At 40.2% G+C, this 57,997-nt stretch overlaps 4 protein-coding genes across 5 annotated transcripts; 2 read left to right on the forward strand and 2 right to left on the reverse strand.

Annotated features, from left to right (window-relative positions):
• Nucleotides 1-5,273: 5,273 nt before the first annotated feature.
• sil1 (SIL1 nucleotide exchange factor) lies at nucleotides 5,274-10,415 on the reverse strand. 2 transcript variants are annotated; one of them, XM_077022534.1, is made up of 9 exons: nucleotides 10,025-10,415; nucleotides 9,601-9,727; nucleotides 8,476-8,590; nucleotides 8,216-8,327; nucleotides 7,956-8,126; nucleotides 6,816-6,937; nucleotides 6,587-6,683; nucleotides 6,308-6,472; nucleotides 5,274-6,169 (listed from the first exon to the last, which is right to left on the reverse strand). In XM_077022534.1, the coding sequence occupies exons 1-9, from the start codon at nucleotides 10,112-10,114 to the stop codon at nucleotides 5,765-5,767; spliced, it is 1,404 nt and encodes a 467-aa protein (XP_076878649.1). In that variant the 5' UTR covers nucleotides 10,115-10,415; the 3' UTR covers nucleotides 5,274-5,764. The 2 variants fall into 2 exon arrangements, with proteins under 2 accessions (XP_076878649.1, XP_076878648.1); XM_077022533.1 differs by having other exon boundaries at nucleotides 5,296-6,169; nucleotides 7,956-8,144; nucleotides 10,025-10,414.
• Nucleotides 10,416-10,697: 282 nt separating this feature from the next.
• LOC143527366 (serine protease inhibitor Kazal-type 1) lies at nucleotides 10,698-13,494 on the forward strand. Its single transcript, XM_077022535.1, has 5 exons — nucleotides 10,698-10,860; nucleotides 11,847-11,959; nucleotides 12,747-12,784; nucleotides 12,933-13,042; nucleotides 13,270-13,494. Exons 2-5 carry the CDS (start codon nucleotides 11,911-11,913, stop codon nucleotides 13,322-13,324), a joined length of 252 nt encoding a protein of 83 aa, XP_076878650.1. The 5' UTR covers nucleotides 10,698-10,860; nucleotides 11,847-11,910; the 3' UTR covers nucleotides 13,325-13,494.
• A 9,694-nt stretch (nucleotides 13,495-23,188) lies between these two features.
• Nucleotides 23,189-29,875, forward strand: atoh8 (atonal bHLH transcription factor 8). Its single transcript, XM_077022537.1, has 3 exons — nucleotides 23,189-24,081; nucleotides 26,609-26,800; nucleotides 28,787-29,875. The coding sequence occupies exons 1-3, from the start codon at nucleotides 23,431-23,433 to the stop codon at nucleotides 28,790-28,792; spliced, it is 849 nt and encodes a 282-aa protein (XP_076878652.1). The 5' UTR covers nucleotides 23,189-23,430; the 3' UTR covers nucleotides 28,793-29,875.
• A 7,637-nt stretch (nucleotides 29,876-37,512) lies between these two features.
• On the reverse strand, nucleotides 37,513-43,612 carry tmem129 (transmembrane protein 129, E3 ubiquitin protein ligase). The gene is made up of 4 exons (XM_077022538.1): nucleotides 43,354-43,612; nucleotides 39,981-40,455; nucleotides 39,740-39,899; nucleotides 37,513-39,320 (listed from the first exon to the last, which is right to left on the reverse strand). Exons 1-4 carry the CDS (start codon nucleotides 43,556-43,558, stop codon nucleotides 39,075-39,077), a joined length of 1,086 nt encoding a protein of 361 aa, XP_076878653.1. The 5' UTR covers nucleotides 43,559-43,612; the 3' UTR covers nucleotides 37,513-39,074.
• Between the last annotated feature and the right edge of the window lie 14,385 nt (nucleotides 43,613-57,997).

The following is a 57,997-nucleotide window of genomic DNA, read 5'->3' on the forward strand; positions in this document are numbered from 1 at the left end:
GATCTGATTTCAAGCATACAACACCTGGCCACATTGTTAATATCATTGAACATTAACACTCTAGCCATACCGAAGCTGGGTTGTGGACTAGACGGATTAGACTGGAGGACTGTGAAACCAATCATTAAAACTTTACTTAAACCAACCGGTACCAAGGTGGTGGTGCACCATCTTCCATCCTAGGATGGAACTGTGGGAAATAAGAGACATGTTGTCGGGACGTGTCGGACGTCCAGATGAGGCTCAGTACCAACAATATGTTAGAGTAGGGAGATTAACTTTGAGAACATGGACTTGGCTATGGGGGGGAACATTTCTAGCCGCAGTGATAATAGGAGCGGTGGTAATATTTAGTGTAGGAAATCAGAAACAACCCAATAACGTGAACGTAACTTTGTGTCAGTGGGACGACAATCACACTGTCTGCAAAGAGGTGAGGCCCGATGAGATCCACAGCCCTAACCCGCTAGTAAACGCGACCAAACCAGAGAAAATAGACTTTAAAGTAAGAAAACCAAGAGAAGCTGGAACCAGGCCAGTAGGACAGTCCAAGGACCGGTGTGTACGGACATACGGAGGTGTGGAGTTGAGTTATAGAGATGGTACAGCCTCGAGCTGGACTTTTGACTTATGTGAGGTAGTGGACTGCGGGGGAGCCAATGCCTCATACAGAGGATGTGATTTGTACATATGTTGGACCAATCAAGTTAATGCGGGCTGTCAAGGAAGGGGGAGTTTCTATAGTGCAGACTGGTGTCCTGGTTGGGGGTCGGTGATAAAGTACTCGGGGAGATGGAAACCGACATTAGGAGATAAGAAAGGTAACCCTTCCACGACCTCTTTGAGCAAATGGTGGGTCGATGTGTCGTTTCAGCGAGACTATCACGTGTCCCAAAATCCAGTAACTTTTTCTGTCAGATGGAATGGGCAGATATGGGGTAATAACAGACCGTTGTACTTCACCCTGGGGGTGGAACAATCAGGACGTGACATATGGGGAATAATTAAACTCAGCTATTTAGCCAAACCCAAGCCACTCAGCCCAGCAAAACCTGAGGCAGAAATAGAGAAGATGGAGGATTCAGCAGACAAGTTCACTCTAACCACAGATTTCACTAAATTATCGTCCCAGCAGTTAATAGAATTAGCAACCGGTTACAGCGGCTCGAATTTGTGGTTGTCATGGCTAGAACAAAACAGTAGAGAAAATGGGTTAGAAGGTTGTGTGGCCTGCGCAGCGGCCCGACCCGCGTTAATGACCTCACCAGCCCCACTGAATCCTGAAACAGATCCAGTAGGATATCAGTGTATGTTGAATTTAACTAAGGTGAAAAGTACTGCGACCTCAAATTGTTCCAGCCTGGACAGTATTTTTCCGTATGTAAAAAATTTGGAAGGAGGTAACGCTCCTTTCGTGCCAGTAAAACTTAAAGGACAGTACCAATGTTTTAACTTGACCGAGAAAGACGCAATCATGAGTGTGGGAGAAATTGAACCAGATTGGTGTAACGCCACAACGAAGGTCCCGGGGATAGGGAGAGTAGCCCGGGCAGGGATCTGGTGGTACTGCGGAGGACACACTCTGTTGGCATTAATACCAGGAAGAGCTAAAGCAATCTGTGCTATGGTTAGACTAATCACACCAATAACAATGATAGGGCTGAGGGAAATCACACCGCAGCCTGCTACAGCCCAAGGGAGAAAGAAGCGTGATGCCTTTGATTTGTCCATAGGGTCACCAACATACATTGACTCCATAGGAGTGCCTCGGGGGGTTCCCAATGAATACAAGCTAGTTGATCAAATAGCTACGGGCTTTGAGAACATTCCAATTATATCAGCCTTGTTTCCAGTAACACCGAACAAGAATGTAGATAGGATCAACTTTGTCCATTACAATGTACTGAGATTAACCAACCTAACGAGAGACGCAATAGAGGGGCTGAGCAAACAACTGAGAGCTACCTCACTGATGGCCGTACAAAACAGAATGGCTCTAGATATGCTCCTGGCGGAAAAAGGGGGTGTATGTTTCATGTTTGGCGACAACTGTTGTACCTTCATTCCCAATAACACCGCACCGGACGGGTCGGTGACCAGAGCTCTGGACGGACTGAAGGCTTTATCTAAGGAGATGCAGGAGGCCTCAGGTATCAGTAACCCCATGGAGGAGTGGTTCACGAAGGTGTTTGGGAAATGGAAGGCACTAATTATGTCCTTGTTTATGTCAGTAGCAGTGTTTATTGCAATTGTTGTTATTTGTGGATGTTGTTGTATACCATGTATCAGATCTCTCACCCAAAGGTTGATCACAGCCGCGATTGAGAAGGGGGACGCAAAGAACCCACCACCATACACTATGCCACTGATGGCGGAGGATGATGATGACATATCATCTGAAGAAGACGATTCTGTGTGAAAAACTTGTTGTTTTTGATTAATTATGCTTGCTTTGTAGGTATTGGCAGCGTCAGCGACTGATGAAGAATGAAGACGCACCACACATTAGAGCACAACCAACAGCACATGAAAGCTGATTCACTAGCTTAAAAGTAATATGCATGACACATGGGCACATTAATAGAACGGGTCGAGGTGATCTCCCACCAGGCGGGACCTGGGTCTCGGGGACAACGTCAAGTCACGAGACCGTGGGAGATGAAGGGGGGCATCTCCGAATAGTCTGAAAGGTCTCGGCCCACGACTGGGGAGTGATCCAGAACCCACAAATCACATAAAAGAACACATAGACGTTGTACTAACTGACATAGTCACACTATGAATGTATACACATTTAGGAATTTTTATGATTGTCTTTCTTTTAATAAGTGCACTGGGCTAGATAGATTTTAGTATTAGACTAGAGTTAGACCAATGTTTTGGTCTAAAAGGGGGAATGTTGGAAAAAAGAAAATTAAAGGCTAATAACTTGATGTGTCAATTTAGTGTTTTCCAGGAAGACTGTGGGAAAGCAGGAGTAAGGAGGCCTCAGTGGCCTTGAGGAGAACAGAAGGGGCCTATTCAGTGCAGGATGTGTAGCAAGCAGTTTTTAGATAACCAGGCACACAGGCTGGGAGAAGAGGAGCAGGTGATTTTCCATGGAGAGCAGCCAGGATTGGGGAGTTATCGAAACTTAACAAATCGAAACTTATGGACAGAGAGTATGAAAGAAAGGACATCGCCCAGCACGAGGGGCTTTTCGCTTGGACACTGCTGAGATCCACTTGGGTTAGGTAGATTCCTAGGCAACTAGCACCAGTGCACTGAAGAGTTTGTACCACGAATACTTCTATTATATTGCATTCATTAATATTCTATATAAATCATTTTAAAAGAACTTTTGTTGTCAAGACTTTGCTTGGACCACTCAGTCAAAAACCAGTCGGTTCATCGGGGCGGTGTTGGGGCCCGTCTGGGTCGGAGAAGAAAATTCCCAACATAACCTACTTGCACAAGGGTTTTCAAAATATCCAATAGCCTCCTTACAGAGTTAGCAAACACAATGTACCATTAGAACAATGGATTGATGGTTGTTGGAAATGGGTCTCCATACATCTATGTAGATATTGCATTAAAAACGTTTACAGCTGGAATAGTCATTTACCACATTAATAATGTATAGAGTGTATTTTTAATTCATTTAATGTTAGCTACATTGAAAAAAACTGCTTTTTTTTCAAAAATAAGAACATTTCTAAGTGACCCCAAACTTTTGAACGGTAGTGTATATATATTAAAAATGTAATCAGAGCCTGAAGAGGGGCTCCTCGGTGGGAGGGGGGCCCTGCCGGGTGGTGGGTGGCTCTCGGGGGCACACGGCACTGGGGCCTTGCTGCTGGCCCGTGGTGAGGTGGGGTTGGGGGGGGTTCTGTTTCCTCTGGTTCCCCTGGACCTGCGCTCCTTGGTTGGGGGGTCGCTGTCCGGGGTCTCCCTCTCCCATGCATGCGGGGGTCACTGGGAAGTGCGGCCCTGGGACTCCACTGGGGGGGCCGTGGGCGGGTGGGATTCCCGGGTCTTTCTCTGCCTGCCTCTGGCCTCTGGGGGAATGTTGTCACAGCTTTCTACCCTTGCTGGTAAGTACATTCCGTACATTTATCCTATGTTGCACTTTTATGTTGCATATATATAAACACACACTCACACATACACATACATCACAGTCATTTGTGCTATATGTCTTGGGTACACTTTCTGCTCTTCTTTGCAGTGGTCATTTGAGCTGGTTTTTTATTTTATTTTTTTACTTTCCCCGCCCTTCTGTCTTTTCCCTTTTTATTTTCTCTCCCCCTCTTTACTATATCTTCTTATGGTCCACCTAACCCCAATTATTGTTATCACTATTGCACTATATTATACAGAATTGTTATCATTTGATCTGTAAATAAAAATAAAGTTGTCCTCCAAAGAGGACAGAGGGGAGTGGAGGTGGGCCACAAAAAAAACAAAAACAAAAAAAAAGATGGTGGTACTAGTCCTGTTGTCTTGCCAGAGAGGACATCGCCTGTGATATTGATGAAATCTTGTGGCCGGACCCAAACGCAAGATGAGTTGCACCCTAATTTGCTATGCTGGTGTTACAAGCCTATGTTTTTTCTTATTTTATCATCCACGTGTTTACAGTACATAACATCTTTTGCTGTACTGTTCATGCAATAAGAAAATAAACCTTTCCCTTGTAACCGATTTACTTTATATGTACTAAATGTGTTAATGTACTACATATGCAATATATTTGTGAATATACATGTATAAGTGAGCACTATGACAGACCTACACAGCAGACTACACACTGAACACAAAAAAAAACACAGTTTTCCATTTGTCACATCAGTGTAGTTGTGTAGTCATATAGGAAAGGTTATTCAACTGACATTTGTGTGAAGAGTTTGATTGCGAAAATACAATTTTGGCAAGAGTTCAAATAGTTTTGGATGAAGTATTTGCTTTTTCCAAAAGTGTGAAATGTTTTGCGTTACCAGTGTAACTGACTTTGGTTGCTCTGTGTTAATTTGCGACAAAAGGAAACAGTTTCAGTAATTGGGTCTTAGCAATTGCAAATATATATATATATATATATATCCAACTAAAAATACAATGTTAATGAAAACTAATGCCACTCCAGAGACAGTATAATTTATGTCTAATTCAACTCCTAATCTGCAGCCATGGCAGCATTAGCAAGGACTAGGAACACTGCTACTCCCTGCTGCCCTAACTCTAGCAGTCACAGCAAGTGCAAAGAAGAGTTGATCTTTCAAAATGTGCTGGAACACTTCCTGCCCTGGTCGTAATGTGTGTGTTCTTTGTCTTTTGCATATATCTCACCATAAGGTGAAGATCTAAATAATCCTTATAAGACTTGAGTCAGAGGTCTTACTAAAATCACTATGTCTCATATCTTCTGTACTCTGAACAGGTAACATAGAACAGCTGTTATTCGCATCCTTTCTGTTCACATTTTTATTTTATTTTACTCATCCACATTCTCATAGATCAGTAAGTTCTGACATAACCCTCAAGTCTTTACACTTTTTACATGAAATTTTAAACAAGCTTCTGGTTTCATGTTCTGCTGCATTATCAAACTAGAGCTTCTACGGCAAAACCCTGTTCAGTTTTGTTTTCAAAACAGTATAATCTATACACCCGTTTTCTGAGAAAAATAATTATTGACCTTACGTACAATTTTAAGTCTTTAAAGTGCACTGAATGAATATTTTTTTTCTAAAGAACAAAAGCTAGCTGCAGGTGCAAGCATTTACAATCAGCTGTTCTGATAATGCAAAATGTCGACACCCATTGTGGCTTCATGCATTTTTCCCACCAAAGAATCCACCAGGGCCAAGATCTCCTTAAAGTAGCCGTCCTCCTCACCCAGGTTCTCCTCGGTCAGGGCAAGCTCCTGGTACTGCTTCTGCAAGTCACTGAGAGACGTGATCAGCTTCGGGTTCTGCTGATACAGAGTCTGACAGCGGGGAACCATGGTCAGGAGAGCACGCAAAGCCTTTTCCCGCCAATCATGCTCTGGTGAGTCCAGGAGTTCAGGCACCAGGCTGCACCAGCCCTGTTCAGCTAGCATGGGTAAGAGAGGCACTTCAGCATATTGCCGTAGACGTTCCTCATGGGCCGAGCCTGGTGGGTCGTCCGCACCGTGCTGCGATATTAGCTCCTGCAATGCATGACAGCAAATGTCAAAGTCTCTGTGGGACCGTGTTTAAACAATCTGACAACTGTTTGAGTTGTAGTGACGTTTAGGTTACTCTACACTTTCAGGCCCAAAATCTTTGGGAAATGCACCGACACTGACCTTCTCTGTGATCATGTCATACAGCAGTGTGACAATTCTCACACGCAGAGCCTCAGCACCATTTGCTTGGAACAGCTCGCCAAGCACCTGCACTCCTCCGTGCCTCACAAAACGACTTTGGGCAAAAGGGAAGTGTCGCAACAGGCATGCAAGCGCAAACAACACCTGAGCAGGTAGAAGAGAAGGAAGTACAACCCTTTGTGCACTTTTACTTGAGTGAAAAGTATTAGACTATTAGAAAATAAAAAAAAGATCTTAACTGATACACAAGGTTCGTACCTTTTTCTTAACAGACATTTGTCGTGGGGTGGCAAGCAAAGTCAGCAGCTTGTGTAAGGCTCCGCCCTCAAATGCCTCAACTTGGACGGCTGGATTACTGAAAACAGAAAATCGCCACGAGACCAAAGCACAGTCACTTAATTCTTTTACTCTTAAGTTCCAATATTGTTCAATAATGCGGCATCCCAGTGGAACCAGACAATACACGTTTGCCAAGATCATAACTTACCCTGAAACAGCTGATCCTAGTACAAATGCAGCACTTTCCTGAAGTCGAACATCTGTGTTGTTTAAGGCGTCGGTTAACAGCTGAAGTCCACCCATCGACACTAAGTTCTGTGCATTATCTACCTAAAACGTGAGTGAAATGTAATAAAATGTTACCTTTAAATGCTTTTAAATAATTTTGCACTGCTAGCTATAGCTCATAAACTACTGAAATTTCACATCATCCCCATACTAGGAACCCTAATCTAATCTCTATGGAATCATTTTTTTGGTGGGAAGGTGGCAGGGGGGTGGGTTTGGTGGGAGTGTGTTTGAAAATAACCTATATTTCACCCTGCAATACAAAAGTACATAAATAAATACAATATTTCACTTTACCTTTATCTCCCTAAATTACAAAAACATGAAATACTATGTTGTAAAGCTACTCTTCATGATTTCAGGTATTTATATATAAAATGGGCTATGATGGTCATATCGCTCTGAGGTTTGTGAGCATTTTTCAAGCTGACCAGAGGAGTATTAAAAGGAGTAAACATTTGGTTTTTCATTATTTGCTGTGTAGTTTGATAGCAGGTTAGCTTTGAGAGTGTGTTACCACAAACAGAAACATAAGGGTACAGGACTATTGAGTGAGTATCAGATTAAGCGATTTAATTAACTGTGTCATAGCCTATATCACCAATAAAACTCTATCTAACTGCCTCATGACAGTTAACAGCAGCAAGCTAAACAGGAGCTTGAAAGGCTTAATAAAAAAATGATAATAACGTAAGTGAAAAAAATTCAACTGGAGAGGTTGAATTACTCTTACGAGATCAATTGTGCAGAAGCTTTAGCTTACTTTTCTCTCTTTGACCTTTTAATGACCTACTTAAATCAATATAAACAATTAAAGACATTTGAGAGGTCCAGGTTTGAAACATGTTTTTGTATGAACAGAGAAATTTATGAAAAAAGAGTGATTTATGAAAATGTATGTACGTTTTGTATGTACGTATTATGAATAGCCCTTTAGACCCGAAATTCCTTATATGGGCATAACAGCATGATGCAGACAGCAGAAGGGAGGCATGAGTTCGGCGGTCTATTACTTTTGGCTGAACCATAATGGAAATGACATATATAATGAACTTATCACCTGGTGAACAAGGTACTCCAGGTCGAGCAGGGCAGTCACCCTTTCATCCACTGTACTGTTACTGCTGCCAAGTTTGGACAGCAGTTTTCTCATAATCTGGACATCTGTCTCTACCAGCAAGTCCAGCGCTTCCATGTCTTTCTTCAGCTCATCCATGGAGCGAAACCGGGCCTGCACAGACTCCTCATCCTGTAACGGCATGTCATTAAGTAACCCAAACAGCACAGAAAGACCGATACTGGCCATTAACATTTACGTACCTGCGCTGAGCCTTTTATAGAGACGTCATCTGCTTCTTTTTTAAACTTCTTCAGAGCCTCTTTTAGCTCCTGATGTGTAAATGAAGCAGCATTTTGGTTCACCATTCCTTGCCTGCCTCAAGGATGGGGAAAATTCATCATGTCTATAACCAGTCGACTCACTGGTAGGATCACAAAAAATTTCTTTCAAGTACAATAAGTATCTCTAACTCCAGGCGTTGTATTTGGGGTCCCACAAACCCCTGCCCCCCTCTTCATACCTCTTTCCATCTGTCCAGTATTTAAGTTTAAGGCCCTCATCTTCTCCAAGCTTGGCTTCTCTTTGTCCGGTCTGAAGGTTCAGCCTGACATGAGAGCCTGCTGGAACAGCCTGACCTGCATCCATGGAAAAATATACTATAATATAATATGAATGACCCAGGTGAATATGACTTGACAGCTAACGGTTTGTTGTGCCAATTCTATCAGTCTACCAATGGTTTGTCTTCCCATGCTTTTTAGTACACAAGTATTTATATGGTTTAGTGTGAATGGCAATATTCATGCAAGCAAACAGATTGGCCATACTCAGCCAACCTGTGATAAAGCGTGACCCGAAACTCTTTAAGCGTGTGGATGTAGGGAGTCACACTCTATGGGTAGTGTTGGGTGAGGGGCCTTGTGGCCTGGAATAAGTCCGTACAAGAGGTTGAAACTTGCTTTTCCTTTGCACCTTTAATTGAGACACCCACAGCTATATACATATTTCCAATGCGTGCTCATGACAACAAATAAAACAGTATTAAATTGACCCTCTTAGTCAGAGTTTAGAGATCTGTGACTGTAAAGTCACATAGATCCCACCTTTACCTACATTACAAGCCTGCTCTCCCGGGCTAGCCTCCCCTCGGGCTAGTTACACCCCATTATATTCTGTCAGCCCCTCCCCAAGAATATTCCATTTATGGTACGGGTAACACAGGGACAAAGAATATAAGACATTCTAATTGTTATTAATACATGATTAAATAAACATATGTGGTTACATCTTCTCATGTCATGACATTAGTCTCTTTACATAATTTCATTTCACATGTGCACATACATATATAATCTGTTTTGTACAGTTTATGTTCGTCCCTCCTCTTCTGCAGAGGTTACACCTGCCCAGGTAAGTAAAAGTCTGAGTTTTGAACTCTTACTCTTTTGGTCCTATGGGTGCAGACTGGTCACAGGTAATCATATTATATATTATGTCTATTGGTGATGTGTGCATCTACATCATCACACAACCACATTTAAAAATCACGTCCAGTGCTGCTGATGTTATGTCAATGCTGTGGTATATCTAACCAGTATTGTGGTATATCTAACAGTACTAACCAGTACTAAACATTTGAACTGACCTGGTTTGAGAGTCTGCCACTTGTCAGTCGGATAAAATACCTCCATGTCTTCTGGATCAGAGTCATGGGCATCCTCTTCAATGTTCAAATCATCCAAGTCCTCTTTAATGGTTAGAGCTGTAGGAAACTGCACATTGGGAAGTCATGTTATGTCATTCATGTATAACATTTTCCGGTTTAGATCTGTTCTTATACATACATCCAAAAACATATGTAGCACAAACAGTGAGTTAAAACAGTTATATTTTACCAATGTTTTTTTGTTGCCCATGAAATGGACTCACATGACTTGTACAGGGTATCACACAGCATGGGTTCAAATGAGTTGTATTACAAATGCTTTTTTAAAATGTACTCTGAAAGCACGCAGTCATCACAAACAAACAAACAAACAAACCGATTTATGTCTTATAACGGAACTCACCTTTTCAGTGTTGGTACAGACGAGGTGCAAACATAAATACCAGAGGATGAGTGCCATTTTAAGTCTAACCTTGCCGTTTTTGATGTGCATTGTATTACTGATAATTATAAAGCTTGAAAAAGTATGTAGTAAAAAGAAAATAATCTAACTACCAAGGCGAATCCACGCTAGGACTAACTTTGATTTCATACATGTAACATCTCCTGTTACCAGCGTAACAAAGATCAATCAAATCATTGAATAATTTCTCGGAGTTAAGCTCCTTCATATCACTATATGTTACAGAAATACAAGATGTTGATGTACAGCGCCGTCAACTTCCTGCACTCCAGTAACCAGCATGATACACGTGAACCAATCGTGTCGATAATCGTGTACAGAATCACCAACAGAAACACAACTTAACGTTAATAGCGAAACTTCCGGCCATGTTCAGCAACATATTTCAAAATAAATGTTTCAAAATAAAAGTTTTAATTGATTTAAAACGATCTATTTACAAAAACCAGCAATTAAAACTACACAAAGCATTAAGAAGCTTAAAATAGTTTGATGGCATCAAAATACATTAATTGAATATTTTTTTAAATAATCTACTAAAATAGTAGATTTCCCTTATGTGTCTCAATTGCTTTTCAACAGGAAGTACAAGTGAGCATGTTCAAGATTTACATTACATTTTCATCACTTGGTAGAGCTTCTTATCCAGAGAGTTACATATATATTTTTGTCAATATATACGTTTATATACAATATACAACGTTTGTCCTCCCAGAAGACTGAACTCGCAGCCTTGGTAGGCTACTGCTGCCACTTTAGTCTATGTGCTAAATCAGGTAAGCTAATGAAAACAAACTGTCATCCCTGAAAGGAAGAGAACATTACAATTCATATGTGAAATACACTGATGCTCCATGACTGTGAACAAGACCTCTATGAAGCTGTTTAATTTATATAATATCCAAGTTTATTACCAGAACTGCTATCCATGTAACATGCAAAGACCCTTAATCAACTGTCTATTACACTTCAATTCGCATAAATTTACGTAACTTCTAAATAGGATAACATACCCATAACTCTCCAACAGAGGGAGCAAATTCACTTTTTAATGTAAATTTGATGCAAATTTAACATTTCACATGACTAGTAATCATGCTCATCTGGAGCTGAATGTAGCTTTAGACAGATACACACACACACACAATGGAAGCATGAATATATATTCTTAGAAAGTGACTAAGAGAGAGGAGTATCAGTAAACACTCACACACACACACACACACACACACACACACACACACACACACACAAAATGGAAGCATGAATATAAATCCTTAGAAAGTGACTAAGAGAAAGGAGTATCATACAAACACTTTAGGCCTAAAGGCATGAATAGAAATGCACTGAATGTAATGTGTACACATATCTTACAAACACACACACACACACACACACACACACACATACACACACACACACACACACACACACACACACACACACACACACACACACACACACACACACACATTAACAGAAAGTGACCTCACAGGAATGTAGATGCACTGGGGTGGATATAAGATTAGATATACATGTATAAGATGTATAAAAGCTCTGAACACAATGTCTTATTTACATATAGTTTCTAGGATTTTTAAATTATTTCTTATTTAACAAATACATAACCATATCTGTTATGGATCTTAAACAGTTCAACAAAGCCTTCAAAGTAGCTTATACAAAATGAATGATGTGAATGTGAATGATATAGCCATTAGTAATCACAACAAGCATTTGAATCTCACCATGACGTTGGAAGAGGAGGGAGGGGCTGAACTAGAGAGAGGAAAACACACCTGCTCTTTCTCACACACTCTGTAACCATGAACATGGCTGTGCTGACCTGCTTGGTGATTCTCCTTTGTCTCTCTGGTGAGTACAAGAGGACAGTAAAAGTAATATTCAATTTTTTATTATGTGTAGTGAGACAGTATTTCACATTTCCTACTGTGAGAATTTAGTTTATAGCATAGATAATCTTTTCAACATGTTATTACAGTTTGCTTAAGTCATTCTTTTTAACATAGTTAATGGAAAAATATGTCCCCTGGTGATAAGGCAGACCACCAAACAATAACTACAACTCAACCGATAACAAATGAATAAGGCTTCTTTTTGGAGCAAATCTCTCTCCTTCATGAACTGAATACTGTTTTACCTATTCATCTGGCCTATGTATTTAATGAGCTAACAAGACTGAACAGATGTGCATACATAGCAGATTTCCCACTGATATCCACATATTCCCACTTTTTTTAGTAAATCTAACTTGTTTTCACTGATTCTAGAACAAAGTCTGGTACTATCCAAGTTGTAACAGAAATGGTTATATTTCTGTTCCTATGAGTGGGAACACAAAGTGTACCTTTTTTTAATCAACAAACATTTTTTAATGACAATAGTCTAAATGAGGGAATTGAACAAAATATAACATCATAGCCAGGTCGTTGAAGTAAGAGTGTCTCTTGTGTTCACTTTAAACAGAGAGCATTTTGATTCATTTGTTGATTTATGAATTAAGTTCATAATTAGTTCATGAATTACTTGAGATTGAGAATAATTACTTGTATGAGAGATAACATTTATTAATATTTCTGCCATGTCGGCTTTGAAATCCAACACAAATTCTTTTTCCCCTCATTACATGTCTTCTACACAGCGTTCTCTGCAGAGGGTCAAAGTTCAGAGCCTAGAGAGGTAACCTCTCAACCATAACTGACAAAATGATCTATTGTTATCTATTGTTTACATTGTCTCTATTGTACAATGGAAAATGTCTGTTACTGTTACTTTTGAATACTTTATAAAATAAGCAAAAAATTTGTTCACTCTTATTTTGTAATAGGCTGACTGTGACAAGTATGCAAATTTGTCCTGCACCCGTGAATTTGATCCAGTGTGTGGTGATGATGGCCGTACATATGCAACTGAGTGTGTCCTCTGTAATGAAAACCAGTAAGTAAAATAACAAACTATATAAATTAATGCTGTATAAATTAGTGATCGAGTGAATAAGTGAATGAATGAATGATTCAGTGAATGAACGAGTAATGCTAATTAAGTAATGAATGGCAAGGATTTTTGTATTTTGCTTCCTAAAACCTCAAAAGAAATATATTGTGATTTCAAAATGAATTCCCAAAGAAAGAGTCACATCTATTTTCATTTTTGCATCTTTTTAGAAAACGAGTCGAGAAAGTGAAGGTGACGTATAAGGGAGAGTGTGTGTCTTCTTGACCCTTCAGCATGACGCAGCTGCATTCTGAAAAATCGCTTCTGCAATAAGTTGTCCAGGATGTTTGATTACACTCTTCCTACCCCTCTTACTACAACCTGCTCCCACATGACACTGATCTGGCAAAACTGCAAGTTCGATTCATATACAATAAAAAGAGTTTAGCATACAATTTGTTATTTTTTTGTCTTTTGGCAAATGTTATGGTCATGAACAAGCAATATACCTTTGAATACTTTTAAATATTTTATACATAATCCCTTACATTCATCTGCCACTTTATTAAGTACATCTGTCCAACTGCTCATTAACACAAATATCAAATCAGCCAATCATATAGCAGCAACTCAATGCATTTAGGCATGTAGACATGGCCAAGACGATCTGCTAAAGTTAAAACTGAGCATCAGAATAAGGAAGAAAGGTGATTTAAATGACATTGCACGTGGCACGGTTGTTGTTGCCACCAGACGGTCTGGTCTGAGTATTTCAGAAACTGCTGATCTACTGGGATTTTCACACACAAGCATATCTAGGATTTACAGAGAATGGTAGTCAGTGGTCACAAATACCTTGTTGATGCCAGAGGTCATAGGAGAATGGCCAGACTGGTTCGACCTGATAGAACGGCAACAGTAATTACAGTCATTACAAACGAGGCATGCAGAAGAGCTTCTCTGAATGCACAACACATTGAACCTTGAGCCGGATGGGCTACAGCAGCAGAAGACCACATCGGGTGCCACTCCTGTCAGCTAAGAACAAGGCACAGGCTACAATTCACACAGGTTGACCAAATCAAGTCATATACTCGTGGGGTGGGTTGACGCAAATGCAGGAGAATTTGGATATTAAATAAGATTTATTAACAAAAACACAAGGAAGTATAACTAAGAAGACATCAAACACAAATAAGTTAAACAACACTAAAGACATCAACCAAGAACACTAACTACAATATCAGAACAAAGACATGGACATAATACATATGTAGCAACATCAACACACAAAGGCACACAAAGCAAACCAAAACAAGAGGGGTTGCTGAGGGGACTGTGACAAATTGGACAATAGAAGATTGGAAAAACGTTGCCTGAACGGATGAGTCTCGATTTCTGCTGCGACATTCGTAGTAGGGTCAGAATTTAGTGTCAACAACATGAAAGCATGAATCCAGCCTGCATTGTATCAACGGTTCAGGCTGGAGGTGGTGGTGCAATGGTGTGGGGGGATATTTTCCTGGCACACTTTGGGCCCATTAGTACCAAATTAGTGTCAACGCCACAGCCTACCTGAGTATTGTTGCTGACCATGTCCATTTATGACCACAGTGTAACCATCTGCTGGTGGCTACAGTGAGTTCACTGTACTTAAATGGCCTCCAGTGCCACAAAGGTTTAAGGCAGTTCTGAAGGCAAAAGGGAGTCAAACCTGGTACTAGCAAGGTGTACCTAATGAAGTGGCCGGTGAGTGTAATAATGGAAAATCAAACATTGGCAGTATAGTGTCAAGACTGCAGGTGTTAAACCATTAGGTCTACTTAGCTAGGTCTACTAGCTGTTGAAAGAAATTACAGTATGGACCCAAAAGCTTACCTCATTTCTCTCAACTATGAAGTTCAAACATGATTGTCTTCCTCAAACCCATTAGACCTATTTAGCATATGAACAAGCACAGTAGGAAGAGCTGCTTGGCTCTGCCTGTGAAGCCAGGAGATGTGACCAACTTAAAGGACTTTTGATGGATAGTGAGTGATAACCACCATAGACAAAGGGAACTGTCCTAGATATGCATGTGACAGAATTCAGTTGGGATTCATTCACTGATTTATTCATTCAAAAACTAGATTTGCATTTCCTGAAGTAAATACAAGAGGACTTGAAAAGGTGTGCCCTGATCTGACTAAGGTTATGGCTAATACCCCTAAGTGAGGAAGCATAAGGTCAATGCCCTGCCTGTGAATGTTGATGTGTACAGTGTATACAAAGTGTGTGTCTGATTAGGTCAGGAGTGGCCAAACTTGAGGCTCTTTGCCTGGTTTCATGCGGCTCTTAGGGTGCACTCACATTAGGGCCATTCGAACCGAGCTGTGTCCTGGTCCGATTGGGGAGAGGTCTGAGTCCCCAGCCGGACCACGCTCTCACCTGCACTAAAGCTCTGTGCCGTGGCCCGGTTACCTCATCAGCTCTGAGGGCGACAAACTGCTACATCTTCGTCGTGCGCAGTTTGTTTACAAGCCTAGCGAGCTACTAACACTAGCGGCATGAAGTATCTGTGCTATTGTGATTCTGCTTTGAGTCTCGTTGGTGAGACGCGGTCTTCTGTCCCACGTTTTGGAATAAGCCACATACGAGGTGCAGCAAAGGCACCGCAGACGACTGAGGGAGCTTCAAAACTACTGACACTATCTGTTCTCTTCTTCCTAAAGGTGAGCGCAGGTCAGTGGCATTGTAATGAGTGTTGATAACGGAGTTTATCCAGTTTTTACCTAGAAAACAAACAACAGTTGCTCGTAGTGGCCCACCTCCTCCAACCGTGCCAAAGTCCTGAAGCATATCAGGACTTTGGTGGTTCCGAACACTCACATTAGCCAACCCTGCCGTGCTATAGGGGCGTTTCAATCCTTCCATTTATATCGAAGTTTGTGTTTATGGTTTTTTTATGTGCTGTTCGCTTAGCTCAGCGTTTCTCAAAGTGTGGGGCACGCCCCACTAGTGGGGTGCATGGGTATTGCAGGTGGGGTGCAAGCAATTAAAGAAATAAAAAAAATACGATTGCCACACCCCCTCCATCAACAAATCACGATCACCACAACCCCCCCCCCCCCCCCCCCCCCACCCCCGTCAACAAATCACGATCGCCACCACCCCCACCCCCCCGTCAACAAATCACAAATCACAATCGGTGATATGGGACAGGTGGGGCATGGAATTTCCCCTTCTTCTGAGGTGGGTAATGATAGAAAAAGTTTGAGAACCACTGGCTTAGCTTGAGTTCACCCCGGTATTTTCGTCAATGTGCCCATGTGTATGATGTGGCTCTGTGCTGTAACCAGTGTTGGGAACATTACTTTAAAAAAGTAATTAGTTATAGTTACTCACTACTTCAAAAAAGTAACTGAGTTAGTAACTGAATTTCTCTATAATAAAAGTAACTCGTTACCAGAGAAAGTAACTATTTCCATTACAGTTTTAAAAAAACGAGCGGACCCCTGCCCAGGCTAGTGAGGAATAACACATCTCGATAGGTCACAGTTCTCGAGAACTAAGAGAATTAAATTAAATTTGATAGATGTAAATGCACTTTATATAATGTAACTGTTTACTTTTTTTTTAAAGGATTTTATCCTGCACTGGTCTGTTGATGTGCAATAAATATCAAAAGTTAATATAAAAAAATACCTTTCTGAACTACTCATTTCAACTGACTGTGAAAACTGCTTTTTCAAAAATCCTTATTCATTGGCATATAACTTTTTTTAACTGTAATGCAAATAGTTACTTTCCCTGGTAACAAGTTACTTTTATTATAGAGTAATTCAGTTACTAACTCAGATAATTGTTAATGTTCCTAACACTGCTACTCACTAGCCTGGGCAGGGGTCCACTCAGATTACTGTTAGTATATAAATACATAGTAACGCACTGCTTTTAATGACCAGTAACGTCAATGGCGTTGTAACGACAGGAAAAGTAATAAATTATATTATCTCGTTACTGACAAAATGACGCCGTTACCTAACGCCATTATTTTTAACGGCGTTATTCGCAACACTGGCTGTAACACAGTAAAAAAGTGGCTCTTGGTCTCTGAAGGGTTGGCCACCACTGGTTTAGGTGAACAACACCTCCTTAGGCATGTGTCTGTTTGTGTGTATCTGAGAGATGTGTGTCAGACAGATGTATGTGTGTGGCGGGAATTGTGAGAGAATTAGAGTGTAATGTGTGTAGGGTCTAGTGTGTGTTAAGTTGTTTATGGTGTGTGAAAATGTATGTGGTGTGTATGAAGGTGTGTCCTGTGCATGGTCTTTTATGTTGAATATGGTGTGTGTTGTGCATGATGGTGTGTAGTGTGTATTGTGTTATATTTATGAAGTTGTGTAGTGTGTATGATGTATAAGAAGGTATGTATTGTGTATGAAGGTGTGTGCAGTGTATATGAAAATGTGTACAGTGGGTTTATGGTGGGTGCATAGAGTGTGTGTGTGTGTGTGTGTGGGTGTGTGTTTGTGTGAAGGTGAAGAATACCTCCTTAGGTATTTGTATGTGTGTGTGTATGCCTGTAATCTCTCACATTCCAGTAGTTATCAGAAACAGGAAAAACAGGGAGTACAGAACACTGCAAATGTGACCAACCTGAGCCACAGGATTGTGAGTCTTCTTGAGCCACAGGTTTGTGAGTCTTCTTGAGCCACAGTGATATGAGCCACAGTGTTTGATGTAGAGCACAACAGTTTTTAAGGGAGCTCTTCTTAATAATAGGTCACTAACAAACAAATCACATTTAATTAATGATTTTATTACCCACTGGCTTGATTTTATGTTTTTAATTGAAACATGGTTAAATGAATGAACTGCTACAACCGTACTGATTGAGTCAGCACCGCCAAACTTCAAATTCATAAATGTCTCTGGAGCCAGCGGTAAAGGTCATAGCTGCTCTATGTAATGGTTCCTACCAGTGCAAACAGTTATCATTTGGTTATATGACATCCTTTGAGCATCTCTGTGTAGTTATGACTGGCACCCAAAAATATTATTAGTAATGGTCTATAGAGCTCCAAGGTACAATGCAGATTTTGATGAATTTTCAGATTTTCTATCCTCTCATTTCCATTGATTTCAACCATTTTATATATAATTGTTGGAGATTTTAATATACATATTGACAATCCAAAGTACAGTTATGCCAAGGAGCTATACTAGACTCATTTGGGCTCTCTCAGCATGTGGTCATGGTCACAATCTGGATCTGGTTATTTCAAAAGATCTCAACATATCAGCCTCTGCTAAGGATGTAACATTATCAGATCATTACTGTGTGTTCTTTGATACGTGGCCTCAATAGAACGGATGACCTATCTATTTTAAGAAGAGGTTTATCAGTGACAGAACAGCTACACTTTTCACAAGCAAAATGAGCACGGCACCATACGAATCATCTGGTTCTGTTGATGATTTATTGAACAATTTCAACTCAAACATTGTTAGTGTTATGGATGGAATTGCTCCACTAAAAGCTAAAACTATTGCAGATAAACAGATCACCATGGAGAAATGCTACTGCAGTTCAAACCAAAAGAGAGAATGCAGGAAGGCTGAACGCAGATGGCGTAAAACAAAACCTCACAAAAAAATATACAAAGATATGCTGCATGCTTACAATATAATCATATGTAAAGCAAGACAAACTCTTTACTCCAACATTAATAACATTAACAATAGCAAATTAACTAAAGTGCACACACAAATGGTCCCTAAACTAATATCAACCAAACAATATAATGAGTTTGCTTCTTTCTTTAATAACAAAATAGTTAATAGTCTGTCTCTGCTCACAAATCAGGCTGTGATTAGTCCATCACCACGTAAAATAATCATGGAAATGCTACAATTTAGTACTGGTAACAATGAAATTTTAATTAAAACAGTGAGATGACCTTAAGTCATCTACATGCAGCCTTGACCTTCTACTTACTACCTTCCTTAAGAATGTGTTTCACTCAATAGCAGATGACACACTTCAGATAGGAAGCATTTGACTCTTATCGGGTGTTTTTCCTAATGCACTGAAAACTGCAGTGGTGAAGCCTCTGTTAAAAAGAAACATTTAGAGGCAACTGTGGTAAGTAATTACAGACCCATCTCAAATCTACCATAATTGGGAAAATAATTGAGAAAATTGTCTTCAAACAACTCCCTGTTTTTCTATCTGCAAGATCTGCAAGATTTCAGTCAGGTTTTCGATCTGCTCGCAGAACTGAAACTGCTCTAATTAAGGTAATTAATGACATTTGTCTGAACACGGATTCAGGGAACCTGTCTGTTCTAGTACTGCTTGACCTACAGTCTTTGATACTGTAGACCATAACATTCTTATTGATAGACTAGAGAAGTGGGTAGGTCTCTCAGGAACAGTGCCAAAATGGTTCGGCTCTTACCTGCAAGGCAGGAATTGTTTTGTTGAAACTGAAAATAAGATTACTGAAAGGGTGCTAGTGACTTGTGGTGTTCCACAAGGTTCAATTCTTGGGTCATTCAATTTATACATTATACATTCCACTTGGACAGATCATACTAGACTCTGGGCTGTTCTACTATAGCTAATTACTGCTATTGTTCATTGTTCATAGGACTGAGTCTAAAGATTATGCACTGCGTTTATTTATTTATTTTTTTCATCAAATATGTTTTACTGGTCTGTATCTCACCATAACACTGGGACACTGGAGGGAGGAGTTAACTACAGAGAGAAACACACCTGCTCTTTCTCACACACTTTCTTGTAACCATGAAAATGGCAGTGCTGATCTAGAGGTGTGTGAGGGCTTGGGAGAGACTGACACAAACACTGGTTTATGTGGACTGCCAGCTTCTCAACTTTACTTTGTACAAACATGCTTTTATAAAGATAAAAAAAAGTACATAGAAATAAGAAGAAACTAGGGGTGTCAGATAAAGAAATGTAAAAGCTCATGTTTGAGAGAGACGAGACTAAGTGTGTAAGCAGATGGTCATCACCAAACCCTGTCTTGAATCATAAGTACATTTTCACAACCATAGTTATCATGCATAGTCATATGTACAGGAAATGACTCTTCAAACTTCAATTGACCTTCCCTGGCCTAACAAGCCTTTATTAATCTACCAAGCATGGAACATGTAGAAAAAGAAAGAAAGCAAACGCCAACCGAAGAGTTTGAAATAAATGAAAATGAAACCAAACATGAAAGGGCACTAACTGGAACAAAAGAAAGCCAACAAGGCATTTACAATCACTGACAAATGGAGACAAACATAACAGGCTTATGAAGGCTAAACATAACACCCATTTTAATATTAATATTAATTAAGATAGTGTGGCAAATGAGGCACAACACACACCACCTGATAGAGGTGTGGCAACAAATCAAAACGCAGACCATGTGCAATAAAATCATAAACCAAAGCCACGTGCAATGCCACTCACGTCTAATGACGGGTGCCGGGGTGCATGTACCGTCAAAGTACCCGCCGTCAAATGCATGCTGGGAGATGGTGGCCTCGCAGTGAGGCACGGAGAGAGCCCCCCCCCCCCCCCCCCCCCCCCTTTCGTTGCCTGGGTCCCCTCAACAACCAGGCGTGGAGATGCCCCCCCCCCCCTTCAATATCGGCTGAGCCCCACATCCCAGACAGGGTGGGAAGGTGTTGCTCCTTGCCATCAATGGCGCCCCCTACTGTTGAATGGGTGCAAAGCTGGTGCCATGTTGCATAGACAGGGTTCCTTGGTTCCTTGGTTGACAAGGCAACCACCTCCCTCCATGCTCTCGCCTACAAAACACACAAAGCGCTACCGATAATTTAGCCCCTGGGTGGGCCTCTGCACCAACTGGCCTAGCCAGAGCGCAGTCAGGCATGGACTGATCAGCCCCAGAGAGCAGTAGACAGGGGCCTATGAGGACCCATACAAGTAATTCTCCCCAGAACCGCCCCCCCAGAACCGAGCTAGTTCTGGACACCAAGCCCTTTGTCTTCAAGTGTGGGCTCAGGAAGGCTTTGCTGGTGGCTCTTCTCCCTGAGATGATGCTCAGGTCACAGAACAGGTCTCCTGGTGTGAGATGGAGGCGGCACTCACATCCACGGTGAGCTTTGGGGAACTGAGCTTACTTTCTGGAGAACAATGGGACACGTAGAAGCCCAAGGTGGAGAGAGCTCCCACCAAATACAAAGTCAAAGGCATTTTGTGTGGGTGTGCAGGAAAAGAAAGGGAGCAAACATGAGCCTCCAACTGAAGAGTTTAATGAAACTAATGAAAATGAAACCGAACATAAAATTGCTCTAACTGCAACAAAAGAAAGCCAACATTACATTCACAATGACATAACAGGCTTATAAAGGCTAAACATAATAACATAAAACCCCCAGATAGTGTGGTGAATCAGGCATAACACACGTCACCTGAGAGAGGCCATACAAAAGAAAAAAACAGGAACTAAAGTCTCATGCAATGCCACTGCCATCTAATGGAGGCTAATGGAGGGCAAGCCACTATAAAAAGACTGTGAGGGTGTTACAGACTTGGAAGGTTAACAATTTCCTTTTTTTGTAGAATTTACTTACTGTAAATTAAACAAGTTAAATGTGCTCTGACTTGTGCTCCTTCAATAACAAGTGTCATTATTCTTTCCCTGAATAAACATGTAAAATAGTGTCATCCAGTAAAACTACACTCTCTGGGGATATTTTTTCAATCATTGTCACCTAGCACTATGGTGTAGCCCAGTTTCAGAATGGCTCCTCTTTCACTGGAGGTGCTTTTTGGCGTACTTTTATTATGTTATTCTGCAAATAACATTACAAACAAATAACTGATGTGATTAGATTACCATGTTAAATAAAATTTACAATTCATTTAATTATGACATTTTCAGAAACAAGTTCTAAATTTATTCATCCTTATTGAATGTGTATGTGTATTTTGTATCTTGTCATTTGTGATTACACTGGCAGGTGATGTTTTGTTATTCTGTGTTTTCTGATTCACGGATTGCTGGAACACAGGAGCAAGTCCACCCTTGAAATCTGGTTACTTGAAAATAAACTTATATCAGTGCTTGTGAGACTTAAGTTTGGGAGCTTATAAAACAATAAAATCCTATTTCAATAATATAGTTATTAGTTACTGGCCTTTTGTTTGTTTGTTTTTTGTTGTCAAATATTCCATCTGTACATATGGCACCGGATGTCATAAAACTCCATTAATGTACTCTTCAGGTTAGTTTGTCAGTTTTCTTTTTGTCATATACTTACATTTGGCTTATGTCAACATTAATTGCAGATCATTTGTTTTTTTTTTTTCAAAATAGGATTGATATGATTTTCTACATAGTTTGAAGGAAACTGATGATATTGCTAATCTCCAGGAGAATCGTTACAGCTGGAAATGTGCTTATTACCCAGGTTAAGTGTGATACACAGGGGAAAAAACCGCTATGTCCACTTTGCCGGTCCTGCAAACGTCCAGTTGTGATGTAGGTGACATTTCCGAGTCCTGTGGGGAGGTTTATTAACCTAACGGCGAAAAAACACCTAATGAAATGGGCCCCAGATGTATTCATAATAGTAGTTTGACACGCTCTAATCTACATGTTACAAGAAGCGATATGAATAAACGTTCGGGCAAAAACTGATTTAAGCTATCTTTTAACATCAAAAGGTAAACACACTGATATGTTTATTTAGTTGATTTATAGATCATATGTAGGCTAGCTATAGAATACAGATATGTGGTATTTTTGAATGTCTATTTGGTCTGTATAATTTGTAAACAACAGTTTGTTGTTTGAATGTGGGCGTTTATTTTCAGAACAGCTTTATAACAGGACATTTGAATCTAAAGACGTAACGATTGTCATTTTGATGTTAAAATATAGGCTGTATACCTGCAATAAAAGTTATTATTTTATCTTACTGAGCCCATTTGAACATTGTGTTTTTTTCTGATTTCAGAATTTGTCTAGCTATAACTTTCATGAAATTACGCTGCAATAACCGTTGTGGTGGCATGGATATTGTTCCTTTTGTCTGAAAGACTTCCAAAGTTTTTCATCATTGCCATGAGCTACATCACGATTTCGTCGAGGAATCCCACGAAGCCTGGTTTTATTTTGGGCGGTCTCCTCTTGCAGGCGTGCTGACAAGCTGACCAACAGGGGCTTCTATGTGACAGAGCCTAGAAAATGCAGATGAACGATCGAGCACACAAAAATGCTGGCAATGCCTCCTTGACTTCAGAAGGTCCTCAGAAACCACGGGAAGAGCAGCTCGCTCTGCTACATTGATTTTTCCTCCATGAATAAGTAGGTTAGCCCAGAACATTTAAAAGACGTTTGTTAGTGTGGTCATCGGAAATGAAGAACCCCCATGTAAACATGGACCAGTGTAATCCAACCGAAGGAAACAAGAAGTTTAAAAGAAAAGTTCGGGGTCTTTTTAAGCGTGCCAGTGAAGATAAGGACATGTTTGATTCTAAACAAATCGTCGACTCAGTTGGACTTCTTGTGGATGAGGTTTATGGAAATAACTGCGAAAAGAGGTTACAAGGTTTAGATCCAACTACATCGAGTGGAGAACGTATGCGGCAACCGGACATTTTAAACACTGCTCTTGATATGAAAATGTATAGCTTGCCATTAGTTATTGGGAATAAAACCGAAACACAGCCACGGTCGATTTCAGAGACTCCAGTTAAACACAGAAATGACCCAACATCCCCGCAGGCTGTAGTCTTTGATGATCAGCCAGTGTTTTCAACTGATTATCTTCCGCAATCGCGTATTGTGTTGTGCAAACGTTCAGAGAGGTCTCTGTCCTCAAGCTCTCGGGCGTCTTACATCAATAACCCTGAGCCTGCAGACTCGCCGAGGAGACGCACGGGAGAGCCGTCCGGCGTGGTCACGGAGATCAAAGCCCTTCAGCAGACACGGAGACTGCTGGCCAACGCCAGAGAGAGGACCCGGGTGCACACCATCAGCGCTGCTTTTGAAGCGCTGCGAAAGCAGGTATCACAACTTCCTTCACTAACTGTACCAGCTACCGATTTAATCACGTCCCTCTCCTACGTTTTGGTTACATCAAAGTAAGACAGCTGTCATCTTTAAAGCAAGCCACTAGCATCCTTTAGGATAAACTGTTTATTTCAGACACCATACATATGATTGAAAGGTAGTTTGTCAGTAGGTCTGAACATATTACATTCCACAAAATGGTTTTATATATATATATATATATATATATATATATATATATATATATATATATATATATATATATATATATATATATATATATATAGCCTACCATCACTACTTCAGACTGTCAGACTGTCATCTTAACAGTGAGCATCTTAATTCTGATATTACAGTAACTAATATACTCTTAATGCAGTATATTACAAGTGATGGCAAGATGGTTAAAATTAAACTCTTTCCAAAAAAGAAAGAAAGAAAAGAAAAGAATTGTGACTTAGCTTCAAGTTGAAAAATCTGGGGGAAAAACCTACAATGATGTATCTTCATCAATTAGGCTGTGTTGAAAATTAATTAGTCAAAAGGTCAGTTTGTTGTACCTTCCTAGAATTAAAAAAAGTCTTTGGGGAACTGGCGCATTTTTACAGGCTGCCTGTCATTTCACGGTGTTGCTAGTTAATGTTTGGTTTAGATAGTGTCTCTGTTTCTATCTCCGACTTTGTGCTTCTTACCCTGTGGCATATTTTGATGCTCAATCAGTCCTGAGGAACTTTACTGCAGTTATTTGATTCAATGTATCACATTTGAGGTGGAACCAAGCTAGACTACTACTTATGCTACATAAACACTCAGCATAGTTGCTGGCATTTTAATTTCATTTTATTTTTAGATAAATGGTTTCATAACAAGACTTTGCCTTATTAAAATGATCAAACATAATGCAAGTTGAAAAATGTATTCAATTAAGAAAATGCCAATATTGGCAAATTGTGATTACTGCTCTATCTCAGTTAGAAGGTTAGAGAGGAGACTGCACAAATAGGGCAACTGCAGCAAGGTGTTGTGCTGAATGTTTGCTGACGTGATAATCTCTGGATGAGTGATGCTTTGATTAATAATCTCAAATGTGAGGTTTAATTCAGATAAAACATTTCTGCAATCCATTTTATTGACTAGAAAGAAAGGTGTTAACATGTAAACTATATAAAGATTAAAACAGAAAAAAAAAACTTTTTCATAGCTTTTATACTACTAGCCCAGCCAAGCGAGTGAAAAATATAAAAAGAAGTCCTATTTCCTTGATCAAGTGCAAAATAGTTAGTACACTCTGTATAAAACCTGTTAAAACAAGGTAGCTTAATTTAGAGATTTTGATATATATTTTCAAAGATATGTTTAATTCTTTATTTAATCTTTTTTAATTATTATTGAACCCACAAGAGAAAGTTAACGTTACATGATAAAAAACACAATTAGCTGGCAGCTAACTTCATTTCACCAGCTAATAAACATCCCAACACTCTTGAGTTATCTGTCTGGCTAACCTGGACAATTATTTTCATTCAATTTCATTTTCAGTTCATGTTGTCATACAAAACATGGCATCTAACTAAAGTTGATCTAAAGTTCTAGATAGATCTAACTATCTAAAGTTGCTGATGTTAAACAACCTACATTAAAGGTGGCTTTTTCAGTTCAACTTTCATTTTCATTTAATTCATTTCAATATCATCTACAAAATGGTGAGTCCAAACTCTAAGTTCATGCATACAAGCTTTCAATATAAACATTATTTTAAAATATTAATTGAAATAAGTTGTTAGTGTTTATGTTTATGACAAATCAATAATTATTATTTATTGATATTGCATTGTACTGATCAAGGAAATTCCTCTAGCTTTCAAATTAAGTATTTTAATATTATATAACATATTGAGGCATATGTCTGATGGTTTCAGCTGGCAGTTCATGCATTGCTAATTAGTGGGTGTGATCTTACTTGTTAGCCACATTAGCATATTAGAATTACTGCTAAACTAAAGCAAAATGTCGCCACCAATCATGCCTTGGCTGATCATCCACATTTTGAGTAAGCTGAAAACTGCTCTTCTTTTAGTGGTTCAATTAACTAAAGGTGATTACAAAATCCAGGACTGGATTTAGATTGAGGGTTGGATTTGAATAGTGTTAGCTATAGGTTTGTAGTCATTCTAATAAAACATTATGTTATGAAAATAAGAAAACAACTAAGTCAAAAATGATAAGAAAAAACCCACAGCCTGGCACAACAGCAAGATGGCAAACGCAAAAAAAAAAAAAAAAAACAAACTTTGCAACAACAGTAATCAGAAAAAAGTAAATTTTTAAAAGCTAGGATAAACCTACTAGAAATATCTCAGAATGCGCTATTAAATAGATCTTTCAGAATGTAGCTTGGACAATTTCACAATCTGTAGTGCACAATCGTCTTCTTGATAGTTTTGGTATTAATGGCTTCATGGCATTAATCCGTCGCTGCTCTGTCATGTGATCTCACCCTCTGTTTAATCCTGGTTTACAGGTGCCCTGCTACTCCTATGGGCAGAAGCTCTCCAAGCTGGCTATATTAAGAATTGCTTGCAACTATATCTTGTCCCTGGCTCAGCTTGCAGACTTGGACTACACACCAGACCACAGCAACATGAGCTTCCGAGAGTGTGTGGAACAGTGCACCAGGACCCTGCAAGCGGAGGGCCGTTCTAAGAAGAGAAAGGTAAACAGGCCCGGGGGAGGTTGTTCACTTTCTTCTAGGAGGGGCTTACTGTATATCTGCTACAGAGGATGACTTAATGCACATCTCACCCTGGAGTCTCTGAGCAGAGCATTTATAATTAATCTTTCTAGCCATTCCCAACCTGTGAAAAGTTATGTGGTTTTTCTATGCCAGGATATGAAAAAAATACCATGACTCACTGTTATGCTGGATAATGCAGTGATGATCCAGTCTGATCCAGTCTGATTGTGCTGTGAAATGTCCTGACACACTGGACAGCCTGGCTGCTGCTCAGGGCTTTTCTTCACACCAAAAATGCCACAGGTGGTTTGTCGCCAAAGACATCCAGTTATATTGGCCCACAGACTCCCTTCCGGTCAAATGTCCAAGAAAATGTAGCAGTCCAGGGTGCTTTCATTCAAATTGCATTTGATGAGAACAGAGGATTTCTGATCAAAATGACAGCTTTGACGTTCCAAGATCCTTTTATTCGCACCTAACATTAACCATGTCTCAGTGCAGCTACATAAAGCAAAGTATTAGCACACATATGGCCCTTTTTATCCTGCACCTTTACTGACACCAAGACCATCATTAAGTCGTTTAAGTGCCTTAATTACAAAGTGATGAGAGATACTTCATGCCCAGTTGCTACAGATGTTAAAATGCTCACCACTTATTGCACTAGTATCCAGCAGCACCCATCACCACAGAAATCCCTTATACACATAAGGTGCATAATTTTTACATTAATGTAGGTTGTGGTTTTTGAAATAGAGAGGCAGGCCTCTTTGGGGTAATATAGTCTTTGAATAAATATTATTTACAAGAGCATTTACAGTGTAAATGTCTGCTGAATGTATTCTAACACCTACACTTTGGTCCACCCCAGGCCTCTCATGAAAGAGGCCAATAAAGACTGAACTACATACACAGGGTACTGGACCTGACAGTCACATGACTTTAGAGTACACTAGTGGTGCCAGCAGTAGAGGGTATATGTGTATCTTTTGAATGTGTAAAACTATTGGAAAAATTTACCTATTTTATTCTACACTCCAATATATGACAGTATTTCTAAAAGGCACTTATGTCTCTGTTTTCACAATGGGTTCTGGGAATTACAGTTATGAACTAGGACAGACAGACTTTTGCTGTATCTAAACCACCAAAACATTTGTACATTTGTGCTCTCATTGCGGATAGCTCCAGTTTAGACTTTTCTGCTCCATGTGTGAGCTCATGTGCTTCCGTTGCTCAGGCACATTCAGAAGGAAACTGGTGGGGTGCTCCTCCCCCTCTCCACGGCAGTCCCAGACACCAGATGTTTGCAACGCTAGCTGGGAAGTCCTGCTGGCGCCACTCAGGGCAGAGGGCAGGGTAAAGGCACGCGAGCTGGAACCAGAAGAACTCACTCACTGCAGGAATTGGCACATTCCCCAGTGCAGTCTTGGCTGGCTCCCCAGTTCTCCCTAAGCCATCTGTTCTAAAAAAACACTTTGGGAAAAAAGAAACCCACTGATCATCACTCTCTCTGGATACAGCATTAAGAAGCAGCTGTTCCAGAGAGCAGGGGGAAAGGGAGGGGGCTGGGCTGAAAGAAATCCCTTTGTCAGGGAGAGCCAGTGAGTCTGAGGGGAAAGTTTCTAAAGAGGAAAAAAATGTTTGGCAGAGGAAACTGATGAAAGGCATTCAGAATGTGTTTAAGTTGTTCTAAACTGAAGCGTATGTGAATGTTGTCGTTCTAGCTTTTTTTTTTGCTTTCAAACATCCTTTAAAAAAAGGACAGTGGAAAGTTTTTATTAAGTTATTTTACAGTATTTTACAAAATTAATATTTTGTGTAATTGATACATGTATTTTGTTCATTTCTGTACTACCAAATATAACAGATATATGATTATAGGCCATGCTATTTTAGTGTTTTTACTTCAAATGTGAATATGGATATTAGACAATCAACTCAGAAATGCTTCTGTTTGTTTAGGAATAAACTGAAGACCCTGGCTTTGGAGAAAGAAGAACTTAACCAGGCCTTCTGCCTGTTGACACGTCCTGAGAGACTCTACGTTTCTTATGTGTCTTATGCAGATACACCTTAAAGTTCAGTGTGAATAGTGTTTGCATTTTCTGCAGTTGCTTTTTAAGCTAATATGCTTAATATACTACATAGACATAACTAAAAGATTAACACAATATTCCAGGTAAGATTAAGATATTCCAGGCTCTTGCTAAGATAGAGTACATGCTATTCTGCAGCACAGGGTAACATAATATGTCTTCATTGCAACTGCGTAGACATTAAGGATAATTATTCTATTTTACTGTCCACAACTTAATAAAAATGTTGTTTGCAATTACTAATAATTCTACATTGCAGACTGAGAACCGTACAGCTGCTTGTTTAAAGACTCTAGTAGAGTAATGAATGGAACCTTTAAAACCCCATGATCATTTTACTTTTTTAAATAAATGACTTGCAGTATAAAAATACCCTTAAATGTTCTTTAAGCAAACACACAAACAGCAACCCTAAATGCTAAAGCTTTTGGCATGACAAAATGATTATTAATGATGGGACATATCAGATAATAGTAAGGCCTAGGTTGTTGAAAATAGCAAGCCTGTCCTTTAATATTAAAACTGCTATGTTATAAATCTTGATCTTTGTACTGTAACTTTTTTTGTAAAAGGATGTTAGTTAGATCTTAAACTTTTTACAAAGCTTATCATGTTGAATTTTTGAAGACAAAATTCAAACTCACAGTGTTTATAAACTGGATGTAAACTTGTAGAATTTACAAACTTAAAACAGTGATGTTGGTTCTACACATTCACACATATGACATACCCATAACATAATTAAACTACACAAATACCTAAGTATGTGTTATTAACTGGCTTTGCCACCCTCTGTGCATTAATGTAGTATCATATGTGCAATAAAAATGTGAAATTGTTTACAAAAAAAAATCACCCCAACTCTGCTTCATGTATGACATATAGCATATTCATAACATAAGTGGCATATTCATAACACCTTCATGTGACCGTATTCATATTCACCACCACATGACAAGTCATAACACAAATATCTAATTATGTGTTATTAACTGGATTTGCCAGTCTCTGAGTATGTATGTAATATCATAAAAATATGGGAAAACAAATGTGAATTTGTTTACCGAAAATCCACCCCCCTCCCCTGCCCACCCATCTTATGAAATCATTATGTATAGGTACTGATACAGTAAAGTCAAAACATTTTATTATTGGGTTGAACATCAAAAGCCTCCTGCCTTTGATTTTTTTTCTCCAAAGCCTCCTGCTTTTTGACAGACTTGTTCTTCTTTGGTCCTTATTGTTTACCTTTGGTAAGAAAAGAATTACAGCATTCATAAACAATCCTGTTTCTACTTTTTTGGACATGGTTGGAAAATACACGTGTTTCGAGGCACTGGTAGTTAATATTGTATCAAAGCACACACAGTTGGCTTTGTTCCTCTTGTGCAGACTCCTCCAAATAGTTTGAAGTGAAAAGTTATTTCATGTGGCTATAAGATTTCCACAAATACACCTAAAAGGCTGCTTACCTATAGTCAGTAGAATGATGGAAACCAGACTGATCTACTCTGTAGGCCATCCATTCAGATAATGGGAAACATATTAAATAAAGCAGAAATTAAACAAAGTAAGATAAACATGTGCAGTGAGAGCAGTTATTTTGCCTCAGCTTTTATATATATATATATATATATATATATATATATATATATATATATATATATATATATATATATATAGTCTTGCTGGTGCATCTGTGACCAAGATAGCAAGTCTTTGTGATGTATCAAGAGCCACGGTATTGTGACGGTCACTTTAAGTGCCTTAGAGACGCACATGCACACTAAACGTGATGAAAAACTGGTTGAGATGTGTTAGATATGCGCACATGGTGGATGCTCTAGGTTGTAGCCTGTATGTTCTGCCTTCTGTTTCTATTCGGATTGTGATGAGAGTTGTGTGGGTGCCCTAGCCCCATAAAAGGTCTCCATTGTACCTCACCTGCTGACTCCTGCGTGTTACCTTTGGACGACACAGCAGCATCTACCTTCCCGCGAGTGTTCGCCCACCAACTTCCATTACATTATCCAGGGTAATGTCAGCATACCACCAAGAAGGACGAACCACATCCAACAGGATTAACTGTGGACGTAAGAGGAAGCTGTCTGAAAGGGATGTTTGGGTGCTAACCCGAGTTGTATCCAAAAAACATAAAATCACGGCTGCCCAAATCATGGTAGAATTAAATGTGCACCTCAACTCTCCTGTTTCCACCAAAACTGTCCGTCGGGAGCTCCACAGGTTCAATATACACGGCAGGGCTGCTATTGCCAAACCTTTGGTCACTCGTGCCAATGCCAAACGTCGGTTTCAGTGGTGCAAGGAGCGCAAATCTTGGGCTGTGGACAATGTGAAACATGTATTGTTCTCTGATGAGTCCACCTTTACTGTTTTCCCCACATCCGGGAGAGTTCATGGCCTGGTGGTAGGGAACTGGTCTTGTGACCGGAGGGTCGTGGGTTCGATTCCCAGACCTGAGGCCATGACTGAGGTGCCCTTGAGCAAGGCACCTAACCCCAACTGCTCCCCGGGCACCAGGCTAGGGCTGCCCACCGCTCTGGGCACGTGTGATCCACAGCCCCCTAGTAATCACTAGTGTGTGTGTGTGTGTTCTAACTGCACAGATGGATAAAAAGCAGAGGACAAATTTCGATCGCAGTGAAAAATCACAATTGACAAAATATGGCACATTTACATTAGTTACGCTGTGGAGAATTCCCAAAGAAGCGTACCATCCAGACTGTTGACCAGAGTGAATCATGGGGTGGATCAGTGATGGTTTGGGCTGCCATTTCATGACATTCCCTTGGCCCAATACTTGTGTTAGATGGGCCACTGCCAAGGACTACAGAACCATTCTGGAGGACCATGTGCATCCAGTGATTCAAACATTGTATCCTGAAGTTGGTGCTGTGTATCAGGATGACAATGCACCAATACACACAGCAAGACTGGTGAAAGATTGGTTTGATGAACATGAAAGTGAAGTTGAACATCTCCCATGGCCTGGTCACCAGATCTAAATATTATTGAGCCACTTTAGGGTGTTTTGGAGGAGCGAAACGTCAGGAAACGTTTTCCTCCACCAGCATCACGTAGTGACCTGGCCACTATCCTGCAAGAAGAATGGCTTAAAATCCCTCTGACCACTGTGCAGGATTTCATCCCAAGATGAATTGACACTGTACTGGCCGCAAAAGGAGGCCCTACACCATACTAATAAATTATTGTGGTCTTAAACCAGGTGTTTCAGTTTCATTGTCCATTCATTGTCCAACCCCTGTATATATATATATATATATATATATATATATATATATATATATATATATATATATATATATATATATATATATATATATATATATATATATATATATATAAACAAGGTAAATAACTGCTGTGTACATAAAAACTGTCGTACGGTAGTAGTACAGAGAGAGCGAGAGAGAGAGAGAGAGAGAGAGAGAGTGACAGAGAGAAATTGCAGTAAAGTGCAAAGTTTCCAGAGAAACAGGACGTTTCGGACAGAGGTCCTTCATCAGCTGTGCAAGCAAAATATATATAAATATATGGTCTGCAAGGTTGGAATGTTTGCACTTACTTATATATGTTTCATCTTTATGCATACAGAGAATCAGTTTCTGCGTGTCAGTTACTGGATCCACAATGCTAAGATCTTGAAGCATTTTCATCTTCCATCTAGACACACCTCTCACTGGTGGCTAATTGGTCTTTGTGGCAACTCTTCTGGAGTGATTGGTGCAAGATTTTGTATCTGGTTTCAAAGCAAGAGATCTAGACTCTTCATCTCGTATTGCTTGTTTAATCATTGCTTGTTTAATCATTCTTTTTAAAAGACAACCATAACATGTTTGTGAAGAAATTCAGCTCCAAACGGAATGAACAAGCTTACAGAATGACTCCCAGCTGACAGGGACTTACCAGTTCAATCAGAGTGTCATACATTCTTACGCCTCCCGCTTTGTCCTAGGCTAGTGTTTGATCATACGGATTACCTTTGTCCTTAAATGCTTCATGTTCATGGAGCCAATAACATCTGATGCAGCCAATTACAGCTGAATTCAGGCAGTGCTGGTGCTGTGTGAATTGGTTGGGGTACCTTGCAGTTAGCCTGCTTGCCATACATGAGTAGGCTACTCAAGTACACTACACAACAGTTTAATTTTGTTCCTCAGGCTCAACCTGACTAGGGAACATGACTAAAGGTGAAAGAGATTGCAATGTTGTTTTTTCCCGCAATGTGCGTGACTGTATTTTGAGAGCAGAGCTCAAACCAGGTCAATAGCATTGCTTTCCTGAAGCACAGTGAGGGTGTCATAGTCGCTTTATGGATGTTTCCTCTTGCCAGGATAGTGGAATGTTCTAAATTCAGCACTCCCCTTCACGGCCTCTGATGTAGTTTTCATCATCTCTTCTAGTAAATCCCCATTTCGATGAGCTCTTATTTCATGTTGCATTAGACACCACATGATTTCTAATTCTGTTTGGAGAACAGAGCTGACACACTCCTCAGACTTACTGCTCTTACCACTACTATTACTACTACTAATATTACTACTACTAATATTACTATCACTACTCCTATTACTACTCCTACTAATTATATTAAGAACAGGTAGTTGTGTATCAATGTTGTAGACAGAGCGAAAATGCTATTTGTAGTTGTTGAACTGCACAAACTTGCAATGTGGGAAGGCTGTAGAAAGGTCACCATAAAATTTTAGGAACAGTAATAGCACATGCAATAACACCACAGTGCTTTTGGTGTTGACTCATTCAAGTGATCTCTGTCTACCTCACTGCTTCTGAAACTTAAAGGTTTCTGTGTTTGTACATGAAACTATGACATTATTAGCTTTCAATCGCAGAGACATATATTGTTCGTTTGAATTTATAGCATGCCTTTATGATTGTTTTTTGGCATGCCAACTTTTAAAACTATAACTTTTTCCCATTTTACTGCCTTACTGGTCTGCAGGCCTAGACAAGTGTTATCTCCTAGACAACATTAGCAATAACAGGTCGTTCTGTCAACGTTGTTATTCTGGCCATAGCATGCAGTTAATTTTAGCGACCTCTAGTGGTTCAGTTTTTTAATACTCCGTTGAGAAATATCTTAGTTTTTAGACACAAATCAATTACATATGACACAAAACTATATGAACAGGTTTATCAGATTAGAATCATAAATACTTTAATGTTCATTTATTTATTTAAAATAGAAATGTTATTTTTTTCAGGGTCACAAACACACTGCAGTTTGTCATTATGGTAACCTAATTGACAGAAAATTTGCATGAATTTAAGAAAACTTTAAGTTCTCCATTCCACATTAAAAAAGTAAATAATGAATCTGATCTCATGATAACCCATTCAAACAGTGGCTTGTTAAGAATTGACACAGTGAATAAGTCTCTATGGACTCGTACAACTTAGAAAAATAGCCACAGAAATAAATGATCCATTCCGTAAATGAATGTCTTTAATGCACAGTTTCATATCAAATAGTTTACACCACAATAGATAATTCATTTTAACAGCAACCTATTTAGTATGGACACAGTGTGTGGAATAAAAAAAATTATATCCATTTTTCCTGGCCTTGGGAACTTTCTGACTTTTGGTCTGGAAGCAGCATCATAATCACTGGGTAAAGTGGATGTGTGGGGTTGTGTTTTGCTTTTTTCTCTGTAAAGAGAAGAAATATGTCCAGGAGTTGTGGATGTTTCTGTCCTATGATTTTACTGGCCTGATTTACAACCTGTGACAATGTATTGAATACTGTTTGAAAGGCTTCTGCTCTGTTTGAGATTTCCATACTATGGACACAATATTAAACGTTAGTCCACTCTCAAGAAATGATCTATATGCCATGATCAGAGTGTTCTAACTGCTTTATATTGACTTGCTTTCTTTTAGAAAACAGGCTGGACTTTGAAAGAAGAAAAAGTCACAAACTGTGTATCTAGATAGTGAGCACGCTCCAAAACCAGACCTACATGATGCAGAAAAGGCAGTTCCCGTGATCTAGATATATTCACATCATATTTCATTGATGTAAGTGATGAACATGGAGCTATTACATCATGGAAACATGCTATCAAGGCCAATGTACCCCAACATAGTGGCTTAAGGGCCATATTTTGAGTATTTTTCTACTGTTTTGTTGCCATGGATATCGTACTTTCACATGTGATGCACATACTAGGTTTTAATAACATATATGTACTAATCTAATCAGTGTGACTAATATACTATTTCATTTTTATGCATGCATACATAACTTAAAATCTTGAGAGACAAAGTCTGATCTGGATTTAACATGTTCAGCTAAGTGAGACACATGGACTAGGCCTAGATACATAATTGCTGTTTTTTGAATGAGTGGAGACAAACAAAATACAGAGTATGTTTTATGTGGTTTAATATTAGCACAACATACTCAGTATTGGTATAATTTGTGTAGTGTTTTTGAGGGTAATCTTTTTCTTAGATGGAAACTTACTCCTCTAGCTGAGGTGTTAGGCCTCTGTTAGGCCTATTCTGCATTAGTTCATATCACACCTTACAGAGTGAGCACTTTATTACATATACTTACACTCTAGCCGTATTTAGGCTGCCACACATTGTACCATCATCTATAAGTTATAATTGACTACTGCTTGCACTATTGCTTTCTGTCATGTGACTGTAGTACTGTCTGACAGCCCGTGAGACTGTGTTAACTCTTAGTAAACTTTTTCATAAGTCACCTGTCTTTGTGTGGGCAGGTGTGCATTTGCAACCCACCAAATTGACCAAAAATATTAGTATGTAGTTTCAGCTTTACAGTATGTATGTAATATGTGATTACTTCTTGAAGCGAGATGATGCCGCTCCTATGTGTGAATGAGTGTGTGTGTTTATGTTAAGTGGGAAGTCTTCTCCTATGTCTCCCCTATATCCCAACAGGACCTCATCTCTGGAGAAAATTATAAACATTATTTGAATTCAGGTGTGCTAGAGCAGTTGGAAGTGTGCAGGTCAGCTGGGTTCCATTATTAGGCCTGATATGTCGTGTCATCATCCTTCCCAGTTTGGCAGAGCATCAATGGTGATAGTGTTTTACATGCAGTGTGTCCACACAGAATCTGATGTATATTCATTACAAAGTGAACATCTCATCTGCAGATATTTCCCCAGCAGTGAAGCAGTGGTAGCCAACACTGAGTTGGACTGCCTCTTTAATTTTTAGGGACAATCTTCTCCTATGTGATTCCTTCGCACTAAATACCGCTCTTGTCTGGTGAAGTCATGAACACAGCAAGTGTAAGGAAATCCTATAGGGACTGTTTGAGGATTCTACAACACGATGAAAACTGAAGTCTTTAGACATCATTTTGCAACCTGAGCTATTAGCTCCAACAGCTACTAAAGTTTCTAAAGTGCCATATTGCACTATACAGTGTTGGGTAAGTTACTTAAAAAAAAAAGTAATTGTAATTGTACAGTTACAAGTTACCTTGTTTAAAATGTAATTGTAGTGTAACTTTTCCGATTACTTTTAAAAAGTAATGTAACTAATTACTTTTGGATTACTTTAAGGTTTAAATGAGTATTGACCCATGTTCAACATTTAATTTTTGAGAATTGACAGTGTGAACCTTAAAAGAGTACTAAGCTGAGAGGGAATTGCTGACAGGCAATCACAGGAGGTACACAAGAAGAGATGCCTGGACCACTGTACATCCACACAACATCTGTACAGTGTTCCTCTTCAATTCACATCTGTATAGCCATATCTACAGTGGTATAGGATAATCTGTATATTATCTGTATGATTCCATCTGTATTTATCACATTTATTTATACTATGCTATTTTTATTTGCCCTGTGCTTTGTACTGCCACTGACTTTAAAACAGTTAATTTGGTTAGCCTGTAAATCAAGCTAGCACATTCAAGTGAATGGTAGTAGCCCAGCAGGTAGCTAACTATGGAAACCACAGTGTTTGACGGTCAGCATACCTTGCAACCTCAAAAGTGGTTGCCTTCTGATCAGAAATAAACCTCCAAACTCCGAAATTTACACAAAGGTTTGGCATAATCACAAATAGTTGCCGATGATGGCACATGGTTCACATTTATTGACAACACGTAGCGAAAACAAATGCTCCTTAAATTCCCAGCGCTTCAAGGCTGTCATTATTGCTACTTGAGCTGAAACTGAACTGAAACTGAGCTGCTTGAACTGAAACTGTCATTAAATATTTCGCAAAGGTTTTTGTTTATATATTTTAAATGTAACTAAAATTGTAATTCTTAATATTTCCAGAAGTAACTGTAACTGAATTACATATTTTCTCATTGTAACTGTAACGAATTACAGTTACACTTTTTTTGTAATTAAATTACATAACGTCGTTACATGTAATTCGTTACTCCCCAACACTGGCACTATCTGAATTGACTGGAATATCTGTTCTGGCTTTATGATTTAAGAGTTTGAGCCATACATCCAACATGCACTATAGCAAAAGGTCAATCAAGGACACTCATTACATAAGAAAATCTGCATATACCAGAGTTTGTGTATTGTACTTTACTAAAATCTCACCACAAACTAGAATACATTCAACAAATTGATCACTTTTCATATTTACTATCTGATCTATTTCAGAACATATTTGAAGCAGTTTTCAAGGCACTGTGGCAGCTGTTCTGACTTACAGGTCTGAAAAGGGTTTATTCATAAAGTGCACATTTTTATTCATAAAGTGCACAGAAATGTCACCTTTTTTATATTGAAAAAAATGACTAAACATACACTCACCAGCCACTTTATTCAGTACTTTGTTAGTACCGGGTTGGACCCCTTTTTGCCTTCAGAACTGCCTTAATCCTTCGTGGCAGATTCAACAAGGTACTGGAAACATTCCCCAGAGAGTCTGGTCCATATTGACATGATAGTATCACACTATTGGTAGTAATGGGCCCAAAGTGTGCCAGGAAAATATCGCTCACACCATTGCACCACCACCACCAGCCTGAACCGTTGACTCCATATTCTGACCCTACCATTCAGAATGTCGCAGCAGAAATCGAGACTTATTAGACCAGGCAACGTTTTTCCAATCTTCTATTGTCCAATTTTGGTGAACCTGTGTGAATTGTAGCCTCAGTTTCCAGTTCTTAGCGGACAGGAGTGGCCATGCTGTAGGCTATCCATCTCAAGGTTCGACGTGTTGTGCGTTCAGAGATGCTCTTCTGCATGCCTCGGTTGAAACGAGTTACTGTTGCCGAGCTATCAGCTCAAACCAGTCTGGCCATTCTTCTCTGACCTCTGGCTTCAACAAGGCATTTGCGCCCACAGAACTGCAGCTGACTGGATATTTTATCTTTTTTGGACCATTCTCTATAAACTCTAGAGATGGTTGTGCATGAAATCCCAGTAGATCAGCAGTTTCTGAAATACTCAGCCCAGCCCGTCTGGCACCAATAACCATGCCATGTTCAAAGTCACTTTAAATCACCTTTCTTCCCCATTCTGATGCTCGGTTTTCTCACGGTGGGGTGGCCAGGACGCCACCAGAGAGCGTGTGCACGCACACCCAAACTGCACACGCCCCCGAGCACTTAAACCACTCCCCAGGTCCCAATCCCCTCACTATTGACACCTGTGGCCTGTTACCTTGCACATTATTAAGCCCACAGGCCGTGCAGTCCAGCGCTGCACACTGAATGGAGTCAACACCTTGCATCTCGGGACCTGCTCTTCACTCGTCGCCATTATTGCCGTTTGATTCACGGACTTTAATGAGTATTGAGCTCTGTTTTGCTGCTGCTTTGCAGCCTGTGCATTTTGTGTTACTTCTTTATTTTGACAATGGACAATAAAGAGTTTGATGTGCAGCCTGTGCCTCCTGCCGCCTCTATCCCCGCGCCACAGATTTGAACTGCAACAGATCATCTTCGCCATGTCTGCATGCCTAAATGCATCAAGTTGCTGCCATATGATTGGCTGATTCGACATTTGTGCTAATGAGCAGTTGGACAGGTGTACCTAATAAAGTAGCCAGTGAGTGTATATTACAATATATTTACATCCTTCAAATTCACCTTTGTACGGTAATACGACAAAAAACAATATTATGGATCAACAAGGCAAACATCTAAAATACAGAACTTGGCTCTACAAGTAGGACATGGTACTGTGCTGCTCAGCCATGTCTCGGGCCGCGTCTGGTCCTGGCGGCTTGCGAACCATTTCCCCATGCAAACGATGCACCACATAGGACGGCAGTAGCACTCCTGGCATTCGCTGTCATCTTGACACAGGCGCATGAGTTTTATGTTGGCAGTCACTTGCATACATCCAATACAGGGCTCTAGTTCCTGAGACAGGAGAAAGACATTTCAGTTGACTTAAGCTTTAAGAGACCATACAAGTATCCTATTTAACTGGACGGAAAGTATGAATTGTATGTAAATACATTGTATAACAAACATTAGTACAATAAAAGATGAGTTAAACACTACAACAAAAAGTAGCATAACTTTCACAAGAAAAATGATATCTGGCTAGATGGCTAAAATTAATTTGGGTCCAGTACTAGCATCTAGTAACTAAAAGCATACTGAGGCTTGTTAGGGAGAGGAATGGAGATATTAGCCTTGTGTAAATTTGCTATTATTACAAAACCAACAATAAATGTGTTTTTTTTTTTTACGTAAGTAGTTCCAAACTATCACAGTTCACAGGCTCCACAACAGATATAAGAGCCCATTTGAGAATACTGGTGTACTTGTCTCACCTGTCCACTTCTGTGTGTATAAACCTGGTTCATTTCAACATGAGATTTAAATGTTTCCAGGAAGAGCTCACTCAGAGTCAAATGGACAACCACATTAGCAGCATTTCTGATTGGTGCATGTAATTTCTCACGTAATTCTCCATACTCTGTTGAATTCAACCTGACGGAAACAGAATTATCACATTTTAGAATAAGAGGTTGAAGACATGACAATAACTTTAAAAAACCAAAAATAAAATACCTTATATCAAAGGATTTAATGCTGGGATTAATGCTAGCAACAGTAATAGTAAGAATCTGAACCGGAGTGTTTGAGTCAGGAGTCAGGTCATGCTGTCTTGAGTCTATAACAGTCAGATGTGTGTCCTGCTGCTGAGCAATGTGCAGTCGGTACGCTGTAACCTTCATCACCCATGTGTCAGTGACAATTACTCTGGCATCAGGTGGACCTGTTGCAAATTTGTCAATCCGGCGAAATTCTGTATTGATTGATGATGCAACGGCCCTCCAGCTGGACTGTGGTAAAGCAAACATTTCCAGTCTCTTAGAGATTGGATGATTTGCCCATCCATGTCTGGACCAATAGAATGCAAGGGCAGCACTCCAAAGTTGAAAAGCCACGGTGAGTCCAAAATAGATCTGCCATCCCTGACTTGCCAGATGAATGAACATAAGGTTCTTTTCTGGTTCTGCAAAACACATTCCTATGTAGTAGCCTAAAAGTAAAAACATACAGATTAAAACATGCATATATGAAATATATGAAACTGTAAATAATAACAATCTTAAATATAGCCGCAAGCGGCGATTGGCGGGTTCACACAAAAAAAGGCAAAAAAGCCCAAAGGGTCTTTTAGACCAACAAATAGGCCTCTTGGCCTCAATAGGCAAAAAGAAGCCCAATAGGTCATTTAGACCCAAAAGTGAATAGAAGCTGTTTGAGTGGAAAAAATGCATAAGTAAATCAATGTGACAAAACATTCAATTCAACTGAGGCACTAAAGGCCCAAAAGGATCAAAATAATGTGTATTGGCAAAATGATTCAGATCACAGAACTAAATCACATGCTGAGATCAGCTTTGTGTGCGTTTGTGTGGTGTTTCATGTGAGCAATTGTTTTCAGTCAGTTTCGGTGTTTGGCCACTAGATGGAGCCCAAGTACTATGATACTGATATCTCATTAATCTCAGTAATGCAATGACATTTTGGTGAATTAAAAGGTTCATTTCTGGTCAGGCAGTGCACTTTTTGTTATGAGATGTAATTGCAATGTTATAGATCTCATTGATCTGAATCATACAAGCCCCATTACTTGTCTGTATTCTGCATAACAAGATTGCTGCGTGAGTTTTTATGATTTCTCAGGTTTTTGGGTACTGTAGCGCCTCCGACAGGCCAATTTGAACCAAACTTGGCCTACCTCACAAGGACCTCAGTGTATAAAAGCCTTTCAAATTGGGAGTTGATCACTTACATGATTTATGAGTTATAGCAATAAAGGTCATTTATGGCATGGCCAGAAGGATATAATGGAAAAATTGATCAATCAGACAAATAAAAATGCAACATTTTTTCCTTATTTTGTTAACTACAGTGTCTACAGATTATGCCTATGCCATTTTTGCCATCATTGGATCAAATTCCTAGGACTAGTTCTTAAAGAGCTATTTTCAAACAATTGATGAATGTGACAAAAGTATGCATTTTTTAATAGGACTTGTAATTGCAAAGTTGTCAGGTCTACTGCATGGTATAAAAAGAAACAAGTTGCATGTTCCTAAGTGAAAATTTGGAGGAGTTATGCATGATTTTCACAAATAGCGCCACCTAGTGGCCAAATGTTTCAACACTGCACAGTATGACACATAGTCCTGGGATATGCACAGTGATGAGGTTTCATGTTGATTGGCCAATGGTAAGTCTGTCAAATGGCCAATTAATTCAAATAAAAATTAATTGGCTCATGGCGGCCATGTTTTTTGAGTGATGAGGTCATCATTGTGTGCCTTGATACTACTTGGGCCCCTGATGATGCCTGTAAAGTTTGGGCTTGATGTGACTAATAGTTTCTGAGAAACAAATTTCCCCATGTTATAGCGCCCCCTATTGGACAATCGTGGCCAGCTTTGACCTGTGACCTCTGAGTCATGTGCCCTAACAACTGATAAATTTTCATAAAGATAGGTCAAAGCATTGCTGAGATATAGCTGCTGAAGTGAATTTGGCCACGCCTCAGAGCTATTGATTGACATGTCACAACGACACTGTATGCAAATGTAACAATTTTGTTCAAATTTATTGATAATGAGATTCTTCTGAATATTTTGACACCAAGATTGAACAAATCCGATGAAAAACCAGGGACTAGTATAAAAAAGTAGGTTTTGCATATTATGCAAATTAGCAAAAAATCTAAGTAGGCGGAGCTTAATGGTTCTTGAGGCTTTTTTGTTTGTCTGGAGCCAAGGAATGCACCTGAAGTGGAATTTTGTTTCTAGGACCTACGGGGTGGGAGATATGGACCAAAACGCAAAATGCTGCGCTATAGCGCCACCATCAGGCCAATGTGGGTCTCTGTACTTTAGCACGGTCCCGCAAACAGACTACACCAGTCTGCCAAGTTTGGTCTCCCTGGGCCTTACGGTCTAGGCTGCAGTATGCGTTTTATGCGGAGAAAAATAATAATAATAATAAGAAAGAAAAATCCGAGCAATAACAATAGGTTTCCCACACTATGTGTGTGAACCCTAATAAGGTAAAGATAAAAAACCTGCAAAACTATCTTAAGTAGTTTTAACTTGTTTAATGCCTGCTAATTGCTATGACAAATTAGTTTGCTTGATACTATTGGCTTTAAAGTCTTTTGTAAGACACTCCTGACCCATAATGTTTTAAAAATTGACATCAGTATCAGCTGGACCCAAATCCAGTGCTGAATTCTGTTATCATTTGTAGCTGATTAAATGATTAATGTAACTGATTGGCCCCATCGTCATAACACGGGACTCCTAGGTTAAGTGTAGGGTGGAAATCTTCAGGACCTGCAAGACTGTGACTTAAACGACTAGTCCACAACAACAAAATATGACAGAGCCAAAAAGTTACTCACTAGCTCAACTTCAGCGCTTTGGCCTCTTTTTGAACATTTGGTTCATTTTGAAGCCGGTATTTATGTGGTTTGCGTGCCTTCTGAGGTTAATACGCCTTTAAGAACCTAAACGCGATATGACCGGCGCCACTAACGTACGTGTCCGTGTTGTGAGTGGGAAGTGAGCAGCTTGCGCTGAAGTGAAGAAAGAAACGCGACGCTTTCGCCTTGGAAACTTAATGACAAACTCATCTGATAATCTGAAGCGGAAAACATTTAGCATCCGTGTTCGTGGTGTTTTTATTTCTCCTGTTTTTATTTCTCCGAAAACACTATAGCTAGCGGAGAATGTTAACTAGCTAGTTAGCGCTTCAAATATGCGTTTCATGAAGAATTCCCTAAAATACGTATTCCTTAACACACTCGCAAGAGCTCCACACACACAAAAAACCCCTTTAACACTTAAAGAATACGTTAAAAGTAACTAACTAGATATGTTAGCTAGTTTAAAAGGCGAAGGCCTACCGAATGGTAAAGAACAGTGTATTAAAAAAGTCAGCGTTGTTCTCTTGATGTGGTATTGAATAAAGCCAATGTCTTCGCTGCCAAGCCATTCTGAGAAAATATTCTGCACAGTCAACCCCGCCGAACGAAATTCATTAGGTGTGAACAGGACGCATATAGCAAATACAACATAAGCAAAAGTAAACGTTGTGTCCATCGCATCCATAACGTGGCAGTAGCGTATCTCTGGCTAGCTACCCTTCCGTATTGGGTCATGTGGTGTCAATAAACCTTGCCCACGTTAAAGTGCGCCTGGCCTGTGGACGCAAATTCCACCACAACCATTTTGATGTTACCAAAGGGGAGAAAACCCTATCCAGCATACACCAGCCTGAAGACACAGCTGTCTGACAAACTGCTTCATGACTTAGGGAGCAGAGGGCTTGGATAAAAAATGACGATAAGAATGTTCTGGACTACAGATAATTTTTTTTTGCCAGGTGATCATTAACCTGGAATGATGTACTTGTTTAAAGCAACATTTTAAAGTTATTCAACCCTGTTAACCCTGATGTGGCAAGTAGTAGCTAATTAGAATGATCAACAGAATGTCTATTGGGCCAAAGGAAATAGAAGTTCTCTTTTTTAGCAGTGGTGAAATTTTTATTCAGAAGCCAAAAAGAGACAAGAGCCTTGATTTAATCCTTTTTTTCTAATCCTTTAGGGTTTAATTTTTACAGGATAATGCATACTTAATAGATGAAAACAGAACAGTACATTGCTTACATCTTACCACCTGAAGCATACTGGGTTCATGCCCATATTAGGCCTCTGGGTCTAAAGAGATTTTTCTCTAGAAAATTGTTTTAAAATTGAAGGCCTTCCTCTTACATTACAAGAGGAAATTGTTGCCCAGTGTGTCCACTGCATATCCTGTTGAAAAAAATGATGCAAAGTGGGTATGGAGAGAAACACAAGAAAATGCAACTCAACAGAATTACAGCATTCAGTCACATGACAATTACACTACTCACTAAGGACCTCTCATTGGCATCAGCCAATGGCAGAGCTCATGGGGCTTTGTGAGTATCTTTGGAATTATCAAGTTTCACAAGTATCTGTATGGGAGGAGAAGCCCAGACCACAGCTAGTGTCCAAACATGGGCGGACCATTTAAGCATTTATAAATATTGGATTGTTCAAACCTGGCAAATTTGATTTCAGTGCTAAATGCATTGGGCAGGTTACCACTCTCTGAGTGTCTGGGAGATGATACTGAGACCCAGCAATTTCTGACGTTGCACCTGATGAAGGCAGCTCCTGTGATTGCAAATCATGTTAAGCGGTGGATGTCGATTGATCCAGTTTTTCCACAGATACACCCAATATGTTCTGAAAGGGTGGTGCAACTACTGTTGTAGTACAACCTCAACTCACACCTTACCATCAAAAAGGATAGAAGTTCAGTATCTGTGATAGATGTGTACATGGATGTGTACTTTGGATGGATGTGTCCACAGCAAATGTATGTGGGCATGTCCCATGTGAACGGTGTGGCTTGGTCCTATGTGTTGTGGCCCAGCATAGACAAGGATGTCAAAAAAGCTATTCACTCGTGAAAAATGCCCAAGCCACCAGAACGCTACACCCACATCACCACTGTGTTCTAGGGGACCATTAATGGAAATGATATTCCTAGTCATAATGGATGGTAATTCAAAATGTCTAGAAGCATACATCCACATCACAGGTCACTATTGAGAAATTACATCAAAGCTTCAGTGTTTTGGTTTACCATAAGTATTAGCCTCAGAAAATGGGCCCAGCATCACATGCACAGAATTTGAGAAGTTCATGAAGCAGAATACCATTAGGCACATGAGGTCTCCTCCATTCCATCCAGAATACCATTAGGCACATGAGGTCTCCTCCATTCCATCCAGAATACCATTAGGCACATGAGGTCTCCTCCATTCCATCCAGAATACCATTAGGCACATGAGGTCTCCTCCATTCCATCCAGAATACCATTAGGCACATGAGGTCTCCTCCATTCCATCCAGAATACCATTAGGCACATGAGGTCTGCTCCATTCCATCCAGAATACCATTAGGCACATGAGGTCTCCTCCATTCCATCCAGAATACCATTAGGCACATGAGGTCTCCTCCATTCCATCCAGAATACCATTAGGCACATGAGGTCTGCTCCATTCCATCCAGCCACAAATGGTCTGGCAGAGCAAGCTGTTCAGACTTTAAAGTAAGAGGAGACCCGATTGAAACAAAGCTGTCCAGGTTTTTGTTTAGGTACTGAATTACTCCACATGATACTACAGTTGTGTTGCTAGGTGAGTTGGTGATGTCAAGGAGAATGAGTTCTGCTTTCAATTTGCTGACACCCAACATCACGCCGGGGTGCATAGCAAGTAACTGAAACTGAAAGAAAACCGAGACACCTAAAACTGAGATGTTTCACGTGAGGAAGTGCTTGATTGGAACTATGGATACAGCTTTGGCAGAGAACTGCACAAGCCTGTCACCCTGAGCTATGGGAAAATCTGGACGAGACATGTAGATCAACTTTGTTTTCCAAAGCAGCTAGAAAACACCAAACCTTCACCAAGCTTGTACTGGATCCTTGTGAATTGTCAGTGACAGAACCAGCCAAGAGCCATTAAGCTGCTATCAAGGAACAGGTGGGCCCACACGGATCCTCCTAGCACACCTGCAGTAGTTGTATAGCAAACGAGAGCATCACCCACCAGAGAAGGTGAAAGACTTTGCTTTTGTTGAAGTCTCTGTAATAAAATAAAATAAAATGGTGAGACAGATGGAAATATGTTATATGGGAGAGCATTGTAAGAACATGGTGCCAATGAATGAGGACAAAACATCTGTAATGTATTAGCAAGCTTAGTCTTTACATCACAAAGACATCCTTACAACAACGTAAGCATGTCATTTTTGAAAATAATAATTTCGATTTTTATTTTTGAACTACCCTATGCGATGTGAGCTCAGTTTGTGCATTCTCAATGTACACTTTAGATCAATCAACACATTTAAGAGTTACTAAAGTGTCACTAATTATTGATTATTTTTGTTTGTCCATCCCACTTGACACCTGATACTGTAATGTTATCACTTTCTGTCTTTTGTTGCACATGTTCTTTGTTTTTTTTCTACTCAGGTAGTGCACATTTTCACCTCTGTATCCATATTACCTGTGTCCCATTATCTCATTAAGTTGTTCCGTATCTAAGCCCTTTCTGTTTAAATGAAGTCAGTTATTAATGTTACATTGGCTTTCTATTATTCCTGTTAGCACGTTTGTGTTCATTTTATTACTTTCATTGTTTCCTTCATTTAGATTGTGTCACGGATTTTTGGTTTGCGCACTTTATTCATTAAACCCTCCTTTTCCCTGAGACTTGGCTTGATCGCTTCCATTTTATTTCGAACTCCCTGCCTGTTAATAATATAACAGTGCTAATAATATTATTATAATATTCTGTAGTATTACAAAAAACACACAATGGCTAGAATCATTATTAATTTATTCATTCATTAATACTAAATAAATAGTCATAACAATATAAAAGAATAAATAGCTAACAGTAGATAGATAACATAACAATAACTAGCTATTCGATATTTGGTACAGAGTTTTGATGTGTTCCAAAAATGGTCTCTGAGCCAGTGGCTGCTCACACAATGTGGTCTTATCACTCCCTATATCCTGAGGAAAAAAGGAGAAAATTCATTAAAAGTGCAGAGTAATTTTTCATGGGGGTTTTTATGTTGGTATAGCATATTACAATTCATTTAACCACAATTTTCCTTATTATACATTTGACTTTCAAAAAAAAAAAAAAAGATATACAATACATGACTTTGACCCAATGAAGATCTCAGAGCTACAGAAAACATTGGACTGATAATGGTATCTTGAAGCAGACGTTTTTCACCAAAGATCTTTTTTTGTGTCTTTTTGTAATTTAAAAAACTTAACAGTGCTACTTAATCAAGTGTCTGCAAATTGTTCAGAGGTTAAAAACATTTCCTACTTCATTCTCCATATCTGTCAGTAGACACAACCTGTTTTTATGCGATTTTGTAATTCAAATGAAATGGCTGATTTACCTGAAGTATGTCAAGCACTCTACATATGTTGTGTGTCTTTTTGTTATTTTCGTCACAGATGAAGTTCAGCTCCTTTAGGCCTTCCTCAATGCACTTATCATCAGTACAGGTGTTCTAAAGATGGGACATTACACAGCGTATAAAGTCACTTGCAGTAGTAATCAGAATATATAAGAATATGAAACCCTATGAATGGCAATTATATAAATAAATGTACTTATATAAAAATGTCACTTACGTTTGTGTCTTCCTTACATTTGTGGGGCTTCCAAAGGCACTTGCATTCAGATGCCTTCAATAAAGAAAGAGTAAAAATCTAAATTTGTCTATTTTGAACTATAGGGATCAAAATGAAACCGTTTACAGGTCTTTCCCCCTAATAGAACTAATGCACTCAGTAAATCTGCAAATGAATAGAGTCGGAAGGAAGTCACTGCAATGCACAAGTGATACAATCTAAACTTTATCAGATGAGAGACTTCTGACATAAATTTATGCATGACAGCTCATTTGCTCCCATTAAAAATGCTACTATTTAACTGTTAAATTCCATATTATCATAACTGAATCCAGTTTAATCTCTTTTTTGATACTGAGTAGAGACAGAGAGTACTTACCACTTCATCACTGCAATTACTTGGACACTGTGAATTGCTCTGTGAACAGATGGCAAAGCGCTTTGTAAGCACTATATGTAAGTTGCTCTGGATCTACTAAATGCCCAATTAAAATTATGTACAATTTTAACATTAAAATATTACATACTCATTTGAGTTTTTTGTAGTATATGGCAAATGTGCAGCATTTACTTACCATGATCATGACTGTTAGCTGTTTCTCAACTGGACGAAAGTCTATCTCAAACTCCGTTTGAACGGATCGACAGCTTACAAAAAGATGACAGCAAGTCATTGAGAGCAAAATGATGAAATATGACGTGGTGCTCATGGTTCTCTCTAAATGTTTGAATCCTGCTCACCCTGTATTTGTGTGGAGAGATGCACCTTATAAAACTCCTGAATAAAAATTCCATGGGAGAGGGAAAACCCTTTTGCTACATTTAGTTCTATAGTTATTTGTCATATTGTACCCACAGCAGTTTTACCCAAGTGGTAAGGAAAACCTTGGCCATATTATTCACAAATGAGTTAACCACTATCTTTCTAATCTTGTACTACCTTGAATCACCCAGTGTTCAGCTGCATCATTATGATGCTGTTTTTTCCAAAAGTCCTATAGGCAGGCATCTTTTTCAAGATTTTTTTTTTGTTCCATACTTTAATGAGTAAATAATTTTTCATTACTAACAGGGGAGTTTTTCCTGAACTCTACTCCAATTTAAACTGATTTAGCTGCTTATCACAATGCTCCTGATCATTTGTTTTAAAGACTGGACAGATATTCTGTTTGTGCACAGTTGAAAATATTATATAAAACGCTCTAAGTGCTCTTAAAGGTACTTGCTAAAGATCTGACACATGTAAGCTGAATACTGTACATCTAAAAGTGTATAATTCTCAATGATCTGCACTATGCAGAGGGGGAATCAATAAACTAGGGTGTACTATTCTCCTCTTGGTAAACCCTCGAGAATACTCTAATCACCGCAGTAACTTCAGAGCAGGAAGAAGATGGAGATAAACAGATGGAGTTCAATTAGAGAACCTGATAAATTTCTCTGACAGTCACAAACTTATTTGCTGTCTATGCACTTTAGCAACACTATAATATCTTTCAAAAGCCGCCCACCCATCCAATTAGTGAGTGAGAGGATTATGGAGATTTTGATTGTTATTTACAGTGATAATGTAAAAGATCAAGTAATTACAACATGTAACATGTTTCTACAAGTTATTGACTAGTTATTGTTGGTTATTACAGTTAGGATTGTTGCTTTGTAAGAATTTTGTAAGAACGTGAACATTTTGTGCCTGAAGCATATTTTAGCATACTTGGCTGATATTTTTTCTAGTTTTGTCTAGTGTCAAACATTATTCCTCACAGAATGTCAGGTTTACCACACATGAGCTTTGCGGGTGAGACATCCATTTACTGAAACCATCAAACCCTTTTTGTTTAGTATCATTTCTTCTCTCTGAATAGTTGCAACACAGGTGTAAAGTTACCCTGTTCCATCGTATGTTGATCTATCCGAAGTTAAATATTTTTTTTGATCAGTTAGTCAGGTGTACCTAATAAAGTGGCCGGTGAGTGTAGTGTTACACTTATAGAAGTCCCAAGTCATTAAATATTTGGGTTACATGCAGTAAACATTTAGCATGTGTACATGTTAACCAATTATAGACTTACTTAGTTGGGATCATGTTGTGTTTAACAACGTGGTGGCAATGGATAAAGTGATTCCTTATCTGCGGTGGGAAGTCATGGTTTGCCTTCTAAGAAAGACAGGGAAAGCCCCTTCTACGAAGTAGAAACGTAGTTCTCAGAGGATTTTCTCTGTGATGACTAAGTAGTGGAGATGCCCTTCGTTATTACATTATCAGTAGGATAATGAGGCATAGTATCTGTGGTTGACATGGTCAACTAAAGTGTGCATGTTATCAATATATTAAAGTTCACAAAAGTACATATTTCATACAAAATCGACTTCTCCAGAGCCATATGTATTGTGGCATATTTTGGAAAGGAGAGGCAGTAGCCAGGTCCAGAGTTGACGAAGGCTTTATTAATGCCTCAACAGCGTAATCACACAGATTAGACCTTGCCTTTCACATGAAACATGAGGGTAATGGAATGAATGCAGCAACATTACAGACAAGGAGGGAATTACTCATAACTGTACACATACATAAAATGATACGGGGCAACTTAAACTAACAACACACGTAACCAGATACATAATCATTAATACGTGGCATAAACATCACATAAATCACAGAACAATACTGGAGGGCCCTTGGGAGTTAGCGTCATCCTCCATTGGACTGATGCTACAGTACTGTCAGTGTCAAATGGTCTTAGATATTTCCCACTGTAGTTTTTTTTTGGTGTTGAAGCCTGAAAGAAAAGTTCCTACCTGGCAAATCTCTACATCTCATTATGGACATTAAACTCTTATACACAGCCATTAGAGATGTAAGGCAATTACTTGTTGCAAAAACCGTCCCACTGATATTCTCTTAATTTGTCATTCTTATATCCCTTCACATTCTAAATCCTACACAAACTTGATCCCTTTCTCACATTTATTAACACTTAAGAACATTTGCAGTATGTTTCCTGCAGAAAAGAATGGAAATATGTAGATTTCTTAAAGACGTCAGAGATAATGCCTTTGCTTGTATTTTACTTGTTCACAGAATGGATTCGTTGACCTACTAATGTTAAAACAAAAAGAATTCCTTTGGTGCTAACTTATTCACTCTTTACAGAATTTGGCAACATTAATCCTATTTTCTCTGCGTTGCACTGGCTCCCAGGTAAATATTGAATTGATTAAAAACTCGTCTGTTGACATAATATAGCATCAAATGGTCTGGCTCCACAACATCTGAGTGAACTCATTGCGTACTATAACACACCTCACCTGTTAAAATGCAGATCCTGATGAAATGTCTGAGGCCTCATATCTACACTGGGATGACTTGGTCTAGACATAGAACCAGTGGGGCAAAAAGGGGCTATGCAGCGTATGCGACCCCCCCCCCCCGTTAACAACTTTCGTTCGCCACCCCCACCCCCCCCGGTCAACAACTTTCGTTCGGGGGGCGCCGATAGTATGTTTGCATACACCTCCGAAAGTAAGTAATTGCAACCCTGCATAGAACTACAAAGTATGAACTGCTACTAGAGGATGGATTCCCTTTTGAGTCTTGGTCTTACCGAGGTTTCTTCCTAATCCCTGCCTAGGGAGTTTTTCCTTCTCACTGTCATCCCTGGCTTGCTCATTAGGGATCTGGACCCATGCATTTGTAAAGCTGCTTTGTTACAATATGTGTTGTAAAAAGCACAATATGAATTTAATAGACTTGGACTTTGACTTCTTAATGCATGTGCGAAGGTGAGACAAAAAGGCTGAGATGACACGTCGCTCAAAATAAAGAATTTATTAGCAACAGACAATACTCTGACGTAGGGTTGGACAGTATTGAGTGTTTTCATATTGGCATACCGACCGTCTTCAGATTATACAGCGATATATGGCATTTCTGGGTTGGGGGTGTGGTGGTGGGTTTTTTGTGACGTTCCTTATCACTTGTGTCCTGTTAAGATTCCTGGTTTTTGGTGTATATTTACCCAGTGTTCTTAATTTCACGTTGCTGGTCATTGTTTCAATTCTCTTGTTCCTACTTCTCCAATATTCTCGGTTTGTGTGTTTCAGGTGTGTTCCCAGGTTTTCCTATATGTTTGGTTTTCCCATAATAATTACCCAGTCTAATTTACTTAGCTTGTTTTCTTATTTGGTTTATAATAATAATAATAATAATAATAATAATAATAATAATAATAATAATAATAATAATAATCTTTATTTGTATAGCACCTTTCATACATACATGCAACTGTCATGGTGAGTTGGCCCCAGTGGTCAAGAGCTCCTCCCAGTCTCATTCCCTTACTTACACTTACACTCCTTCTCAAACACTCCCACTCATCATCAACCACTCCCTCCATCCCAAGGTCAGCAATGCTGCACATTGTGAGCCTATTCAGATTCGGACTTGAGAACTTCGGCACAGACCACTATTTACTGATTGATTGCTTTGTTCATTGCAATGTCAGCTGTGTTTCTTGTTTGCCTTTGCCCTAGACAATAAACCTTATCCCCTGCAAAGCACACCTGTAGAACCCTCCTTGCCACCAAAATTACAGAATGTATAGCCTAAGAGGGCAGAGCCAGGAGCCGTGGTCTGGGTGGGAGCCTCATAGTATGGTGGCTTTGAACCAACAACGGGGTGGGCTTAGCGAGCTCAGGTCCATGGTGGAGGACGTTGCTCACTGTATACAGGGTCTCTCCATAGGAAATAGAGTCAAGAGGAGCAGGCTCTGAGTCTTTGGCAAGTCAAGACCCATGAACCATACGATGGCAACCCTGAAGTGTGTGAGGATTTCTTAGTTCAGTGCGAGCTTTGCTTGGGTTTCCAGGCACACTTATCTCTTATGTCCAATCGAAGATGGCATGTATCGTCTCTCGTCTTACTGGGAAAGCCCAGTCTTGTTACTGTTCCACAGTAAGAGATAAACGAAGCAAGAGATGCAAGTATCTTAAATGTATCATGTTTGTTTTGGTAGTGACTCAACAAAAGGATGAACACTGATTAGTTTGCACTTTGGAATGTCTGGTGTCAGTGGTTAGTTGTTTGGTGTTATTTTTGCAGTTGCCACATAAACTATGCCACTACCAATGCCGCGTAACCCCCGCCGTAGATTTAAATTAGATTAAGACTTCCCAAAACTTAACCAACATTTATTTTGCAAAATTGTTCAATTGCTAAAAACTAAATCCTGTTATCTGAATCAAATGCTCAGTGGCCTCAACCAATTTTTTGAAAAGGTCACAGAACCTTTTGGCAGAACCTTAAGCAATTTTTACCCAGTTAGACACAACTTGCAAACACTTTTTCACTCACTAATAACACATTGCACTGTGATGCACTTAGGTTGCATAATAATATGCACAGGTAGTGTGACGATGGGTGCGGCATGAAGGACGAGACACAGAATCCCTCGGTGACAGCAAATGTCACTTTACTTTCGTTTACAAGTATTGCGCAATAGCGCACATAGAACATAAACAGCACACAGAGACGTGTAAACTTAGACAACGACGAGCACAAGACACTGCGCGAACACACATTAAATAGACAGACCACATCAACCCCACGTGATGACGAGACGAGCCACAGGTGAGACGGATGATTACAAGACACACCCGCACCCACAGAGATACACTGACGCAGACGAGTAGACGCAGACAACATTAACACACGCCCCAAAGAAAGGGTTCGGGGACCGTAACGTGACAGACGCCCCCACCAAGGGCACTACCCGTCCCGGGGTGCCAACAGGACCGAGTGCCCCGAACCCACGTCGATGGGCGGATCCGAAGCGCCCAGTCCTGCGTCTGTGAGATGACCGCCCTCGGTGGAGAGTCCGCCACAAACAGCCTAGAACACCCTCCCTGGGAAGACGGGGGAAAACATGTTAGACACATTTAACGGGACGTTCACGAACATACACACAGGAACACTTACACACAGGAACAAACGGGAAAAAGGGATTTGGTAGACATAAGGGCAGACTTACAAACACTGGCACACACACACACACGAAACAGGCGCCAGGCTACGCGCCAGGAGTAGGGCGATAAGGGGAGAGAGATCGGGAGCTGCAGGTGGTGCAGCGAACGGTCCTCCTCCAGCTGTTGCTGCAGCGCGGCGGGTGGACGCGCCGAGTGCAGCGCGGCTGGCGGACTCTCCCCCCAGCTGGCCGTATGGTACGCCCACCTTGCTCCGCGACCGTCCTCTGGAGTCGACCGTGGGCTCTTCCACCTCCATCTCGATCGCCTCACTGCCCCGGCTCCAACTCATGGGCTGCTCCGGGCTGCCACCCCGGGAGCAGTCCATCCTCTCTCCTCCGGAGCGATCTGAGGACGGGGTCCACCTCCCCTTCACAGTCCCAGCAGAACACTCAGAGGGGGGCGGATTGCCCTAATTCTCTGAGTAGAGTTCGCTGTCCATGCACTCTGAGACACCCAAGTGCACGGACGGAGGACGATCTTCCTCCTCGTACTCCTCCTCTTCCTCACCGTAACCTACGGCAGGTGCGGAGCGCTCCGACGGAGGGTAATCTTCATACTCCCCCTCCTCCTCACCGTAGCCTACAGCCGATGCAGAGTACTCCGACGGAGGGTAATCCTCCTCCTCTTCCTCACCGTAGTTAACGGTGGAGGCGTCGTAAACCGACGGAGGGTAATCCTCCTCCTCTTCCTCACCGTAGTTTACAGTGGAGGCGTCGCATATCGACGGAGGGTAGGCGTCTTCTCCCTCTTCACCCTCACCGTAGTATGTGGTGGGGGCGGAACAAACCGAGGGAGCCTGGTCTTCCTCTTCGCTTTCCTCTTCCTCATCCTCGCCTTCCGAGCCCTCTTCTGAGAACTCGCCCTCCGGGGTTTTCTCGGTGGCGCAGATCTCCACGGCACCTACCCATAGAGGTGAGCTGTCCCGGGAAGGCGAGGGGTGTCGCTCTCGCCACATTTGTTCCGCGGTCTCGCGGAAATACACCGCCATCTCCGCGGTGGAGGACTCCTGGGCCTGACGCAGCATGAGCGCACAGACAGGGTCCTGCTGCATCATCTCAGGGGTCGCTGTGGTCTTGCGGTGCTGGGCAGGGGAAGAGGCATGACGTCGCTTGCTGGGCTTCTTGCCCTTCTTTGGTCGGGTCGTGTAGCCTGGCATACTTGGGTGTCTCAGACGGCTCGTCGTTCTGTGACGATGGGTGCGGCGTGAAGGACGAGACACAGAATCCCTCGGTGGCAGCAAATGTCACTTTACTTTCGTTTACAAGTATTGCGCAATAGCGCACGTAGAACATAAACAGCACACAGAGACGTGTAAACTTAGACAACGACGAGCACAAGACACTGCGCGAACGCACATTAAATAGACAGACCACATCAACCCCACGTGATGACGAGACGAGCCACAGGTGAGACGGATGATTACAAGACACACCCGCACCCACGGAGATACACTGACGCAGACGAGTAGACGCAGACAACGTTAACACACGCCCCAAAGGAAGGGTTCGGGGACCGTAACGTGACAGGTAGTAAAAGTGAAACTCAAATAAAGCACAGTTGTCTTAACCTAAACAGCAACTCAAATTTGATCATACATGTGGCTTATGTGAAGAAACCAATATAAGCCAGTACAAGGAGCCCTACTTGTTGAAGTTTCACTATGGGTAGAAACAATCAGAAATGCAGAATAAGAGGTGACAACATGGTTTGGTTTTGTTTGAACTGTTTTGAGGCAATAATTTTACAAATGTAGTGAAAATTGGGTTTTATGTTAACAGCTTAAAGAACTGAATGGATGGTTTCAAGAAATGTGTCATATACCATTTACGTATGTTAAAATAAGTCGCTTTGACTGCATTATACTGGTTAGCTAGTAAATTCTAAAATACTCTCATAGGGACAAAACACACACTATAGTTTTTCCCTACATAAGGCTTTCCACACAATTTTGAAGTGTATCTGTGGAAATATGTGCCCATTCATCCCAAAGGTAATCATTGTCATTGAAGTCAGGGCTTTGTGCAGGCCATTGAAGTTTTTCACACTGAACTCATCAATGGACTTCACTTTGTGCACAGGTGCACATTCATGTTAGAACAGGAAAGGTCATTGCCCATATTGTTGCTGCACAAGTTTAAGCATATAAATGTCTATATGCTGTAGAATTAGCTAACCCTATCCTTTATAGTGTATTGGCTCTACTCGCAGGCTGCAGCTAGAGTGAATCCCCAACAGACAAGCATCATTCAGACGGATCTACCCCTTTAAGGGACTCTGGGAAGAAACTGAAAGTAAAAAGTGTGTGGTCACTGTTAGCAGGCTGGCCTGGGTTTTTTCTCCGTTGCACCGTTAATGAAGTTTCCCTCCTTGGGATTTTTCATTACGCAAGCCTTCCCTTTATTCCAAGACCCACTTAATCAGAAAATAAGGGGCATATTATCCCTTCCTCCATCAAATTTGTAGCTATCTTCTGGCAGGTGTCAATATTCAGGTGATTGAGATGGTGGGAGTGTCCTGGGATGTGAGGGTGTGCGCTGTGAAGAGGTGGGCGTGCTGGTTTGTGAACGGGTGAGTGTGCGCGCCCTCTGGTGGCGTCTGGGCCGACCCACCGTGACATCACCTCTAGGTGACAACTTGTGCAAACACTGCTAGTTTCCCCTGTTATGCTGATGTCTCAGCTAAACCAGAGGATAAATCTCAGATTAATTTTGCTGAGGAATGTGTGAAAGACATCAGATACTGAATGTTGAGAAACTTTCTGTCACTTAATTCTGACAAAAAAGAAGTGATTCTATTAGGCCCACAGTCAGCCAGAAGTGTGTGTGCCAACTATATAACAAACCTTGATACACTCTTTCTTTAACAGTTAAAGATCTTGGTTATCTTGGTGTTATAATGGATCGCAGTCTCTTGTTTGAAACTCATTGTTACGGTCCCAACTAACACCTGAGGGGTTCACGGGGGAAGGTGGGACCATTATAGGTAACACCACAGGTGAATTACGATGCAATATACTTTACTGCAGCCAATTGTCTAAATGTTCTTAAAACAAAGATGCTATGCCTTGTGTGTCTTGGTATATGAAAATGTTTTTTTTATTGTAGTACTAAACAAAAGGGCTTAGACTCAAGCTTACTGACCCCAGACACTCCCCCACTCCAGTCTAACCTTCAAAATAAAGAATGAAACAAAAGAAACTATCTACTCTACCTGTCTAACAAACATAAATACAAAGCGAATACACAAGCTTCTTACCCAGGGCTGGACTGGTAATCTGGTGTACCAGGCATTTTTTTTCCTTCCCTTTTTTTCTAAGAGACCGGCCCACAATTTAGAGGTGGCGGCCCATTGGCCCATCTTCAATATAGACAGTGGACTGAACTAATCAGGATATAGGACGAAAGCGGCCCCACCCTTTCTCTGGGTGGTCCGCTGTAACTCCCACTACATTCAGTGTTGAGAGCATTGTTAAAGGAGAGGCAGCATGGATGGTGTGATTTTTGTGTCAAAAGTTCCACAGAAGCAAAAGTAAATCTGCAGGCAAAATTCTTAGCATCAAGAGCAGAAAGCAGGGGCGGACAGGCATACATTACTACCAGGGATTTCCCCGGTGGGTCAATGGGTTAGTGGGCCACCGGTGGTTTAACTCAGCCCGTGGAGGAGCCATTGCCGCGCACTGCGGCCCCGGCCCGTAGTCACGCTGCCGTTTAACGGTGCCTATTTTTGGCGGGGAACCCCCGTTTGGCGGGGAACGGGGATTTTGTTCGACTGCCTCAATCATAATACATGTACAGTGCATTGTGATTAGAATTGCCACTCTGTTCCATTCCAGGTTTCTCTGTATCGCAAATTAGATACTAATTACTACTTTGGATTGTGTGTGTGTGAAGAAGAAAGCGTGGGCCTGCCAGTCTACCCCTGAGGGTTTACAAGCGAAAGCACGTGTGTCCGCCGGTTCTACGGCAATGCCGAAACGAAAGTGTACGTTTACGGAGGAGTTAAAGAAAAAATTCCTGTGCTTTCGGCAGGGTCGTGATCCGTTTGAGGCAGAGTGCTTGACGTGTAAGGCAGGTACTATGTTGTTTTGTGCTGTTCAATAAATGCAATTTATTAGTATTTGAGTATATGAGTATTTGCAATATCTACAGACCATTTAGCAATTAATAATATAATAAATTATAACCCTTGTATAAACTTTAATTGTAAAACTCAATTTACCTTTCAAACCACCATGTTTGAAAATGCTGGGAAGCTGTT

This window comes from Brachyhypopomus gauderio, chromosome 11 (genome assembly GCF_052324685.1).
Source record: "Brachyhypopomus gauderio isolate BG-103 chromosome 11, BGAUD_0.2, whole genome shotgun sequence".
Classification (NCBI taxonomy): Eukaryota; Metazoa; Chordata; class Actinopteri; order Gymnotiformes; family Hypopomidae; genus Brachyhypopomus; species Brachyhypopomus gauderio.

Coding starts and splice junctions, on each gene's coding strand:
- sil1 (XM_077022533.1), bottom strand. CDS start 10,114: ATGCACATCAAAAACGGCAAGGTTAGACTTAAAATGGCACTCATCCTC. Junction 6,938..7,955: donor TGGAGTACCTTGTTCACCAG/GTGATAAGTTCA, acceptor CTCACGTTTTAG/GTAGATAATGCACAGAACTT. Junction 6,170..6,307: donor ATGACATGATCACAGAGAAG/GTCAGTGTCGGT, acceptor CATGCATTGCAG/GAGCTAATATCGCAGCACGG.
- LOC143527366 (XM_077022535.1), top strand. CDS start 11,911: ATGAACATGGCTGTGCTGACCTGCTTGGTGATTCTCCTTTGTCTCTCT. Junction 11,960..12,746: donor GATTCTCCTTTGTCTCTCTG/GTGAGTACAAGA, acceptor TCTTCTACACAG/CGTTCTCTGCAGAGGGTCAA. Junction 13,043..13,269: donor GTCCTCTGTAATGAAAACCA/GTAAGTAAAATA, acceptor GCATCTTTTTAG/AAAACGAGTCGAGAAAGTGA.
- atoh8 (XM_077022537.1), top strand. CDS start 23,431: ATGAAGAACCCCCATGTAAACATGGACCAGTGTAATCCAACCGAAGGA. Junction 24,082..26,608: donor TTGAAGCGCTGCGAAAGCAG/GTATCACAACTT, acceptor CCTGGTTTACAG/GTGCCCTGCTACTCCTATGG.
- tmem129 (XM_077022538.1), bottom strand. CDS start 43,558: ATGGATGCGATGGACACAACGTTTACTTTTGCTTATGTTGTATTTGCT. Junction 40,456..43,353: donor ACACTGTTCTTTACCATTCG/GTAGGCCTTCGC, acceptor TTTTACTTTTAG/GCTACTACATAGGAATGTGT. Junction 39,321..39,739: donor ATACACACAGAAGTGGACAG/GTGAGACAAGTA, acceptor CTCCTGTCTCAG/GAACTAGAGCCCTGTATTGG.